At 45.5% G+C, this 72,089-nt stretch overlaps 1 protein-coding gene across 1 annotated transcript; it reads left to right on the top strand.

Annotated features, from left to right (window-relative positions):
* The first annotated feature begins 43,911 nt into the window (after nt 1–43,911).
* ETS2 (ETS proto-oncogene 2, transcription factor) lies at nt 43,912–62,772 on the top strand. The gene is made up of 10 exons (XM_060098475.1): nt 43,912–44,146; nt 48,529–48,600; nt 51,825–51,936; nt 53,123–53,242; nt 53,560–53,760; nt 55,276–55,359; nt 56,374–56,598; nt 57,422–57,685; nt 59,602–59,720; nt 60,552–62,772. The coding sequence occupies exons 2-10, from the start codon at nt 48,529–48,531 to the stop codon at nt 60,765–60,767; spliced, it is 1,413 nt and encodes a 470-aa protein (XP_059954458.1). The 5' UTR covers nt 43,912–44,146; the 3' UTR covers nt 60,768–62,772.
* Nucleotides 62,773–72,089: the final 9,317 nt, after the last annotated feature.

Genomic DNA, 72,089 nt, shown 5'->3' with positions numbered 1-72,089 from the left:
ACAATAAAACTCCAAGTTTGGCAAAAACGTAAATAAGAGCCTTGTTTCAAAACTGCAAGAAAGCTCAAACTTCCATTTGTGCTTCTGTTTATATTAAATAAGAAGCCTATTTTTCTATGAATAAAGGCTCTTGGGTGGGCAGTGAGAAGAACTGTCGAGACGAGTTTCTGCTTCTTACGCTGTGCTGGACCAGACCCGGCCCACCCCCAGCCAGCCACAAGAGAGAAACTGCCCAACCAAATGATCAGGCTCTCTCAGATCAAAGCAACAAACCATGAGATGGCATGATGGAGAAACATTTTAAGATAAAACCCTGCTAAAGTGGTTTCTGATGAAAAGTAGGGAATAGTTCTAGCAACATATCTTCAATAAGATTAAGCAACATGGGCTTCTCTGGTGGCGCAGTGGTTGAGAGTCCGCCTGCCGATGCAGGGGACACGGGTTCGTGCCCCGGTCCAGGAAGATCCCACATGTCGCGGAGCGGCTGGGCCCGTGAGTCGTGGCCGATGATCCTGCGCTTCTGGAGCCTGTGCTCCACAACGGGAGAGGCCAGAGTACCGCAAAAAAAAAAAAAAAAAAAAAAAAAAGATTAAGCATCATATAAAATGGGTCCTTGACCTGCAGAAATAATAACTGAGGTGTGTTTGGTGCTTTAACTCTGAAAAATATACTTTACACACTTTATCCAGCTGATTCTCAAATACCTCCGAGAGCTTGGCACTGTTATTTTGTACATGTTGTAGGTGATGAAACTGAATGTCTGAAGGTTGTCTGTCCAGCTGTTATGGCCTAAAATGTATCTCCCCAAATTCACGCATTGAAGTCCTAATCCCCGGTACCTCAGAATGGGATCTTATTTGAAGATAGGTTCTGTAAAGATGTGAATAAGTTAAAATGAGGCCATTAGGGTGGGTCCTAATTCAAGATAACTGGTGTCCTTATAAGAAGAGAAACTTAGGACATAGATGCACACAGAGGGAGGATCATGTGAGGACATGGGGAGAAGAGAGTCATCCACAAGCCAAGGGGACGGGTCTCAGAAGACACCGAAGCACCCAACACCTTGATCTAGGAGCCCAGCCTCCAGAACTGAGAAAATAAGTACCTGTTGTTCAAGATGCCCAGTCTGTGGTGCTTGGTTATGGCAGCCTGAGCCGACAAAGACACCAACACAAGGTCTCCCAGGGCTACAGTGGGGCTTCTGCTGTTTCTTGAAAGCTCTTCAGATTCTGCAAAGCTGCGGTCCCATTCTGAGATGACTTCAGTAAAAGGCACAGGGCACAGGCACGCCACCTGCTCATTCCCCTCTCCTCTCATGGTTCCTCACTTTCCCTCCCGTCTCCACCCTCTTCCCTCTTCCTTTCTGCTCCCTCCACACCTGGCTTCACATTTGCAACCATCTGTGGGATGCACATTGTATTTTGTGTAAGCCCTCATACCTGGTGTTATTTATTTCACTATGTTTCTGACACTTTCCCTTTAGGACTATTTTGAAGCTCAGTTGTTATTGTAGGATGAATACCTAACTTACTGTAACTGTGAATTTCTGAAAATATCTTTATTCTGCTTTTGCACTTGATTAATAGTTTCTGTGGGTATAGAATTCCAGGTTGAAAATCATCTACCTCCAGAACATTCTGTGATCTTCTCATTCCCAGAGTTGCTGCTGGGAAAGCTGAAGCCATTATGAGTCTCGATTCCTTGTATGGTGCTTTTTTCTTCACTCCCTGAAAGCTTGCAGAATCTTCTTTTGTCCTGGTTGGTCTGAAATTTCACAACACTGGGCCTTAGTGTGGGTCTATTTTTACCCATCGCACTGGGCCCTTTCAACCTTCATTCTTGGAAAAGTTTCTTGAATTGTGTTTTAAAGACCTCTCACCATCTTCCCTGTTCCCTCCTCCTGGACACTTCCATCTGGACCCTGCACCTCCTGGACTGGGCCTCCCATTTCTTATATTTTCTCCCCTTTTTCACTCTGTCTTTTTGTTCTATTTTCTGATAGAATCTTTCAACCACACCTTCCAACACTTCCACTGGGTCTTCCATGTCTGCCATCATGTTGTTACTTTCCCAAAGTGCCTTTGGATGTTGTTGTTTCCTAAATGTTGCTTTTTTATAGTATCCCTTTCTTGATTCATAGCTGAAAGTCTTCTCATCTCTCTGAAGATGTTAAGAGCAGGCACAGTCTCTGTTTCCTCCAGAGTTAAAATTTTTTTCATTGAGATATAATCCACCTAATATAAAATTCATCCTTTTAAAGTACATAATCCAGACTTCCCTGTTGGTACAGTGGTTTAGAATCTGCCTGCCAGTGCAGGGGACACAGGTCCAAGCCTTGGTCTTGGAAGATCCCACATGCCACGGAGCAACTAAGCCTATGCGCCACAACTACTGAACCTGCTCCCTAGAGACTGCGAGCCACAACTACCAAGCCCACGCAGCACAACGACAGAAGCACACACACCCTCGAGCCCGTGCTGCAACTACGGAGCCCACATGCCGCAATACTGAAACCCACATGCTCTAGGGCCCACTTGCCACAACTACTGAGCCCACATGCTGCAAGTACTGAAGCCCATGCACCTAGAGGGGCCGTGCACCGCAATGAAAAGAAGCCCCCCCTCACTGAAAATAGAGAAAGCCCATGTGCAGCAACGAAACCCAACACAGCCAAAAAAAAAAAAATGTACATAATCCAGTTGTTGTTGTTTTTAATATATTCACAAAGTTGTGCAACATTTAATCTCATTTTTGGATCTCTAGATTTGTCTGTTGGGGGACATCTCATACAATTGAAATCATATGTGACTTGTGTTGTATTTGGTTCTCAGGCCCCTTCAGTTGAAATGCCCTCTTTAGAGCAATTCATAGCCAAACTGCTTCCAGAGATCATCAGTAGGGATAGCAGGTTTTTCTATTAATCACCCTTATTAACAAATCTAGGAAGGGAACTGGGAGACTTTCTAGACCAACATCCTCATGTTTCTCCTGGAGAAACTCAAAGAGGCCAAGTGGGAACCCCAAGTGCATGGCAGGTGAGTCGCAGGTTTGGATCACTTCTGTGGGATGAGAGGAAGGTGTGGAGAAGATGGCGCCAGCACCTGAAGGGGGACTAAGAAAGGGGCTGTGAAATGCCAGCAGAGAGGAAACGTGAAAAGGGACTCATCACCCTCCCCAGTCCCCACACCTAGGTCTGACCAGGAAGATGCAGGGTCCAGAAATGAAGCCCATGGAGGACTCTGTTACTGGTTGAATCTTGTCCCCCAAAATGATGCCCTAGAACCTGACCTTATTTGGATTATTTGCAGTTATAACTAATTAAATTCAGAACTGATCATACTGGATTAGGGTGTGCCCTTCCCTAATCCCACATGACTGTGAAGAGAGGAGACTCAGAGACAGAGATGCAGGGAGAAGGCTAGGTGAAGACGGAGGCAGAGATTGAAGTGATGTGTCTACAAGTTAAGGAGTGCCAAGGAGTGCTAGAAACCAGCAGAAGCTGGGCAAAGTAAGGAAGGAGCCTCCCCTACAGGTTTCAGAGGGAGCACCGCCCTGCTGACACCTTGATGGGCTCCAAAACTTTGAGAATAGCTTTCTGTTGTTTAAGCTTCCCAGTTTGTGGAACTTGGTTACCGCAGCCCCAGGACACACACAGCATCCAAGTCACGAGGGTAAGGCTCGGGTTTAGCTGCTACTCTGCCTTTAGCCTTTTTCCTCATCCTTATTTGGATTGATCTTACAAAATAACTGCTTTCAGACCCATTGCGTTCACTCTCCATAAGCATAAACGTCCCCACTTGCATTAGTTGATTGCCCGCCTGTGCTCTGCAGGGGCCTCGAACTGTAGGGATCTTAGGTCTGAGCCCTGGGGGCCAGCCGGGGAGGAAATGGGGGGAGGACTTGCCAAGCCTGCTGTGCCCAACACCTCTGCTACCACATAAAAGGCACACTGGACATATTTAGAATGATGTCAAATTCTACCCCCAACACGCCATTACACACGTGAGGTAGGCCGAGGCCAGGCTACCTGACTGGTATCCTGGGCTGTAGAGCATTCTTGACTAGTATCCTTGGCTAGTGAAAAATGATGCCCTTATTCAAAATGTAAGTGAAAGATAATGTCATAAGTGGAAGGGGAAAATGGCAGAAGTGAAAACACAAAAGTGCCACTTGTCTAGTAAAAGAGAAAGTGTTTCACTAATTTAAGTTGTAAAGTCAGTACATGATGATTCAAAACACTAAAATTACATAGAAACATATAGAGTCAAAACAGAAGTGCCTCTGCCTCTGTTTTCACCCCCAAAACCTGTCCTCCACATTTGGACTCCCCAGGAACTACTATATATAATATGTGCTGAGTCCGCCTAGCGGAAGACTCTCCATTGCCCATACAGACATGCTGTAACACCCTCTGTTTCATTTCATTGTATTTTAAAAGCACAGCGTCTGACAACTTCCTTTTTCACTCGCTAGTACATTATCGACATCTTTGCTCATCAACGAAGAAAGACTTATCTCAGAAAGGAACTGTGAATCGGTCTTGGGGTAGCTCTGGAAAATATCTGGGTGATTATAAATTTACAGTGTGCCTTGGGGAAACATACCACATATTTCTGTGGGTACAATTTGCAGCACATGAATCTGGCACACCACAAAGCCTGGGGAGAAATAGATTTGAAGGAGATCAACAGGAGAAATGGAAAAAAATTAAGCAGCCAATTTTACTGCTAAGACTTCCCGCCATATATGTGTGAAGTCTTTCTTCTGTGGCTGGGAGAAAGTGATCCCTAAGGAGGCTCCTGAAAAAGTCAACAGTTATGGATGATTAGACATTTTGTCAATGGAGAAAGGAGTTGAAAAGCCAGGGGAAATGATATATTTTTATCTCAGGTCAAGTAGAAGGTAGACCTAATTTACCTAGTGCGAGGATGGCTAATGTACAATTTCATTCCTAAATCTTAAAATTCAGGGAGGTAAATTGCATAGAAAAACAAAAATGTGACCAAAAAAAAAGAGCTTAAGAAAGTAAAAGACTTTATCTTCTTGAAGAGGATAAACAATCTTGAGATTCAGCAATTCCTTGAGAACCTTAGAAAAACAACATTCAAGATGTTTTAGACACTGAGAAGGGTAGGATGAATTTTCCCTACCCTGATAAATCATGTGATATCAGGTTCTCAACCAGAGCAATTTTGCCCCTCAACCCCCCGCAGGGGACATGTGGCAATGCCTGGAAACGGCTTTGAATGTCACCCTGGGGTGGGGGGGAGGGGGGAGGAAAGAGTGCTACAGGCATTCGTGGGTGTAGGTCAGGGTTGATGCTCAACATCCTACAACATATAGGACAGCCCCCAATGACGAAAAGTAATCCAGCACAAAATGTCAGAACCGATTAGGCTGAGAAGCCCTGTGGTATAGCTTTTCTAAAGGGATTGCTTTTTGTTTTATAATGGGTATGAAATCCTATTTAACCAACTTCATAAACACATCCAGAACAGATTCATACAATTTTCGTGTGAATCTAAACCAATCCAAACTCAACTCCTTGACTCTCCCACCAAAAGAGTTGGGGTGAAACTTTCTAATGAGATTTACTGCACTTATAAACTATGAAGTAAGGGTAAACAGTGGTACCCAAAACACAGAACAGGATTTCTAGGCGGGCAAGACACGAGTTCAGACGCTGGAGGGGAAGGCTGATTCTCAGGGAGCTGGTCCGGGCACCGTTGTGTACCTCACAATAAACCTACTGGTAGCTTGAAATGACACTCCGAGCCTGGGGAACATGGTTTAAAATGATTTCCATCGTAAAGGGAAGGAATAGAAACTCAGCCTCGTCTGTGGTTAGTTGCCTAATAAGACACACACACACACCCACACACACACACCCACACACCACTTATTCTGGATTTTTGTGAATACAATCCAGTTCAAGCCTAGGAAAAAATCATGGCCGGAAAAATCTCCCCTTTTATCACTGGGTACCAGCCTTAGGTATTAGTCTCTGGAGCCCTGCATGAGTTTAACTTGTCACGACTCTACCTCCACCCCACCAGGGAACAGCTATGGATTTTGTACTCCTGAGGTCACCTTGGGTATTAGTACAGGTTGGGTATCTCACTGCCTCACACGTGCTTTCAAAGTCACCATTGTCTTTTAGTAAGTCGTCTGAAGCTCTTTAAGCCCCCCAGCGAGGCAAAAGAATGTGGCACGTCTCAGACAGACAGCAGCAGCATCGTGTACTTAAACTGTTTACTTGAGGGCAGGGAGTCATAGAGAGTGGGTGAGCCAGGAGTTTCATCAATAGGTTCACAGTGGCCTTAGAAGAATCCATGCAGTAACCACAGGACCAGAGATGACGGAGAATTAGTTCCACGAGGCCTCTGCGGGAATGAGGGCTGCCCCCCAACGCTGTGCGGTTCAGACCCAGCTCGAAGGCTCCACCCAGGGGCCCGGGGAGGCTGACTCCAGCCCCCACTGGCTGTCCGTGTTCTGCCCCAGGAGCGGGGCTTTCCTCTAACCCTCACAGGACCCAGTATCGACTCACAGCAGCCTGATGAAGATGCTTTGGAGGAAAATGCAGAACGATAGCCATTCTCGGTCTTATGATGATGGGGTCCCTCCTAAGTAGCTTTGCTCGGTCCTCTGGGTTTCCATTAGAAATGAGAAAACCTGCTGATCCTTATTTATGTTTAAGCCTTCATAAACTAAATAATCAGCGCCCATTAATGACTCTAATTATTCAGCTCCTATTTTTAAAGCCTGGTCTTTCAGCATGCTCTAAGTGGGTGGTTTTAGTTAAACCTAATTGCAGATACATCACATCCAAATATACACCCTACACAAATGACTAACAACGCTTGGAATCTAGTTCATTAAATAGGGGTTTGCAATGGGATGATAGTGTACCTCAAACTTAAACGTATCATATAAATTACCCTTCTGGTACCTATCATGGTGAGAGGGTTGTTTATTAGAGTCATTTAGGACACAGTCTAGTGTCAGTCTCAGAAGTTCAATTCTCAGTTGTCAGGTTCACAGAAGTTTTGTCTCCTTGAAGCTCTAAGTCGGAATGTACTGGTTTGGATTTTCTTTTGGATTTGTATGCCCAGATATCTTCTTCCAAAAGAGTGTCTTCGAACGTGGCAACATGATATTATCATTCAAGAAGTACTCATCTTAAATTTAAAAAAAAAATCACTTTCTGTGCAAAGTGCGATCGCTCCTCATCAGCCCTTCCCTAGAAATCAGCTTTTTATCGCTAACAACACACTCTCACATACTTTATCCAGCTAAATCTCACCTGACTCTAGAATACTTCCAGGATCCCGGTGTTGCTATTTTTTACATTAGAAGTGAGGAAACCGAAGGTGGGAACGGTAATTTGGCCACACAAGATCTCTGCAGGCTGGCCTTTAGGTTCACCTGCTTGGAGAACTCACCTGCAACAGTCCGATTTGTATTGGAGACTTGATTTCCTTGCTCTGAACCGTTACCTCACTCAGCGTCACTCCCCATGGGTGGGGCCAGGCACCCCAGCAGCCAATCAGGGGCCGCCATAACAGGCACCCCGTGACTCCGCTCCCTCCCACCCGCTCATGCAGAGTCCACATCGTACATTCACCATCGAGGAAGGATTTGACATTTTTACCAGAGTCTTTCACAGAACACAGTCAGAGCAAGTAAAAATCGTCCTCAGCGCCGGCTGCAGACTGCCTGATCTTTGCAACAAAGACGCTGCAAAATACTGTTGGAAAGTTCATCAGAAAACTGTCATAGCTGTGATGTTCCTGCAGTGCCTTCGTCAGAGGAGATGACGACTAGTTCGAATCCAGCAACAAAATATACATGGTCTGTAGAGATAATCACTGCCAGGCAGGGTTTCTGTTGTCCCTGGAAAGTTATTCCTTGCGAGAATATGTTTCTGATGCTCTGAAGTACAGATAGATGCTCCGTGACAGTGCAAGAATTGGACTGGATTAAAACAGAGGCACATAGAATTTAAGTTATGTCCTGTTTCAGGCGTGCGTGACCTATACCAGCTTCCACCATTGGCCTTACCTTTCAGCTGAATTGGGAAGTGTTCCTTGTAGAACAGGTCAGAGGTTTGGAGGAGGAAAAGCGAAGGCTGGTTACTGTCAGTGGTTACATTTGACCCTTACATATGTGGCCACCCAGCACAGTTGACTTGGATGAAATGTGTAGAGAAATTAGGGTGGATATCATCTCCTCCATTATCCACTGTGTGACATCAGATGCATTAGTTAACCTCTCTGAGCCTCTGATTTTTGCATCTATAAAATGGGGCAGTCACACTTAAATTACTGAGGCATTGTGAGGTTCAGATGAATTAATGGGAATAAAGTGCCTTGCTCACAATAAACACCAACATGTATCAAAGAGGGGTCTTTTTAAAAATCAGCGTATTCCTCCTGAACTTAGAATTAGGACCATGTTGCAGAGCAAAGCCAAATTAATCATAATCCTTAAATATTCTCTAATGAACTTAGAGAAGTAGATGACACTCAAACCCCTCCACACCCAACATCAGTCTTGATTGCAGACTATTGTGTCAGTGTCTACACCAGTCTCATATATAACAGACAAATATTGAAACCACCGGAAGACAATGTGCAAAAACAAGGCAAACTGATGACAAAGTGGAAATTCAAACCTTGCCTGGGATAATAAGTTTCCTGAAGTTAAAGAACATGACTGAGGAACTACTGGAATTGTTCAGTGTGTGGTGAAGGCTGACGTTGCAATTATTACTTTAAATGTATTAATAAAAAACAATATTTATTTTCATCATTTTTAAAGGCTTATTTTCAAGATGATGTCCCAGTTATCACTTTCCTCCCACTGGTTCTGTGAAATCATGTTCCCCATCCTAATTAAGTTCTCTTTAAGTGGCCTTGATTCAGTTGAAAATATCCTCCAAGAAAAGAGGCCCTTGTGTATATAGACTCACATATGTCATTTCACAGAATAAGGAAGAAATGGCTTCATAAATTATATTCCATCAATAGGAACTCTCTTTAGGCACAAATACAAGACAAACGCGTGTTGAATAGGATTAAATCTCCTGTGTGCCACAGGTGAATAGGATGGATATGGGACAAGATAAAGAGAAGGCAGCAAGAAGAAGAATCAAACAGACAATACACAGAACAGGATTCTGTTAGTGAATCTGCTTCCCTGAAAAGCAGTGCAGACCTCCCAGGGCCCCTGAAAGCAGGAAGCCCTCCCACCTGAAGCCAGCAGAGCCCTATGGAGAGGAGACCAGGAGAGTTAGTCTGCTCTGTGCAAGAAACCTCACTGCCTGAGCATGGCTTTCAAATGCAGCGGAGGGCGGTGTCACCCTGGGTCTCTCCTTCTCCAACTCTCCATCAGTGTCTGATTCGTTGGCATTGTCGCCCTCCATAATGCCAGCCTCAGCCTTCCCTACCCACTTCCAATCTGCCCAGGCCCCATGCTCCGTGCCAAGGCAGCGGTTGTATAAACATCTCTGGAAATGCAGCTCCCAGCCTTCATACTCGTCTCTATTTGAATGAGTAATCCCATTACCAGTCTTCTAAGCAAGCCAGCTCCCACAAGAGTACCATCCTCCAGCCCTCATAGTACAAAAATCATTCATTCGTCCATCTATCACACAATAATGTGAGTCGCGTGTTATAAAAACCAAAAGGATGTATGTCGTGTACACAGAGATCTAAGGTTTGCATATTTCTAAGATTTAACTTGACTGGGGGAAGGAGTGGGCTAGAAATGAATGCCACATTTCTTCAAAGTGAATTGTATTAAAAACCCACATCATGCAACATCTGTGTGAATCAGTCTCCCAGGACTCAATGTAAACAGTTGTTGATATAAATAGATGTGCTTTTAAGCAAAGACAGATGTCCCAGACCAAAATGTTAAGAAAACACATAAAACAGTTAAGTTCAAAGACATCTTGGCTTCCTTTTGTTTTTTTTTCTCCGATAGGTGAATCTTCACTGGGCTGTGACAGTAAAGGGTGGAAGAGAGACTATTTTGTCTTGTGCCACAGAAGCAGATGTGTGAACAGCACACAGTCGAGAAGAGTGCCCGCTAGCCTGTGTCGTGATACGTTCTCCTACTCACACATTCTCATGGTATTCATTGATTAATTTGAAGAACATTCCGGAAGGCTCCTGGACTTGGACTGCCTCAGAATATTATTTCAGGGAGTACTAAGTGGGAGGCATTGGGAAATAAGTCACTGGGAATTTGGGGTCAGTCATGCTGACGTCAGTGGAAGAAGAATCTAGGAGCCGGCCGGATTCTGGAGTGAGAGCGGCTGTAGGACCACAGTCCTCACTGGGAACAGGCCTGCCTCTCATTCTCCTGGGGCAAGAACTGATCAGAAAGTTGATAAACGAATCCACATTTCAGTGGGAAGCATACTCTCATGAGATTATCAAGAAAACTAGAACCAGGCAGAAAGGTCATTTATAAATAGAGCAATTCACATTTTTTGCATGTCAGGCACTTGTGCTAGGAAACATTTTCACACGCATCCCTCCCTGAATGTGAGCAATGTAGTAAAGCATTTAAAACTCCAAAGGAATTAGAGACGGAAGACAAGTATGGATTTTTGACTCTACTACCCTTTATATGGTAAAAAAATCTACCAGACTCTGCAGAGCAGGTTCCCTTCCTTCCAGGAGCGTGTGGCAAAGAACATTGCCCTTGGGTGGAGGTTTCCCCAGAAGGAAACTGTGGCTACTTTGCAGGGGCTGAGGACTGAGATGGGGGGCCAGAGCTGGAGGGCAAAACAGGCTGGAAAACCCCCCAGGGGTCATCTTTGCCAGTCCCCTCCCCATCCAGTCAGTGGACACAGGAGAGAGGGCTGGCGCCCCTGACCTTGAGTGCATGGCAGCCTTGCTGACCACATGCAGGTGTGGACACACAGGCTGGCTGAGGTTTAAGGTAGAAAAGCCCCGCTTTCGTTTCATTTGTCATGAAGCCGAATGACCTGGAACATGGTTCTTTCTCAACTGTAAGAAAAGAAAGTCAAAACAAAGCCCCAATCACAATACAGATATGGATATAGATATAGATATAGATATCTATATTGTGATAGATATAGATATAGATATCTATATAGAATTTTTCAGATTCTTTTCCATTACAGGTTATTACAAGATATTGAATATAGTTCCCTGTGCTATACAGTAGGCCCTTTTTGATTATCTATTTTATATATAGTATTGTGTATATGTTAATCCCAAACTCCTGAATTATCTCTACCCTCCCTTCCCTTTTAGTAACCACGAGTCTGTTCTCTATATCTGTGACTCTGCTTTTGTTTTGTATATAAGTTCATTTGTATCATATTTTAGATTCCACATGTAATCTCTCTCTGTCTGACTTACTTCACTTAGTATGATAATCTCTAGGTCCGATAATCTCTAGGTCCATCCATGTTGCTGTAAATGGCAGTATTTCATTCTTTTTTATGGCTGAGTAATATTCCATTATATATATATATATATATATATATATATATATATATATATATATATACACCACACCTTCTTTATCCATTCATATTTTGATGGACATTTAGGATGCTTCCATGTCTTGCTTATTGTAAATAGTGCTGCTGTGAACACTGGGGTGCATGTATCTTTTCAAATTATAGTTTTGTCTGGGTATATGCCCAGGAGTGGGATTGCTGGATCATATGGTAGTTCTATTTTCAGTCTTTTAAGGAACCTCCATACTGTTCTCCATAGTGGCTGCACCAATTTACATTCCTACCAACAGTGTAGGAGGGTTCCCTTTTCTCCACACCCTCTCTAGCATTTGTTATTTGTAGACATTTTAACGATGGCCATTCTGACCAGTGTGGGGTTATACCTCATTTGTAGTTTTGATTTACATTTCTCTAATAATTAGAGACGTTGAGCATCTTTTCATGTGCCTGTTGGTCATCTGTATGTCCTTTGGAGAAATGTCTATTTAGGTCTTCTGCTGGGCAGTATTATTTATAGGAAATTACCTCTGGGTTGCATGCACAGGCTGAGCACATTGTCAAGAGTTGCAGAAGCATCTCTAACTGTGTTGATATAATACCGTCACCAGTCAGCGACCTAAAGATTTGGTCTCCTTGCTGCTAGACATCTGTGAGTATTGGGATAAAGTGTCGTATTAATCAAACATTCAGATGCGGCCACAGGTGATGCTTGGTCTGTGTGGACAGGCTGTAGTAGAGGTGGGCGAGGCAAGATATTCATAGTTGCATGTCCTCGGCCTGGGCACACAGGAGGATGCATTTCCTGGCCTCCCTTGTGGTTAGGTTGGCCATTTCACTGGGTTCTGGCCAATGGAAAGTGGTCAGAAGGCCTGGGAGTTATGGCTTGGCCTTAAAGCTCCCTGTATGATCTCTGAGGCATGCCCTTCTTCCATCATGACCCTAGAGGTCATGAGTGAAGATGATGGTTTCGCAAGATATAAGGAGACTGGATCCCTGGGCTACCACTTGGAGGAGAGCCCAGGAGAGCTGCCCAGCCTGCATCAGACTGTGGAGGAGGGAAAGCAGATCTTTATGATGTTAAGACAATGTTACAGCAGCTAACATTTATTATCTGACTGATGCATCTAGTTCTGGGAAGTATAGCTGGATACCACTGAGCAGGGTGCTTACGGAAAACTTCTTTTTCAGATTTTTTTCCCGATCAGGTGTGTAGTTCAAAATCAGTCCCAAAAGGTCACATTTGGGAAGAGAAAGAGAAGTGGGGAATGAAAGGAGTGCTCACTCTGGACCTGATTCACATACATTCCTAGAGCAAAAGTGTTATGCAGTCCACTCCCTGCTTCTAAATAAACACAGCTGCACCCAGGTCATCCTTGAGGGGTAGTCTGTAACCCTATTCCTAAAGGCAGCCAAGAGTGAGATTCCACAGCCCACCCTAGTAATTCAGTGACCCAAAAGTCGGGGACCAGGGGGTTCTTTTTGAAAGCTGACCCAAGCCCATTGGCAGACACACCTTGTTCCCATTCATTCTGTCCAATGAAGGACAGACTGCTCACCATTTCCACACTGTATGTCTTCATTTATTTGGTTACTGACACCACATGAATGCCTCACGGCTCTTTCCTCACTGGGTAAAATAATGCATTGCTCTGAAATTTATTTAATCCAACCAGCAATGGCTGAGGCTCCGTCTCTGCCCTAAAAGAGATAAGACAGAGACATAAAAGAGCTAACAGGATCTTATTTTTACAATGACTGAGAGATATCTGAGGAAGAGGAGGAAGAGATGGGCTACAATCATCAAAGAGGGATTCCCAGATGAGGTGGGCTTCCAGAGGCCCTAAAAGATGATGAGAACATGGAAAAGTCAAGAAAGGGGTAAGGTCATTATAAGAAAATCTGGAGGCCAAGACCGTGAGAACACCAGCTTGGCTGGAGTGGAAACTTCCACTGGGGAATAGAGAAGAAGGCTCAAGGGAATGAGAAGACTCAAGAAGAATGAGATCTATTCTTGGAGGGTATGGGTGGTAGAATGATGGCTCCCCAAGGGTGTTCATGTCCTAATCCTCAAAACTATGACTGTTCCCTTCCATGGCAAAAGAGGCTTTGACAGATGTGATTAAGTTAAAGACCTTGAGATGGGGACATTATCCTGGATCATCCAGGTGGAACCTAAAGGTAATCACAAAAGTCTTTACAAGAGCGAGGCAGGAGTCTCTGTCTCAGAGAAGGACCTTTCACAATGGAAGCCAAGGTCAGAGAGAGAGATTTCAAGGTGCTATGCTATGACCCTACGCCTTGAAGGCAGAAGAGGGACCATTAGCCAAGGAATGTGCATGACCTGTAGAAGCCGGAGAAGGCCAAGAAACAGATTCTCCGCTAGAGTCTCCACTAGGAATGCAGCCCTGCCAACACCTGGACCAGAAGTGGAAAAGAATAAATGTGTGTTGTTTTGAGCCGCTAAGTTTGCAGTAATCTGTTACACTAGCTGTAGGAAACGAATACCCAGGACTTTGAATTTGAGGCTGGTGAGACTTTAACCTGTAAAGCAATCCGAGTCTTGGACTCGGAAGGCATGACATCACTCATCCTACACGTGTGCATCGCAGGTGGTCTCTGTAAGCACCACAAAAACAGGTCCTTGCCTGTACTTGTCCCCAGGAGCCCCAGTGTGGAGAGCAGTGCCTGCCACCCAGTAGAATGACAACGTGGACAGTAAAGGCTACAGTGTCTCTAGGACGTTCTCATGCCCTCCCACCCGAACTATTTCACTATCCACCTTGTCGGCCGCTTGGCCTTTGATCTTGTCTCCATTCCAACCTGCTGCCATGTTCATCCTCCAATACAAGCTCTGGTTCTGTCATTTTCATTCAAATAAAATTTAAATTCTTTCAAATATTATTTCAAGTGCTCTGTGACATAGCCTCAGATTATCTCCAGGAGCAGAAACATCTACACCCACACAGGCTCCTGTCTACACAGACATGGCTTCACTGGTTAGCAGCCCTCCCTAACATGACTGTACCATCCCACTGTGCCCTGGAAAGTAGAAGTTACTAGCTTTTATTGTTGATTTCAGGAACTTCCCAGAAAAATCCATTTAAATAAACATCAAGCTCTTCCACTCTTCAATAGGTAGTATCAAGGATTGTTTATTCTCTGAGACTCTTTGGATTATCCTGCTTTAAAACCCTCATCTTGCTGTTCATATTCATCCTAAACCATTATTTCATGATTCTTATTTCATAATCAAGCTTCCTCCCACATTGAAATACCTGCCAAACCTCCAAAACCTATGGACATCCTAATTTGACCTCCCCCATCAAAACACTACTTGGACTCTGTCAGGATTATTTGCATAGTACAGAAGAGACACCAAAATGGAACCTGGTTCTCAGACTGCTTTATCCACTAGGTATCTTGGGCTTAAACTTTTAGCTGAGAACTTTTTGAAGGGTCTGTGAAAATGTTTCAAAGCCTAGATGAGAGAGGAAAATTATGAAATCCAAATTGTTTCATTGAATATCTACAAACTGTAATGTTATCTCAATTCATTAATTGTTGAATTTCGAATAGGTACAAATTCCACTGTGTTTTAAAACAATATGTGAGCTTGATTTTCTCAATTTACCAGAATACAGAATTCTCAACTATGCACAATAGATTAAAGTAGCTACTTGTAGCCAGCTCATTTTGGAAGCAATGTTATTTTTTAAAAACTTCTTCTCAGGTTATTTTACATTCAAGAAAGAAATATTTAAGATGGGAAATGCGTACTTTTTAATATATGTGATATAATGCATTATGGCTCCTGCAGAAGTGAGGGAGACCCTTAAAACAAGTCTGCTGGTAGATAAACAAGGTCCTACTGTAGAGCACAGGGAACTATATTCAATATCTTGTAATAAGCTATAATGGAAAAGAATCAAAAAAAGAACATATACATACATATGCATGTGTGTGTGTGTGTGTGTGTGTGTGTGTGTAACTGAATCACTTTGCTGTTCACCTGAAAATCAACTATACTTCAATTAAAACAATAAAAATAAATGTAAAAACAAAAAACACAAAAACAGGTCTGCTGGTTATGGGGCAGAACGGACACTGGTAATAATAACTGTGGTTAATAGTCATCACCACTTATCATGTAGCATTGATTCCTTTCATCTTTTTTTTCAATTGAGGTGAAATTCACATAACATAAATTAGCCATTTTAAAGTCTACAATTCAGGGCTTCCCTGGTGGCGCAGTGGTTGAGAGTCCGCCTGCCGATGCAGGGGACACGGGTTCGTGCCCCGGTCTGGGAAGATACCACATGCCACGGAGCGGCTGGGCCCATGAGCCATGGCCGCTGAGCCTGCGCATACGGAGCCTGTGCTTTGCAACGGGAGGGGCCACAACACTGAGAGGCCCGTGTATAGCAAAAAAAAAAAAAAAAAAGTCTACAATTCAGTGGCATTGAGTACATTCACTAAATGCTTCGTAGCCACCACCTCTCTCTAGTTTCAAGTCTTTTTCATCACCCCAGAAAAATACCCAGTACTCATCAAACAATGACTCTCCATTCACTCCTCCCCCCCCATCCCCTAGAAACCACTGATCTGCTCTCTTTCTTTATGGATTTGCCTCTTCTAGACATTTCATATGAATGAAATCATACAATATGTGACCTTTTGTGTCTGGCTTCTTTTTTAGAATAAAATTGACCTTGAACAACATGAGTTTGAACTGTGCAGGTCCAATTATACCCAGAGTTTTTTCAACAGTAAATACTATAGTACCATGTGATCCTTGGTCAGTTGAATCCACGGAATTGAAACTGTGGATAAACCATAGATATGAGTAACTGCATATACAGAGAGCCGACTATAAATTACATTTGGATTTTCAAGTCCACAGAGGGTCAGCACCCCAACCCCCATGTTGTTCAATGGTCAACTGTATTTACATTACCTCAAGAAAACCTGGTTCTCATTATCTATCACCCCATTATCCCTCCAGTCATAAGCAACCATTAATCTACATTCTGCCTCTATAAACTTCCTTATCTATAAACTTGCTTATTCTGGGCATTTCATATGAAAAAAATCATGCAATATGGGATCTTTTGTGACTGGCTTCTTTCACTTAACGTAATATTTCCAGGGTTCATCTATGTTGTACTTCATTCTTTTATGACTGAACGATGATGTTCCATTGTATGTATACATCACAATTTGCCTTTATCAATTTGTGTTTTAACGGGCATTTGGGTTGTTTCCATCTTTTGACTCTTATGAATAATGCTGCCATGAACATTCATGTTCATGTCTCTGTATGGACATACTTTTTCATTTCCCTTGGGTACATACCTAGGAGTGGAATCGTGGTTAATATGGGAACTCTATGTTTGACTTTTTGAGAAACAGTTCCTTTCATATTCCTTCACAATAGCAATGTGAGGAATTGGAAATAGGTATGATCATGTGCCCAGGGTGACACACCAGTTAGATGTAGGGCCATAATTTAAACTTGGGTCAAACTGAGTTTAGGGTCCCCATTCTTCCACTCCCCTGAGACTCCTTCTTACCAGTGCACAAGAGATAGTGTGTAGTGGGAAGAACTCATGGGCCAAGTGCAGGGCAGGACAAGAAGTAAAGACTAGCAGGTATATGATGTGTCCAGGTGCGTCCTGAATGGAGGACTCTGAAGGTGGACGGTGGCCAGATCCTGGGGGGTACTCAATGTCAGGATGGTAGCCAAAGTCAGGTAGCCAAAAGAAGATGGGCTTTGAGGACCAATGTGGCCAGGATGTATCATTAAGGCCTTTTAGGGACTCAGGTAGTAATGGTGACCAAGAGTGGGCCAGGTTTGAGAGCCCATACCAGGGGACAGACCTGAGCAAAATGAGCAGCACCATAGGCTGCCTGCATTACTTTATTTTATTTTATTTTATTTTTTTTGGCGGTACATGGGCCTCTCACTGTTGTGGCCTCTCCCGTTGCGGAGCACAGGCTCTGGACGTGCAGACTCAGCAGCCATGGCTCACGGGCCCAGCCGCTCCATGGCCTGTGGGATCTTCCTGGACCGGGGCACGAACCCGTGTCCCCTGCATCGGCAGGCGGACTCTCAACCACTGCGCCACCAGGGAAGCCCTGCATTACTATTATGATTATATTAACAGAGTCATCATCTCTTTCTGAGGAAGAGAACTGAAAAACAGTGCAAACACAGAGACACACATAAAAGAAGTAACCCCCAGGGCCACAGCCACAGTGGCTGCAGCAATTAAGGAAACTAAATAAAGAAGTCAGAAAAATCTGAGCGACCAGCCCAGAGAAACTTTGCAAATCTCTTGAGATATGTGGACCCTCTCCCACATACACACAAAATGTGGCAGTTTCAGGGGTCCCACTGACTTCTTGAAGATCTAATCTGCAAGTTTGGATCCTAAGTTTATTTATTTTGCTGTTCTTTCTCTTGTAATATTAAGATGAATATTTAATTCATTTGTTTTCAGCCTTTTTCCCCTCAATGTGAGCATTTAAAACTATGAACGTACTTCTAAGTTCTGCTTTAACTGCATCCCCCAGGTTTTAATATTTAGTATATTCCTAGTCGTTCGGTTGTGAATATTTTCTAATTTCCATTATGATTTCTCCTTTGACATTTTGGTTTGGTTATCTATTGCTGCATTAAAAAAAAAAAGCACAGCAGCTTAAAACAACAATCATTTTATTTTCTCTCACCAGTTTGTGGGTCATGAATTTGGGCAACTTTCAGCTGGGTGACTCTTTTGCTCCCCTCAGTGTTGACTGAGGTAACTGATGATATTCAGCTGGTAAATGGACTGGTCTGGAGGGTCCAAGACAGCCCCCCCATACATGTTTTGCATCTTGAGAGGGAAGGGTAGGCTCAGGTGAGACTGTTGGCTGGTATGTCCACACATGGCATCTGCCACACAGTAGTCTCAGGATGGTTGGACTAATTCAAGGTGGCTCAGCGTTCCCAGAGAGAGTGCTCTAAGAGAAAGGAAACTGCCAGTCTAAGGTTCAGACCTGGAAACTGGCCCAGCACCACTTCAGCCATATTTTCTTGTTCGAAACAACCACAGAGACCTCCCAGATTCATTGGAAGGGACACAGATCCTGCCTCTGGATAGGAGAAATGGCAAAGAATTTCTAGTCATCTCTTTGGGCTGAATTGTGTCCCCTCAAAATTCATATGCTGAAACCCTAACCTCTAGTACAGAATGTGACAGTATTTGGAGATAGATTCTGTAAAGAGGTAATCGGGTTAAAATAGAGTCATTAGGGGCTTCCCTGGTGGCGCAGTGGTTGAGAGTCCGCCTGCCGATGCAGGGGACACGGGTTCGTGCCCCGGTCCAGGAAGATCCCGCATGCCGCGGAGCGGCTGGGCCCGTGAGCCATGGCCGCTGAGCCTGCGCATCTGGAGCCTGTGCTCCGCAACGGGAGAGGCCACAACAGTGAGAGGTCCGCGTAATGCAAAAAAAAAAAAATTGAGTCATTAAGGTGGTACTTAATCCTTATAAGAACTGGTGTCCTTATAAGAACAGATGATTAGGACACAGCCACACAGATGAAGAGGTGATCAGGTGAAGACACAGAAAGTAGGCAACTATTTGCCAGCCTAGGAGAGGGGTCTCAGGAGAAACCAAACCTGCCAACATCTTGTTCTTGGACTTCTGGCCTCCAGAACTGTGAGAAAATAAATTGTTGTTGTTGTTATTGTTTTTTTTTTTTTTTTTTTTTTTTTTTTGCAGTACGCGGGCCTCTCCCTGTTGTGGCCTCTCCCGTTGCGGAGCACAGGCTCCGGACGCGCAGGCTCAGCGGCCATGGCTCACGAGCCCAGCCGCTCCACGGCACGTGGGATCCTCCCAGACCGGGGCACGAACCCGTGTCCCCTGCATCGGCAGGCGGACTCTCAACCACTGCGCCACCAGGGAAGCCCTGTTATTGTTTTTTAAATGAAAGAGAAGGAACTGCTAGAAATAACACTGGGACAACACTAATGAGAAAAGTAACACCAATTGTATAGAAAGCAGTTCTAACAACAGGAATCATAATATTGATAAACTCTGACATTCTGAAACATAATATTACCCTCCCATCAAGTTTTTATAAACATAAACAACTAATACAAACAACTTTAACTAATACAAAAGAGACAAGTACAAAGAGAATAGCTAACAAAGATGGCATCATGAGAGTGACACTCAAAGGGAAAGTTTAAAAAGAACTGGCAACGTATGTAGTAAGGTAAGGACTTTTTTCCCATTTATTCAAATATATTCAGGATCTTGACGGAGTAGTAGTGATGGCTAACTGCTTTGTTCTTCTTGAGAATCAGGTCATAGAAAGAGAGTTATATTACCTAGCTTCTAGGCAAAGAAGTTGTGAATTCCTCAAATTTATGCCAGGAGAAGTTGTCTCTCCTCTCTGGCAATTCTGAAGGAAATAGTCAGCTATTCTTGTTGATATTTAACATAAAATCTAGCTTAGAATCATGGTGCTCATTCTATTGATACATAATAATTATTCCTCTGCCTTATTGAGCTACAGCTCCCTTTTGAGATTCAAGGATGGATATTTCTATTTACATGTTTTGTCTAATTTAATCTTCTCAACATTTTTTGCATTGCTTGTTTTTATTATTAGACTTCTTTTGCAGATGAAAAACTTAAATCTCAGAGAGGTTAAGTTCCTAACATGGGGTCATATGGCTATTAAGTGGTTGAGCAGAGATGAAAATTCAAGTTAGTTGTCGTTCTGGGAGTGTCAGTAGCAAAACCAACTCTGGGCAACTCAAGCAAAATAATATGTGTAGTACTCAGGGTTTTCTGGAAAAACAGAACCAATTGGATATATACAGACATATAAGAGGAAATCTATTATGGGAACTGGCTCACAATTATGGAGGCTGAGAAGTCTTACATATGCCATCTGCAAGCTGAAAAGCCAAAAACACCTGTGGTATAATTCAGTCTGAAGTCCAGAAGTTCTGATGTCCGAGGGCAGGAGAGATGGATGTCCCAGCTGAAGAAGAGAGAGAGAATTTGCCCTTCCTCTATCTTTTTGTTCCGGTCAGGCCCTTAATGGATTGGATGATGCTTGCCCATTGGTGAGGGCAAATCTCTGCTCACTCTACTGGATCAATGTTAATCTCTTCCAGAAACACCCTCACAGATACACTCAGAAATAATGTTTTATCAGCTATCTAGGCATTCCTTAGCCCAGTTAAGTTGACACGTAAAATTATGTAAATAAAATAAAATAGATTAAATGTATTTGGATAAAACTAACTAACCAATAGAAGGATGTAAGAAATGGTAAATGTTTGTTGTTTCAGTCACCTGATCTGTGGTACTGTGTGATGGAAACTATAGCAGACAAAGACACCATCTTTGACCTGTACATCCATAAATTATGTATAACTGTGTTTCTTCAACTCCAATCACATGGGTTTTCTTCTAGTTACCTTTTCGTTATTGATTTCCCATGTGATAACACTGTAGCCAGAAAATACAGACTCCAGTTTACCAATCATTTGAAATTGATTGAGGCTTGTCTTTTAGCCCAGTATGTGTACAATGTAGGTAAATATTCTGTGCATGCTTGACAAGAAGGTGAATCTATAGGCATGGTTCTGTGGTCCTTCTCTAGCTGTTGGGTCAGGCAAGGGGGCTCAAGAGAAGTAAGTGCCAGGATGAAGAATCTGCCTGTAGGGAAAGGAACTAGTATTTGGAACACCCCAGTGGCCCTGAGCATCTGTTCCACCACTCACTGCCAGAAGCCATCCTGGGTCACTTTGCTCAGAATGGAACCTAGCCTGAGGTCAGAAAGGTCCTCCCTGTAAGGTGATACTTGAGTGAGACCTGCAGAAAGAGTCCCAGTTAGAAAGGAAAACTCTTGCCCAGAATTTCCAGCTTTACTGACTGAATGGCTGCAGGGCTCTGATCTACCATTTTAAGTCTGAAATCGCAGATAGAAAACTTTTAAATGTAAGGGATTCATTTGGCATCTTAAATTGAGTGTGCTTTAGTCAAATTTGGTTCTTCAGGAAAAAGAGAGAGAACCCTCTCTCTGGAAGGTTATCAGCCTGATCAAGTACTTATCAAAGAGGAAGGCTTTCAGGATTGTAATTCATTTTCACCGGATGGTCTGCTTTGGGCTGCCAGAAACATCACTCATTGCTAACCAAGCAGCAGGTTTATTTAAATCAAAATAGTTTCTATTTACATAATTTAAAGAAGGTCTTCAGAGAAGGAAGAAACAGACTTTGTTAAAAGCATTTCCTCCAGCCCTGCTCTGAACAAACATTGTCTCATCAATCTTTCCCACTACAGTAAAGGGAGGCTCAGAACGTCAGAGATCCATTTTTATAGAGTAAGAAACGGGCCGTGTGCCCAAGTGGCTACCCATAGCCTGGGGGCCATAATCGCTTATTTAAAACAGTAGGTTGATTCCCTTCACTGTCCGGTACAATTAAACTGAACTTTTAAAAAGTCGTTTCTGTTCTGTTACACAGCAGTAGGGCAGAATAAAGATCAGAAAATAGTACCTTACATTTCTTCTCAGTTTTCCATTTTTACCATGTTCTACTAGATTCGCAAACTTCCTAAGATGTTCTCAAATTAGAGAAGTAAACAATCCTACTTTACACAAAAGCACAAAATCACAAGGAGGTATCACCTCCCTCTGGCCAGAATGGCCATCATCAAAAAGTCTACAAAAGATAAATGCTGGAGAGGGTGTGGAGAAAAAGGATTGGTGGGAATGTAAATTGGTGCAGCCACTATGGAAAACAGTATGGAGGTTCCTTTAAAAACTAAAAATAGAGTTACCATACGATCCTGCAATCCTACTGCTGGACATATATCCAGAGAAAACCATAATTCGAAAAGATACGTGCAACCCAATGTTCATTGCAGCACTCTTTACAATAGCCAGGACATGGAAGCCACCTAAATGTCCATAAACAGAGGAATGGATAAAGAAGATGTGGTACATATATACAATGGAATATTACTCAGCCATAAAAAAGAATGAAATAACGCCATTTTTTGGCAACACAGATGGACCTAGAGAGTATCATACTAAGTGAGGTAAGTCAGAAAGATGAAACTGAGCAGGACCCTGTGGGGCTCCTGGGCATGGAAGCCTTCCTGTGTCCCCCATTCCTTGTTTGTAGGGAACAGGCTCCAGCCTCAATGACCTTCCCTGAGTCCCAAAGGGCAGATTCAAACAGTTGCTAATCAGGGAAGGGAGGGGAATGCAAAGACAAGGGAGGAACAGCCAAGAAACAGTAGTGCAGCCTTGGGGCAGGGTCCTGGTTCCCCCTCAAGGGATACACACAACAATATCTTTGAGCTCTTTACAGAACTAAAACCCCCAACAAATGGAAGATGTAGCATTCTTCAGATTAAAGGAACTAGAGAAGCTCATCAAGAGATTACTTGAGACCAGATTAAAGGAGTGCAGGCCTTGCACACACCCCAATCTTATCAGCAACCCCGCCTTTGAACCATTGCTATAAAACTCCTCACCAAATTCTCCCAAGTGGGACACACAGTTTTGAGGGGCGTGATCCCACTGTGTCCCTCTTTGCCTGGCAAAGCAATAAAGCTATTCTTTTCTTCTTCGCCCAAAACTCCGTCTGCAAGATTTGTTTTGGCACTGGTGCCTAGAGGCCGAGTTTTAGGCATCGAAGAGAAAGACATATCATATGATATTGTTTATATGTGGAATCTTTAAAAAAAAAGATACAAATAAGCTTATTCACAAAACAGATAAAGACTCACATATATAGAAAACAAACTTACAGTTACCAAAGGGGAAGAGCGGGGAGGGGAGGGATAAATTAGGAGTTTGGGATTAACATATACGCACTCCTATGTATAAAATAAATAACTCACAAGGACCTACAGTATAGCACAGGGAACTGTACTCAATATTTTATAATAATCTATAAGGGAAAGTAGTCTGAAAAAAAATATGTATAACTGAATCACTGTGCTGTACACCTGAAACTAACACAACATTGTAAATCAACTATACTTCAATTAAAAGAGAGAGCGAGAGAGACAAAAGCATAAAATCGAATCATTTTTGGATGCAGTGTAGTCAATGACAGCATTTGTATTTCCTGCACAGATTGTGCCAAAACACTGTAGCCTGGTCTACAGACTGTGTGATAGATAGCTAGATAGATAGATACATAGACAGAAGATGGATAAATAGATAGATCAATCAATCAATCATCAGGGTGGCTACTTACCCTCACAACACCTCTGAGGCAGGTGTTATGATCGCCATGTTACAGCTGAGCCCCAGAGAGGGTCAACACCTAGCCCAAGGTCACACAGCTAGTGAAAGGCAAAGCCAAGATCTGATCCATACAAAAATCTAATCCACACTGTCTGGCTGCCTCTCAAAATACATCCAAAACAGGACTCACACTCTGTATAGTGTGAACAGTTAATTCTACTGGGTTGCTACTGAATTGAATTACATCCTAGTGCACTGCAAACTAAAATATCCAGTAGCAAAAAAAAAAAAAAAATTAAAAAAATAAGCCAGCATACTATATATTAGTCTAAATGTGGCTGTTTTGGGGCCAACTATTTCTTTTAAAGCTCTGTCCTAAAATTAAGTTTTTATAGGTTTCTAAGTCCAAATGTGGCAGTTTAGGCCCATTAAATTAATTAAACAAAGAGGCCATTAGTCTTGACGTGGCTTGATGCTGTGGCAGCTTCATAAGCAAATCAGAACCTAAGCCTGTAAATGCCTCAAAGTTCCCAAATCAAAAGCTAAGGATAACCAATTGCAAACAGCCAGCTATGCCTCACGCTACAATCAACCAGTGATTTCCTGTCTTTGCCTCCACACTCTCTCTATATGTATCTTTCTTCTCTGGGGACAGTGGGTGGAGAGCTGAGAACCATTGCCAGTCTGGTGCTGCCTAATTTAAATAGATTTTTGCTCAGAGAAACTCAAAACAGTTTAATATGCCTTAGTTCCTCCTTTAACAGGCCCCAAAGGTATTGTTAAAAAATGATTAAAGACAGCTTAGGTGATACAAACAAATTTTACTTAACCCTTCATGAAGTGGACAGTCTCCATTAGGAAAATGGCAAAATGTGGCAGAAGGCAGGAGGCGTTTACAGGATAAAGCATAAAAAACAAGGACTTGAGTGTAGAGCCCAGAGTTGGCTTGGCATTTGGGGAGTGGCTGGCCAGAGACACTGTGCTTCTGGTCAAGCAGAGCATTTACAGGGCCACCAAAGTTATGTTTCGGTTTGCTGACGTGGTAGCCCCGGGTCCAGAGCGTCTCCACCTGGGGCCTGGTAATTTATTTCAACAATACCTAAAGCTGCAGAGTTTAGTGATCACCTTGGCCCTCGAGGCTGGGGGGATGGAGGTTCCAGGGGGACTTATCTTTTCCTGTGAGGGCCAAGCCAGATGCCTGGGAATGCAGTCGGGTTATGGTCTCTGTATCTGTATGTTTACTGCCTAACTTTTCTCAAGTTTCTCCTGAAATTCCTGATCATCCTGAGTATCCACCACTAAGCAACCATTTTTTTAAGTGTTTTTTTTTTTTTTATCAAGATAGGAATTTCCTTGTAAAATTTATGGTTTAATGACTTTGTAATATATATTGTTTCTTCTACAATCTGTTTCTGACATTCATTCAGTAAATATTTATTGAGCATCTACTACCTGCTGAGTGAATTGACATAAGGAGAAGCAGGAACATGCGTCATTTAAGAGGCCTGCATGTTCTCATTCACTATATTATACCACTGGGCAAAACATAGTGCATCTGGTTCAGGTAGATCTAGAATGTTCTTATGAACATGCTAAATTGAGTAAGGGGTCCAAGTCCTTAGGATACATGGAAAGATGGGCCTTAACTTTGTCAGACACGAACAAAAGCAAAGCTTCTCACCTTACACACCTCCACAACACTGACCCAATGCAGAGAGCTTAATGTCAGGGTCTTAGGTGTGTGACTGTCCCCAGTCATAAGTGATACAGATGAGTGAATGTCACTAATAAGAATGTCCAGCTCTTATAGTGAGAGTGATAAGGGTATTTAAATGTCATTTCAATAGAAATAAGTCAATAGTTCTTTAAACTATTTAACATTAACGTTAAATACGGTATAAAATTAGTTATATATTCTAACTTTTGTCTAGATCATTTCTCTAGATTTTAAAGCAATGACTTTTTTTTTTAAGTTGGCATTCGTATTGAGCCCTCTTATGAGACAGTATTTACAGGGCCAGATTTTCTCCATTTATGCTTCATTATAGTACAGCTTTATGAACAAAGAGTTGAAAATTTGAAAAGGGAAACATGAAAATGAATTATTTTATAGAGAACAGTATATTAAATGTCACGTTAAACTTACCCTAGAGTCTCAGTAAACATGGTAAATATTTAATAATTCAAATTTATGATGGCTCTAAAAGCCTTATCAACCAAATTATTTTATGATATCAAAAATGTCTGAAGAAAAACAAGGAACTAAAATCTTAAAATATAGATCCTTAGTTAAAGCCGTTAAAGGAACAAAGTTCAGAACTCTGGAGGTGCTCTTCCTAATTCTAATAACAGCCCATTTCTTTCTCTTGCAAAGCCCCCTTCCCTTACATCCTTCCCAGAAATGCCTCCGCCTTACCCCCCTGAGGCTGGTTTTACATTTTTACATTCTAAAAGGGGTACAGACCACCTTGAGAGATCAGAGACATAGTGGAGGAACATAACAGGTCTTGGGCCTCAGCTTAGAGATCCCCACCGATTCCCTGGGCCCCATCAGCTGGGTACAGGGGACATCACCTTCCTTCCAGGTGGTCAAATGTTTGCTTGCACAATCCCTGCCGGGCCCATCGGGTGAAGGGCACCATATTGATTTTTCTGTTTCGTTTCTGTTTGTCCCATTGGTCTTTGATGGGGCCCAGTGACTCACTCCCAACCCAGTCAGGACTTTCTACATCTTGATAACACCTAGATGACTAATGCCTACAACACCTGGGAAGCTTGGTGAAGGCACTGTTTGTTCAGACCACACTTGCTCCAAGGGCTTGTCCTTCCTGGAATAGAGATCAAATGGTGCCGATTGGTAGCTATGTCCCTCCAGTCTCAGAACAAGAGGAGTTGATCCATTCACTCTAGTTGGCTGTGATTAAGCCGACTTAGGGCCTCTTGGGACTGAGTCAAGGTGTGTCAAATACACCTGTCCAGAAGGTGAGACGCTCTTCTAAGTGTGACCAGCTGACACAGAGCAGCTCATTACCTCTCCTCCTGAGGCAGCTTAAATCACCTTTGCTCCATTCATCAAAGGGAATATTTACTGTTATTGTAATGACTCTTCTCACTGTACCCAAGGCTACACTTAAGACACACGGGCCTTTCAGAAAGCACAAAGGGGCATTGTGTAAACCAGAGCCCAGTGAGACGGAGGAAGTAGTAACATGACATTGACAGCTGTGCTCCTCCAGCACGTATGACTTATCTTGGGCTGTGGGTGGCCATTGAGTTGATACCGTATTTATTTCAAAAGTTGTGCCTTCATTTTAAGCATAATTAAATACCTAGGCATTTGCTTTGCAGTAAAACGATCAAGCAACAAAAGAATCTTGGGCTAAGGTAAGAAGTTGTGAATCTGGTCCTCAGTACCCACGTACTGATCAGCTGACAGACCTCATAAACTCACATTGGGATCTCTGTTTTCTCATCTAAAAAATGAGATTGGAATACAACAGGGCAGTAGTTCTCAAAGTGTGTTCCAGGGCACCTATGGGTCCCGGAGCCTTTTTCCCAGTGTCTGTGAGGGCAAAACTTACATATTTGCTTTTTTCATTCTCACTCTCTCATGAGTGTCCAGTGGAGCTTTTCAGTGACATGTGATATTGCAAGGGATTGAATTCAGAAGCTGATATGAGGACTTCCCTGGTGGCAAAGTGGTTAAGAATCTGCCTGTCAATGCAGGGGACACGGTTCGAGCCCTGGAACAACTAAGCCCGTGCACCACAGCTACTGAGCCTGCGCTCTAGAGCCCGTGTGCCACAACTACTGAGGCTGCATGCCACAACTACTGAAGCCCTCACGCCTAGCGCCCGTGCTCTGCAGCAAGAGAAGCCACTGCAATGAAAAGCTTGTGCTGCAATGAAGAGTAGCCCCCACTCGCCGCAACTAGAGAAAGCCCGCGCTCATCAATGAAGACCCAACGCAGCCAAAAATGAATAAATAAAATTTAAAAAAAGAAAGAAGCAGATATGAGAATCCAAATGCCTTCCATGAAGCCAGACATTAAGAAGATTCACAAAATTGTAAAACAATTCCATGGGTCACACTAATGTTTTGTTGTTTTAGAACATTCAGTTACCTTTCATTAAGAAATGTTATTCAGGTGAACATGTAATAGGTCTATTGTCATTATTTTTAAATAAATAAATATTTTCAACATGTTTCAGTTTTGATTTCTAATATGGTAAAAATGTATGTGATCCATATAAACAAGAAATTTTAAGAATATAAAGGCATCCTGAGACAAAAAGATTTGACACCCATTGCACTAAGTCATCTTAAGGTCCCTTTGTCACTCATAATTTAGATTTCCTTGCCTTGTTGTCAGTTTTTTTTTTTTTTTCCTCTTTACCCACATTGCACTTATGGTCATTTTAATTACTCAACACTTTACTTACTTGTTATGCTTCTTATTTGTCATGTGCATTTCTCTGCTGATGTATAAACTCCATGAGGGCTGAGATGTTTGTCTATTTTGTTTTAAAGTATCCCAGGCTGCCTAGAACTGGGGCTGGCACGTGGCAGGCACCTGGTAAATATCTGTGGATGGGAGAGAGAGGGAGGGGAGAGGGAGGAGACAGGGGCATAGCTCTTCCAGTATCTGTATAATTGACAGGGCAAGTTGCACTGTCACTGTTTTATGGGAGAAACCGAGGCATCGGAAGTGAAGGTCCCTGTTGGAGGTCCCACGGTGGTGGTAAAGCCCAGACTTCCTGTTGTAGCTTCCTCTGTAACGTGGCTCTATAATCTGACCCCAGAAGGCAGCCCCTTCTCCAGTCGATCCTGGGGGTATCTGAGCCCCGTGGAGTTGGTATTAAGAGAGACCCTGTGTCCAGTTGACACTGAAAGATGCATAGATTCCTAGGAAAGAACTCAGAGCCCTTTGGAGGAGCTCAGCAGGAAGGCTCAGATCAACACGGGTGGTGTGAGGAGATCTCTGGGTCTGTGAACAGATCCAGGCTTTGGAATCCACAGAAAGCCTTCCAAGTTCAGTGTGGTGACACAGGTCAGGCCCCATTCACCAGCCCCAGAGTGTTTCCTGCTGTGTGAGGCATGCCCTCTGAGGGCCACCCACTGCTTTTGCTCCTGGTTAAGTCTATGATTCAGTAAACACAGCCACAGACCAGGCCTGGCTGCCTCTTCTGGAAATCTCTGAGAAGGAAGAGGGGTTCTTGCAATCAGCCAGCCAGGATCCTGACATCCACTGAGTTTGTGGAGCCCATTTCCATCTCAGCCTCTCCAGCCTGGAAGTAACTGCCTGCAACTCCTCTAAAAGATCCTGATGCTCCCTTCACCCAGGAAGGCTCAAGGCCTGGGTGAAAGGGGACTTTTCTGGACCTTCAGGAAGCTTAGAGTCTCTAGAGAGAAACAGGCAAAACTGACCGTTACAGCCCAGGGATTAAGACCCAGGAGTCGGCTCAGAGAGCCAACAAGGCTACTATAAGGACCGTGTGCAAAATAAGCAGAGTCCTCATGACCCAATCACCTCCCAAATCCCCCACCTCCAAATACCATCTCAGCGTGGGTTAGGTTTCAGCATATGAATTTGGGGGCCACACAAACATTCAGACCATAGCAATGATTATTCAAAAAACCCTCAGTATATTTCTATTTCGTTTTCTCCTCACTCTCTTCCCTTCCCTTGACTGGATCTTGAGGCTCACAGGGTAGGTGACGTGGGGGCAGGGGACAAGGCTGGCAATGCAGATGAAAGCCGTGCCAAGCTATTTAGATTTCATTTTGAGAGCAGTGCTGAGGCACTGGACGTCTTTGAGCAGGGGAATAACATTATCAGAGCAATGGATTAGGAAGCATCTTGGGCTGCCTGGTGTAGTATTGACTGAAAGGAAGATACCAGGGGGAGGACATCTGATGGGAAAACAACTGGCTGACACTATTGTGCTCATTCCTATTAGATCAGTAAGAATAGGAAGAAGAGATTGTTAGGGAAATGTCAGAGCTAGTATCCACAGTTCCCCTTTCAGGTTTCAGATTGATTTAGAGAGGGCAAGAGATAGAGAGCCTGAGGAATGTCCCTGGTCAACAGGGAAATAGCCCAGGGGGAGGGGCGTATCTCAGGGATGGATGTAGCTGAGTCTCTGCTTGCCCTGTGGGTAGCCATTCTTATCACAGGCTCATCCAGCCAGAGACTACACTTCCTAGCCTCCCTTGCAGCTAGGTGAAGTCATGTGACTCAATCCAGACCAATGGGAACAAGCTGGACTGCCATGTGCAATCCTGAATCGTGCCCCTAAAGGGAAGTTCCTCTGCTTCTCTTCCCTCCTATCCCAGGAAGGAATGTGGACATGGTAGTGAGTCACCTTCTACCAGGGGGACAAGGGCTGAACAAGATGGGAGGAGCCTAGGTCCCAACATCATTGAGCCACCAAAACCAGCTTTGGACCACCTTCTCCGAGTGTTAGGCCCAGGATCAGTAAAATTCCACCTCATTTAAGCCCCTGTATTTGTGGTGTCTTGTTTCTGACATGTTTACGTGCCATCCTATGTGAAAGGCAGAACCGTTTGCTTTTGTTGTATTTTAAGGGACCAACAGGTTGAGAAACTCTGTTTCTGGACTCTAGGCTCTCAGAGCCACCCATCCTCTGACCACAAGCTCTGCACTGTGAGGTGTCCACAGCCCATGCCAGCCCGGGAACAGAGGCCGTTTAGGTGTGCAGCAGGCATCCGGGCAGCAGCAGACACTTCACAACTGCTCTGGCAGGGCTGAGCCAGGACACACTCCTGACTGAGTGAGGGCCTCAGGGTCGCTAGGATTTCACAAAAACAAGTTCCGTCGGTGGCACCTGATGGGCTTATTGGTGAAGCAGAAAAGGTGAATGTGACATGTTATTTGTTCTTCAGCAGGATATTTCACCCAATGTCTTATATCTTTAAGGGCAGTTATACAAAATGAGTTAATCATCCCTAGGTTATTGTCACCCAGAGGGAGAGTCCTAGTGACATACTACTGATTCTTAGTCACTATTTGTTCAACGACTTGCTTATCAAGGTTATAGATTACTCAAAGTGGTTAGTAATGGAAGATACTTTGGATAACAAAACTTGGGAGTCATAAAGATCTGAGAGATAGGACTGGTACACTGAATCCAGTCAGATTCATTCATGCATTCACTCATCCATTCATTCACTGAAGGTGCTGGGACACAGCAATGAACAAGATGGACAAGGGCTCTGCTCTCACTGAGCTTGTGTTTTAGTTTGCAGCAGAAAGACAGCAAAATAAAAGAAACAGATTAATGACAATGTTTGAAGTGCTAAATGCTAGGAAGAGTGTTACAAGTGTGACGTGATAGTGACGGGAAGGTGAGGCTCTTTCTGATCAGGGATTTTATCCTGGATGCAGAGACAGGGCAAAGAACATTCCGGAGAAGGGCAAGTGCAAAGGCCCTGGGGTGGGAGCAGTTTCAGGTGTTTCAGGAACAGAGAGAAGTAGGTGTGCTGGAGTATAATGATCAAGGGGAAGAATGATGGGCAAGAAGGTGGGGCCGGTTGTTCAGAGCACTGGGAAAAGTTGAGATTCTATTCTACTTAGAATGAGAAGCTTTTGGAGGATTCTGAGGAGAGATATAGCATTGAGGGATTTCCTTTCTCAAGACTGGGTTGACTGCTGTGTGAAGGATGACTCATAAGAGGGCTGCAGTGGAGGGTGGTCTACAGTTAGGAGACAGATGCACATCAAGGTGAGCAAAATGGTGACAAGAGTATAGAAGCAGAAAGAGTGAGACATGGTTAGATGTGAGATATGCTATGGAAGTAGAGTCCACAGGATTTGCTGATGGTTTATGGGGCTGAGAAAGGAAAGAAATCAAGGATGACTCCCAGGACCTTGGCTTGAGTAACTGGATGGTGGTGCTGGTTCCTAAGATGGTGAATCGTTTTCTCCATCTCCACCATTAAGTCACTGGTGGTTCAAGCCACCCTGGTCCCTACCTTTACTCCCAGTGCAGTCACCTGGCTGGCCTTCCTGAGGCCCTCACTCCACTCCTCCACAGTCTGTGATGGAGTATGTTGAGATCAGCCCCGGAGTCCCACAGAAACACTTGCACGTGCTAACAGACAGGCTGGAAGGAAATCCCAGTGTGATTCATGCTCAGAGGAGAGACAGACAGGTGGTCACTATAAGGGACTGTCCTTAGATGGCAGAACTTGGACATGCTTCTGGCCAGGGAGGGGATTGAGGATACCAAGCAGGGGAGAAGACTGAACGGAAGGAACAAGACCAAAGCAGAAGCTCCGTCCTGGAGACCAGAAGTGAGGGAAGGAAGAGGTCCTGATGCACAGAACAGCAGCGACCAGGGGACTTCTCAGGACCCAGCAGTGACCCTGGGTCCAATCTCCACCAGACCACGGGGCTTCCTATTGGGGTACTTTTAGCTGCTGTCCAAAAGTCCATGGGGCCAGCCCAGTTCTCTTCCCAACTCAGGAACAGGGACTGGATCAGATCCCAACATTGAGGGGCCCCAGAGAGCCCAACAAGGAGAAACTAGGAACAAACAGGGACAGGATAGCCAAAGATGACCTTCTGGTTTCTTCTAATCTTCGGGCCGTTGACCACTTCACAACATTATTAACATGTAATTGATCTGGATTCTAAGCTCTTATTCTTTTATTTTAATGATTTTTTTTCACATGAATCGTAGACGGTGACTCACTCCCAAGATTGCACTTAAGAGCCAGACGTGTAATTGCCACCATAAATGCAAGTTGCCCCCACTGGCTGGAGCATTCAAGAAAGAAGTTTCATAAACCCCTTTTTCTCATTTTCTTGTAGAGAATGTCAAAGATCCAAGTCACTGCCTAATTCAACTTTTTACTTGTTACCCTATTTTTTCAGTTTACTCAAAACTTCCTTACTGCTGCTAAGACCCCTCACTTTCTTAGAAAGGTTCCTGTCCCTTGACTTCACCCCTGGTGCCTCCTTTCTCTCCTTTCAGTGTCTTGTCTCACAAAGGGATTGTATTAGTATCCTGTGGCTGCTGTAAAGAATTACCGCAAACTCGGTGGCTTGAAAAAATGGACATTCATTCTGTCACAGTTCTGGAGGCCAGCAGTACAAAATCAGGGCCACGCTCCCTCTGGAGGCTCTGGGGGAGGGTCCTTCCTGCCTCTTCCAGCCTCTGGTGGCTCCAGATGTCCCTTGGCTTGCGGCCGCATCACTCCAACCCCAGCTTCCATCTTCACCTGGCCTCCTCTTCTTCTCCCTGGGTCTCTCCTCAACACTTATCACTTGATTTAGGGGCTGCCAGGGTAACACAGCATGGTTTCATCTTAAGATTCTTCACTAAGTACATCTGCAAAACTTTTTTTTCCAATAAGGTCACATTCGTAGGGAGTTAGGACATAGACATATCTTTGGCAGGGCCACCATTCAGCTCCCTTCAGGGATATGACCACTACCCCTCATGGAGAGTTACTGCACAGGCCAAGAGAAGGGGAACCCACCCAAGTCAAGGTGAAAAGCACCCTGGGCAGTGGGGGAGCCCCTCCCCCTATAGCCACGTGGCTAGAGCAATTGAGACACGTCTCAGCCAAGTTTCAAAACCCAGCCCACCAGGGGTCTTCAGGCTGCCCTCACACGATAGAACTGACCAACATGATAGCCTCGAATGCTGAGGGTCACGTCATACCTCATTCTGCAAAGCACAAGGATGGCCTTATCTGTTGTCCAGTCAGTACACAGAGCAGAGGGCTGGTCCTGGCCTTCAGCTTAGCCAACGGCCACAGGGCAAGACACTGGCCAGGCTGAGTCATGGTTCCCTCACTGGTTAACAGGGATAACAGGGCATGTTCTGCTTCCCACAGGGCAAGGGACGGGCAGCTGATGTCTGTGAAACAGTGTGCAAACTCTCAAGGGCTACACACATGCAAAGTACTATGTACTTTAACGGGAAAACACTCTCAATGAAAACTTCAGGAGATTTTAGTCCTGAATCACCTTGAAGTTTGCTCTGTGACTTTGGACAAGTCATTAAATTGGAAATATTAATGTTATCCAAAATAAGTAATGTCACAGAAGGTAAACCTAGGAAAAGCATAAAGTACAATGCAAATGCAAGGTTCTGCCACTATTCTGGTTTTTACTATTTCAGCAAAGTATTATAACAGACATTGCTAAAAAACTACAAATAGAGCTACCATACGATCCTGCAGCCCCACTCCTGGGCATATATCCAGAGAAAACCATAATTCGAAAAGATACATACATCCCAATGTTCACTGCAGCACTGTTTACAATAGCCAGGACATGGAAGCAACCTAAATGTCCATTGACAGATGAATGGATAAAGAAGATGTGGCATATATATATATATATATATATATATATATATATATATATATATATATATATATAATGGAATATTACTCAGCCTTAAAAAAGAATGAAATAATGCCATTTGCAGCAACATGGATGGACTTGGAGATTATCATACTAAATGAAACAGACAAAGACAAATACCATATGATATCACATGTGTAATCTAAAAAAATGATATAAATGAACTTATTTACAAAACAGAAACAGACTCACAGACTTCGAAAACAAACTTATGGTTACCAGGGGGGAAGGTGAGGGCGAGGGAAGTTTGGGATTAACATATACACACTACTATATATAAAATAGATAATCAGCAAGGACCTACTGTACAGCACAGGGAACTCTACTCAATATTCTGTAATAACCTAAATTGGAAAAGAACTTGAAAAAGAACAGATATATGTATATGTATAAATGAATCACTTTGCTGTACACCTGAAACTAACACAACGTTGTAAATCAACTAAACTCCAACATAAAATAACATTTTAAAAAAATTTAAAAATGAAAGACATCGTATAATGTATTTATCTCTTTCTATTGGCAAAACTTTTAACATCTGCATCCATACTTATCAACCAACATTTTACGTGTTCCTCGGAAAGGTGACAAAAATTCATCCTCGGAATTCATGAGTGTCATTTACTCAATAAATATTTATTGAGTGGTGTGTCAGGAATTGTTCTGAGCACTGTAGAAAAGTAATGCCCTAAACGGATACAAGCCCTGCCCTGATGGAGTAGAATTAATGCTAGGGAAATAGAGAATTAGCAGGGTAAAAAAGTAGAATGTCAAAGGAACATTACATAATGACAAGAGCTTTAGAAAAAAAAAAAACCATGCTGTGTCAGATGAGCAATGTTTGAAATGTTCGATGGGGGAAGAGCTTTCCCAGGAGAGGAAAGATCCCGCCTGGTGTTTGGGGAAGGCCAGCTGGTGCCCTGAGGGGCGCCAGGATTGGGGAAAGAAGAGAATCACAGAGACGGAGGGGGGCCAGGTCACAGGACCTCGGGGATCATGGTGGGGCCTCAAGCTTTTCCTCTGAGTCACCTGGGGCCACTGGAGGGTTTCAGCTCTTGAGGGACAGGTCTGATGGATTTTTTTTATTTTTTACATCTTTATTGGAGTATAATTGCTTTACAATGGTGTGTTAGTTTCTGCTTTATAACAAAGTGAATCAGCTATACATATACATCTGTTCCCATATCTCTTCCCTCTTGCGTCTCCCTCCCTCCCACCCTCCCTATCCCACCCCTCTAGGTGGTCACAAAGCACCGAGCTGATCTCCCTGTGCTATGCGGCTGCTTCCCACTAGATATCTACCTTACGTTTGGTACTGTATATATGTCCATGCCTCTCTTTCGCTTTGTCACAGCTTACCCTTCCCCCTCCCCATATCCTCAAGTCCATTCTCTAGTAGGTCTGTGTCTTTACTCCTGTCTTGCCCCTAGGTTCTTCATGACATTTTTTTTCTTAAATTCCATATATATGTGTTAGCCTACGGTATTTGTCTTTCTCTTTCTGACTTACTTCACTCTGTATGACAGACTCTAGATCCATCCACCTCATTACAAATAACTCAATTTCGTTTCTTTTTATGGCTGAGTAATATTCCATTGTATGGAATATGACGGATTTTTTTTAACAGCATCCCTCTGGCTGCTGTATTGAAAACAAGCACAGTGTTTAGGTCTTTAGAAATGAGTGTAAGTCACACTGAAAAGTCGTTTTTAAAATGTCAAATGATGCCAATTATATCTCAATAAAACTAGAATGAATGAATGAATAAATAAAATGTCAAATCGTTACTTTAAAAAAAATTAAACCAGATCAGGTGGTTCTTGCAGGGAAATAGTTGACTCACTTTTCTATACACACCTCAAAGTGTAGGGTGAAAATAAGGGAACAAGAAGACACAACTCGCTAAGTTTCATCAAACATTCTTCTCCCTCCTTACCAAGAAACACATGTGCTAAAGATCAGAGGTGGAAGGGTCTTCTTGGTCTCTCCTCCATCCCCTATGAGGAAGGTCCGGCTGTTCCTGGGGTGCCCCACTGCCGGGAGGGCCGCTGTGACGGAGGGACAGATGGGACCTAAAGGAAGCCCCGTGATGGACCGTCTGGCACAGCCCAGGCTGCTCCTGCCTGGACTGGCTTTGCTTCTGACTCTGCTACCCAGGCTGGTCCAGGAAAAGAACATCAGGGGTCACCCCTCTCTAGGTGTTCAAGATGCTGATAGGCCAACAGTTTCACAGGTAGTTGCCAACAGAAACCAGACAATTGTATGTCATAAAATATATATTGGCCATAAAGAAAAATGAAATGCTGACATAGGCTACAACATGGATGACCCTTGAGAACAGCATGCTGTGTGAAAGAAGCCAGTCACAAAAGACTACATATGGTACGATTCCGTTCATAGGAAATACACAGAATAGGCAGACAGAAAGCAGATTAATGGTTACATAAGGCTGGATAGGGATAGAAGGGCCGATGGGGTGAGAGCTAATGGACACAGGGCTTCTTTCTGAGGTGATGAAAGTGTTCTAAAATTGACTGGGGTGCCAGTTGCACATGTTTGTGAATATTCTAAAAACCAACAACGAGTTATCTATACTTTAAATGGATCAATTTTACGGTATGTGAATTATATCTCAATAAAGGCGTTGATGTGCATTTGTGGAGTGTGTAGTTTGAAGAGACCAAGTCAGACTGACACAGAGCCCCAGACCTGCCTCTGGAGCAGGGGACTGACGGCTACATGTCTGCCGTGTGTTCTGTGTGACAGAAGTGCCCGCTGGCTCCCTGCACGTGGGGAAGGGTGTGGGAGAAATGTCCCACTAAGACCGACTACATAATTCGCAGAGCCCTCTGCAAAATGGGAAAGAACCTCTTATTTTTTAAAAGAAGTATTAAGGGAATTCCCTGGTGGTCCAGTGGTTAGAACTCAGTGCTTTCACTGCCGAGGACGCAGGTTAGATCTCCGGTCAGGGAACTAAGATCCCACAAGCCGAGGGGCATGGCCAAAAAATTAAAAATAAATAAATAAATGATTTTAAAGTATGAAGAATTTCAAGGTGGTGACTGGGACCTGGTCCCTTCACTGTCCCTTTCTCCAGGCGTGGAGGCGGAGGGGTGTGTCCCTGCTAGTCAGCTCTGCTTTGTTTTGATTAAGGGGGCACATAAAGGGATGTTCCTTTGCTAGGAGAGCTGGGGTGCCTCATGCAGCCTTCTGTGAGAATCTTCCAGAAGATGAGCGCTGCTGGTTATCCCCCTTGACAGCTGAGAGTGGAGGGTGGGCCCTTCTCCTCACCTTCAACCAGAAGCAAAGAGGCATGTTCAAGGTGACAAGTCTGGCATTTAGAGGGAAAGCAAGCATTAGCTTCAATGAAAAGAGGCGATTTACATAACGGCTATAAACAAGAGGCGCTAACAACTCAGTGGGTCTGAAATAGACACCCAAATTCATAAAAGTGAAGAAGTGAGGGAAAAAATCTTGCAGCAATTGGAAAGCCATTCCTCAAAAGAAGGTGGAACAGGAGGGAAGGGGGCAGGGCACAACCTTTAAAAGAACGACATGACCATTGGATAGGACATAACCTGGTTAGAACCAACTAGGTCCAAGGTGGCAGAAGACTCGCCTTCCAGGGGACCTTAAGCCTCATTATACGCTCATTGTAATACATCAGCACATGCTAAATGACATGCCCACAGGCGCCATGACTGTTCCAAGGGTAACCCTAAAAGGCCGAAAAGTAGGCGGTGGCGCAATTCTTGGAAATCTCCACCCGTTCTCCAAAATGGTTGGCATAGTCCTCCCACTCATTAGCCTATGAAATTACTCAGCCCATAAAAACTAACCACCCCCTATTTCGGGGCACCTAGCCTTTTGAGATGGCCCACACTCTGTCTGTGGAGTCTGTCTGTTTCACTCCCCAGGACCCTTCTGGCCTCTTGAGATAGACCTCATTCTGTCTATGGAATGTGTATCTCTCTCTAAATAAATTCACTTCTCACCTATCGCTTTGCTTCTCGTTGAATTCCTTCTGCGCTGAGACATAAAGAACCTGAGTTTCATTAAGGCCTGTGACCAGGTGTCAATCTCAGTTAAAAGACAGTGAGTTCAGGCTTCCCTGGTGGCGCAGGGGTTGAGAGTCTGCCTGCCGATGCAGGGGACATGGGTTCGTGCCCCGGTCCGGGAAGATCCCACATGCCACGGAGCGGCTGGGCCCGTGAGCCCTGGCCGCTGAGCCTGCGCGTCCGGAGCCTGTGCTCCACCACGGGAGAGGCCACAACAGTGAGAGGCCCGTGTATCGCAAAAAAAAAAAAAAAAAAGGCAGTGAGTTCAAGTCCCAATCTGGGATTTAGCTGGGTTGTAGTCCCAGCCTGTGGGTTCAACACCCAGCTTGAGGTGTGTGGTTTCAAATGGACATAATATAAATATCCCATTTTAATGATTTATTCATGTGTTGCTTATATCTATTACATTATTGAGCTTTAAAATGCTAATCCAGGTCTTACGTTGTCACCTCAAGTGGCATGAGAATTAGCCTTCCTTAATCTTTTGCTGGATGGACAGCTACGATAGAGACTAAGTCTTCATTTGCGTGAAGACTGGCAGTTCCGCGTCCAGTTTGCAAGACAAATAACCAGTTTGGTGCTCGAAGCATCATTCAGCCCAGTGTGTACTGTGGGAATCATTTTGTGATTCACAAGAAACACACACAACTCCGAAGTCCTCTATCTGTACAGGTCTGACTCACACTGCAGACACATTTATTTAGGGATTATCAATCCTACAGAATACAGCAGGTCCCTCTTACTATTTTTGCTGTTCAGACTTGCCTAAAGCATGTTATCACGCAGTTTAATATCACAGCGGATTCTGAAGGTGGTTTATATACTCCAGGAGCACTGCCTTATAAGGAAACAATGACTGCGTCAGGGAGGCAGGCAGCGGGGGCAGGAGGTCTAGACTGAGGCCCCAGGCCCACCAAGGAGAGTCCTATGACCGCTGGCAAGGAATTGATCCCCCTTGGGCTTCAGTTTCCTGGTAAAAACAGGAGTTGGTCTCACCTATCAACTCTAAAGACTTTTCCAATGTTAAAATTCAGTGTTTCCTACCAAACGTAAGGTAGATAGCTGGTGGGAAGCAGCCGCATAGCACAAGGAGATCAGCTGGGTGCTTTGTGACCGACTGGAGGGGGGTGGGATAGGGAGGGTGGGAGGGAGAGAGACATAAGAGGGAAGGGATATGGGAACAGATGTATATGTATAACTGATTCACTTTGATATAAAGCAGAAACTAAAAAAAAAAAAAAAAAAAAAAAAAAAAAAAAAAAAAAAGAATTCCACAGATTGAATGGGCAGTCGGACAAGGATGTAAATATGAAAATAAAATAATGACCGATACCAAGTTTTGTGAAAAAAAAAATGAAATGGGGATGGAAACCAAAAAAAAAAAAAAAAAATCAGTGTTTCATTCCCTGGTCTCCTGCTACCAAAAGCAAGAGAATTATAGTGAAACTGTGAGCTCCAATGGACAGCATTGGTCTTGACCTTATTCCCTATTGTGAATCAAAATCCTGCTTAGAGTGTAGAAGAAGACCGGGATCAGAGGTGGCTGAAGGGGATGGCAGGACCATCTCTCTGCGGAGCTGTTGCTTGTTTATCGCAACCCTAGACTTAATTATGTGCCAGGCATTGTTCTAAGTACTTAAGAAACTTTAACTCAGTTAATCGTCACACAACCCTAGAAGAAAAGCAAGGCTATTATGCAAACTTGACAGAGAAGGAAACTGAGATCCAGACAGTTTAAGTAACTTGCTGGGGCCACAGCTGGACAGCTAGTGAAGGGCTGAGCTGGGATCTGACCCCAGGAAGTCTGACCCCACAGGCTGCCCTCCACAGGATAAGATCACAGGCTCTGTCTAGTTATCCTGCCTTCATGCCCCAGGAAACACAAGGGACCAGTGAGGCTGCCAAAAGCAGCTGAAGTTAACATAGGACATTAGGAGAAGGTTTTGACCTCCCATGGGTAGCCCCATGTTGGCTGTTCCGAGGAATCTTAAAGAAAAGGGTAGAAACTACCTGCTCTTGTATAGTGTGGGACCACCTTGTCGGGGGGAGGGGCCTGGGAGGCTGCTGGATGACCCCAGCTTGGCCCGGATTCCAGGAACCAGTGCCAGCCTGTAGATGGGCACAAGGAGAGAGCAGCTGGATGGTATACACGTTGTGTGCATATTTGTTGTGTGTGGTGGGAGGAAATGGGGGAGGTTATAAAGTTTAATTTCATCTGTTCCTTGACCCCAACATGCATCAGTGGAATAACTACTGCCAGTCATGACCCCGTGACTGCAGGGTGAATGGTCAGCAAAGGAAACGTAGGTGCCAGAAACATATGCATGCATTAAATTATCTCTGTCTCTAAGTGCATTTCCCCCTCCACTGCCCACCCCCCTCCCAGGATTTCCAAAGTCTCACATTTGTGCATGATTTTTGCAGAACCGTGGACTTCGGTTTTACCTCTTCAAGGGCAGGGACTAAGCCCTTCCTCATCTGTCTTCTCAGCAGCTCAGTGTTTGCTAAATGAATAAATGATACATCTCAGACCAGATGACGTCTGTTTAGCTTGCAAGTGGAAGCCACCTGTATGGTTTCCACTTGCAACTGTATGTTGACTATTGATTTGGATTTCAAGACAAATACAGATGTGTTTCTATGGAAAAGTTTTTGTTGTTGTTTTTACAGGATAACTTGGTAAGCTAATCATTTTTAATAATTACGTCTGGATTCTAAAGAACTCTTTATTTGCATTTTACCCTCTAGACATTTACTATTTATGATGCATACATCCTACTGTAATTTCCTCTTTCTTCTTCTCCTCTATAAGCTTCCCTCTTTCTTAAAGGAAGAGTTAAGACTGCTCTTACACTCAGCCTGACGTGGTACATCTGGTCACTTCACCTGATGGGCCTCCTGAATTTTAATTTCCTTCTAACACCTTTGACTTTTGATCTTGAAGCGCAAGGGCCATACTTTTATTGGGTTTAATTTACTGGAAAACCCGATGTTCCTTGTGAATCAAGCCATAATAGTCAATGAATAATCACAGGCTGCAGCCAGGCTGGGTTTTAGTTCTGCTGAGTAACTAGGAAACCGACTAACAACAGGAAGGTAAAAAATGTTAGGAACCCTGTTATGGCCCCAGAATTAGGATAAGACATTTTATTATGAGCATGTGACCACCCAAGCGTAGAGGGGGATCAGCCACCGCCGCGTAGGACCCAGGGCAAGGGGATTGCTTGACTGATCCCAGGGCTCCTGGGAAGGGGAACAGGGAGTGGCAGAGGCCTGGGTGGGAGTCAGGAGTACAGGCTTGTGTGTGACCCCAGCTTCCCAATCTCTCCAGCCTCTGGACCTCTTTCAGCTCTGCATTTTGCTCCTGGTTAGATTATTTTCTATCGGGTTTCACACATTTATATCTGAGAGGGTAGGGATGATTTTTTTTTCATGTATATATATATATATATATATATATATATTTTTTTTTTTTGCGGTATGGGCCTCTCACTGCCGCGGCCTCTCCCGTTGCGGAGCACAGGCTCCGGACGCGCAGGCTCAGTGGCCATGGCTCACGGGCCCAGCCGCTCCGCGGCATGTGGGATCTTCCCAGACCGGGGCACGAACCTGTGTCCCCTGCATCGGCAGGCGGACTCTCAACCACTGCGCCACCACGGAAGCCCCATGTATATATTTTTTAAAGGATTTTTCATAAGATGCTCCCAGAGGGGAGCTTGGAAAAAGACACTTAATATCTATATCATTCTTAACCTCTCTCTACCATGTGATGAACAAATTCTTTACAAATTTGGTTCTGTGTCAAATGCCCATCACAGCCTGATCACATAGGTGCCATACTCACCCTTGCTTCTACAGAGGTGAGAACTGGCCCAAGGTTTAGCCAGTTAGAGCAGAGGAAAAGTTGGTTGTCAGGAATGGACTGTTGGTTGTCAGGAATGACTCCAATGCCACTTCTTTTGACGTCTTTCTGCTCAGATGTGTTGGAAACGCCCCTCCCCCCGACCAGCCCCTCAGGGAGGAAAGATGTCTTCCCAAAGAGTCAGTGGACCTCAGGGACTCAGGGAGCCCCTGATCACCTAGCACCGGAGACCCACGGGCACGGGAACTGGTCCTGTGGACAAGGCAGCCCCACTCCAGGCAACTGAACTTGACCTAATGGCTGTCTGTACCAAGCTTCTCAGATGCTTTCAGTAGCCTGGGGTAAAAGACCCTCTATTAGCTGAAACTGCAGCCCAGATGAGTCAGTATTTTCTGCTACAGTTAAAAAAAAAAAACTCTTTATGTCTCCATGGTTACTTACTATGGATCTGTATCCCATTTATGAAACTCCTTCTTGACCTATCTGTGATTTCTGTTCCAGGCCTGAATGTACCTGGAGAAACCATCAGGATCAGTTCAATCTGCTGGAAATATCAATCTTCTCAGCACCTGGTTGTTTGAGCTGTGTAGACCCTGCCTCTGACCCATGCAATGGTGATACCCGGAAACCCTCAGGTACCTGGAAACATTAAGGTGCAATAGTATCTCAATTATCTTGATAACTCCTGGTTTAGGGTTGCCATGGAAACCAGGAAACTTGGTAACAGAGAAGTGAGGCCTTTCCTCTCTCCCTTCACAGCACTGTAGTCCCTGAGATGAACCAAATTTCAGCCCCTGGCCTTGCCTAAGCTGAGCTATTTTATTTCATAACCACTTTTAGGAATCTAAATATTTCTCCAAAATATTGAGAATCTGACCTGAATGGGAAATGTGCACGTTTCTAGCCAGGGACTCAAGTATTGAATATTTCCTGCTAAAAATGGAAATGGGAGGTATGGGTGATGGTTTTGATCATAGTTAGAAGTCAGATAAACTGGAGTTTCAACCCTGAATTTCCCATTTATATGTCTTATGACTTGGCAAGTTATTTACCCTGAGGGTCAACTCCCTCATATTTAAAGTGGGGACAATAATGCCTTGGAGAATTATCATGAGGATTAGTCCAGGGAAGCTCAGTCAAGGCTGATTACTACTAAGGCACCGCCCAACTCTAGGGGGTGCCACTCACACGGAGGCTGTAGGAGTGGGGCTTCTCGGAGCAGGGGGACTCCGTGACCCATAAAAGGGCCCATTTTGCATCTTTATCATCTCAGCGTCAGCATGACAGAAAGATCAGAAATAAAAATGATCAGAAATCATAAGTCCACAAGGAGGTCCAGGAATGGGGCCAGAATGAATCCCTTATGACCCCAAGCCCTGCGGCCACTCGGTGGTACCAGCACTACTCCAGTCCTGCCAGGGCACGTTTGGGGTTAAAGCCTCCGGACCCGGGGAAGAAACCACAGAAAGACTCTCCTCCTGAGCTCCCGGGACACACAGAGAACGGGGCGCCAGGCCTCGGAGTTCCCGGCCCAGAGCGGCCCTGGAACAGCCGGCGAGGGACAGCCGAGTGACATCAGGCGCCGAGCGAAGTCCCGCCTGAAAGGTCCGGCTCCGCCCCCTGCTCTTCTCCTCCCCCCTCCCCCCCGCTGCCCTTCCCACCCCTCCTCTCTCTCCTCCCCTCCCCTCCACCCGCCCTCTGCAGTCTCGCCTCCCCTCCTCCCCTCCCGTCCCTCCTTTCCCCTCCCCCTCAGCCCCTCCTCCCCTCCTCGCTGCCGTCTCCCCTCCCTCTTCCCACCTCCCTCCTCCCCTCGCTCGTGAAGAGCGCGCGGCGGAGGGGAGCAGCCAGTTACTTCCTCCAGCGGCTGCGCGGAGTGCGGTGTAGCCCCAGCCCCGAGCGCCCGGAGCCCGCCCGCCAGCAGCCCGCCGCCCGCCGCCCGCCGCCCATCCCGGCCTCCCGGACATCCCCCCCGCGCGCCCGCGCCCGCGCCCTAGCCGGCGCGCACCGAGGAGCCCGGGCCCCCAACCGCCGGCGGCCCTGCCCGAAGGGGCGCGGTAAGAGCGGGATCGGGCTGGGCGGGCGGCCGGGGTCCAGCGGGGAGCGTCCTCCGGCGCTGGATCCTCTACCGGGGGACCCAGGAACCGGGCGGGGAACGTAGGTGGCGCCGAGGTCCGGATCCCGGGGCGCAGCCGGGGTCCAGGCTGGGTGGCGGCTATCCGTAGCATTCGGAGGTTGCGCGTCTGGGATCCGGTCCGCTCGGGGCTCGTGTTCCTGGGGCCGAGTGGCTTTCGGTGCGGCGGGCCGAGCTCGGAGTGGGCCCGGCGGTGACGGGCGGAGCAGGCTGCGAACTTGGGCCGCGGCCCCGGGGTCGCCGAGGTGGCAGGGGCGGGCGGGGCGCGCCGGCTTGTTTCACTTGCTTTTGTTTTAAAAGGAAACGCGGGCGTGGTAGGGGGGCTCCTGCCAGTGGGCGCCCGGCGGACCTGATTTCGCGAAGGGGTGGGGGACGATGGAGAGGGTGTCCGAGAGGCCCCTGCGCGCCCGGGTTTGCGGGTGACTTACGGGGAGGACGCCGGGCCCGGGAAGATCTGGGGTGCCGGGCGCCTGAAACACCTGGGAGGCTGCGGCTTCCCGAAAACGCGCCTATCCCAGTCCCCCCGGTCACCTCCGCGGCCAGGTCCCGGGCCCGGCCGTGGCAGCGGGCGAGGGGGTGGTGCCGGGAGGGTCCTGCGGCTCCAGTGGGACCCCCGCGGGCGCCCCAGGACCTCTGGATCCGGGCCCCTCTGTCCTGCGAGGCGAACATGGGGAGCCTGTCGGGAATGGAGATGTGGGTGCACAAGGCTGACTTTATTTTCCCGTTCTTACAGCATTTTGGATGAAGGGGTAACAGCGTTTGAGCGTGTATGGCTTTTTTTTTTTTTAAGCACATGAGACTTTTATATTGGCCTGTATTCAATTTTAGGGTATCCGAAAATAGTAGTTGACCTGCTACTACTGATTTAGAAAGTAAAGAAGTGAGCAGTTCCCTTTGGAGATAGGGGTAATTTATTTTAATTTACCCGTAAGAGATTATGTTTGTTCCGTACAGTGGAAGCGGCTGTGCACTGTCTGCTTGCCCACATCACCACCAATCAGAGAGATAAGTCTCTAAGTTAAGGTTTATTAAAATTCTGAATAATATCACAGTACAGTAAACGCTAGCTCTCTGAGTCCTGCAGGGAAATAATCAAACACTCATTTCTGGGATTAGTCATTCTTCTCTCTAGATTGATAACTTTCAAAGGAAAAAGCAAACCAATCTTCAAAAGTGCGTTTCAGGTTTGTTTTTGTTTTTCTTTATTCTTGCTTTTTTAAAATTTACCTAAACGCAAACCTGTGCTCTAATCTCACATAAGCGATCACTTGTTCCCATAAGGGTACTGTTGTCCGGCACGTTCTGCTTGTTTTAAAATTTAACCATTCTCAGCCCTTCCATTTCTGCCATTTTCCCATTTTTCTGTTGTTCAAAAGCATCGATCAATAGGGCAACACCAAAAAGATCTAAATGTGAAATTGACTTAGGTGGGGAAACTTGGCCTGTCTGCCACCTTCACAAGCTGTGTTGAGTAAAATAAGGGAACTTAAATTTGATTAGTTATGTGTTTGTCAGAAACCATTGGTAGAGCATTTTGATTCTACCTCGTTTTTACAAAACAAATTAAAAGCCGGACAACAGAAGAATTCTATTCCGTAGCTAGTCATTACAGCTCTTTATGTGGGAGTGGTAGACTGCCTTTCCTCCTGGTATTTGTTCACAAAAATCAGGTGAGGCTTCTCCATCGCCTTCCACATCTATTCTCTTTCCATCTCCGTGAAGCTGAAGAATGTGGGTGGAATAGTGCCTGCAAACCAGGCGAAGAAGATGGGTAACTGACAACACCCAAGGCGTGCTTTCATTTTGGTCTCCTGTTTGAGGCTTGCTGATGTAATCGGCCGGTGACAGGACTTAGTTCATCCAGGTCAGTGGCATAAAGCTCTACCTTAAGGAGCATTTCACATCATGCAGCGTCTCGAGCAGGGGCCTAGCCTAACGATATCTGTGTGCCATCTCTGCTCTTTATTGATGGGCTGGGAGGAGGGCGCACGCCTCATCATTCGGGTGATCCTGGCTCCTGGGGGAGCTCAGGAGGTAGGGCCATACTCCCCGGGGCTTTGGTCTGCCCTGTGCCCCTTAGATGCCCCCTCAGATGCTGTGTGATCCTGGGCAAGATCCCAAGGTCTCTGTTGCCTCGCTGTAAGATGGTATAACATCTGCCTCTCGGGGTTGTCAGACAGTTGAGTGAGGTAGGAAGGTGTGGTGCCCCAGCTCAGGCTTAGCTTAGCTCTTAGCAAGGTGGAATCTACCAGGGCAGTGATCATCAGTAGTGAGTACTGATTCTTGAGTGCAGGTGGATGACAGGATCCACCAAGTGGAGATTCTGAGCAAACGCGGTCACTTTTGATCCAGGACAACTCTCCTCCAAACCCCTACTCCCACCCCTCCACCCCCAACTGTGATTTACTGTCAAAGCTTTCGAGCCTCCACTGGCCCCCAAAATAAGTACCCGCACTCTGAGGGTTTTTAGAGGCCTGTCCAGTGCCTCTGGTCTCCCTGGTGGCTGGGACTCGCCTCCCATACTGCCTTTCTAGCCAAGGGGGTGTGTGTCTGTGTGCTGAGCTGTTGGGAGGTCTGTTTAGCCATAACGTTGACTATGAAGAGAAAACAAGAAAGTACAAACTCGAATTAAGTAGTTACGGGAAAAGAAGCTGTTTGCCTCTGCCAGTGAGTCTATCCATTGCGCAATGTTTTAATTACTCAGGGTTCTTGGTTGTAACAGGTAGGAGCCCTCGGTGGAGACCGCAGGGCGGGCAGTTAGAGGTACCCCGTAAAGCTTCCTCCTAGACCCCTGGTTCAAGGCCATGAAGCGGGGAGGGTGGGTTACTGTCATAGGGGATTCCCAGGTTATTTGAAAATCATCTTTAGTTGCTCTGTTTTTTTAGTCAAACACTAAGGCAGGATTATCTAAGTACCTTTCTCACTTATTAATGTTTAACTGACCCCACCAAACAATTACATGTTAGGGCCCCAAATAAGTTTTCAGTTGATTACAGCAATCACAGGTCACACATGGAACTGTCCAAATGCCAGTCACACAGGCAACTCTAAGTTTTCTAATAGCCACAGTAAATGTGGTGAAATTAATTTCAGCGTGTTTCACTTAACTTCGCACATTCAAAATATTACATAAACATGCAGTAAATACAAAATTAGTACTGAGATACTTTACTTTTCGCTACGAAACCTTTGAAATTGAGAGTGTGTTTTGCATGCTTAGCACATCGGAGTTCACCCTAGCCCAGGGCCAAGCGCTCAGGAGCCCCACGTGGCTGGTGGCCGCCACGTTGGTCAGTGCAGGTCCAGGATAAGCCCAGACCATCCAAGCAAGTAAGGCAGACCCATGATCAGAATTACTTCCTCTTGAAGAAATGCACAGCTGAGCAACACGCAAAGCAGGTGTATTCTGAGCTTGTGTATTCAATGCAGGAGGATCTAGACAACGAAAGAGGGTCTGGGCTCTAGCCCTGGTTCTCCCTTTTATCTGCTTCCTGAGCCTGTGCTTCCTCACAGCTTGGAGAGGGAAGGGGGCCTCTGAGGCGGTCTTCCAGCAGGCTTTCCTAGATCTGGATCTGTCTGGGAGCTGCGGTGGCAGGTCATCCCTGCGCTTGCCCTGGAGCTCCCAGGTTGAGCTGACTGTCCCACTTGCATAGGGGAGATAGCCCTCGCCCTGCCCGGGGGAAGCAGATCCTCCCACTCCTGTCCTGGAAGGACCCGGGCCCCCAGCCCAGCTCACCCAGCCAGCCAGAAGGCAACTTTATCTGTATGCCTCAAATCTAAATCGAATTCAGCAGAGAACCAGCATGATTATTTAATTACTTAAGTAGCATCCCATTTGTGAGAAGAATTCCTGGCATTCAGTATTTTTTTTCAGTAGTGATAGCATCTAAGATTTTTTTCTTTTTTATTGTGGCAAAATAAAATTTACCATCTTCACCATTTTTTTTTACATCTTTATTGGAGTATAACTGCTTTACAATGGTGTGTTAGTTTCTGCTGTATAACAAAGTGAATCAGTTATACATATACATCTGTTCCCATATCCCTTCCCTCTTGCGTCTCCCTCCCTCCCTCCCACCCTCCCTATCTCACCCCTCCAGGTGGTCACAAAGCACCGGGCTGATAGTTGATCTCCCTGTGCTATGCGGCGGCTGCTTCCCACTAGCTCTCTATTTTACGTTTGGTATGACCTGTTAGGGCTGGAGAACTTGGACCAACTCAGCCAGAATTAGGTGTGGATGTGGACTTGATTTGTTGCCTCTTTGAGTTTCTTCATTTCTTTTCCTTTTTCTTTTTTTTTTTAAGATGAATGATTTTGGAATCAAGAACATGGACCAGGTGGCCCCTGTGTCCAGCAGTTACAGAGGGACACTCAAGGTGAGTGAACAAGTTTTAATTAAAACTTAAAAAAAAAAAATTGGAAAACTCAATCTCTAGGAGAAAAAACAGTGGATTGGGTCCCAGAAGACCGGTTCTAGCCCTAGCTTTTTAATTAACTGGCTGTGTGACTCTGGACTGTTTGCTTAATCTCTCTGGGCCTCCGTTTTCTAGTCTGCAAAATGGATGTCCTGGTGCTTGTTCGACTTGTCCTCCAAGATATGAAACCATTTAATTTGTAGACAGTGAGGCCTTTGTAGTTTCTTTCGGAGGCTCCTACCAGGTGAAAAATCCTATGAATTCTCCAGAGAACAGAGCTGGAGGAGCTGTCTGTTCTGTCCCCCCAGGAGTTTTCTTGGGTGACAGAAAAGTTGTTTAAGAACTGAAATGAAAGAGCTTAGAAGAGGCAGGCAGGCCCAACTGCTGCTGCTGCTCCCATCAGAAGGGTCAGTGCCCACCGGGATGCAGGCAGTCTGCATCCATTGTGTCCTTCCAGGCACAACTGTGCCTGTTTATGTAAAGCAAAGAACAGATTAAAGATGAAAGAGCCTTCTCAGCTGCATAATAAACATTCCGTGTAGTTTCTGTCTCAATTCCTTTGGGGAACATTCTTTAGCAGCACAAACTGATAATTTCCCATTTGCCTTCTACAAATGTGACAGCGAGATTTGATTGGGGTTTTTTTTTTAGTGTTGAGTAGTGAACATGTCTCAGAAACAGCGATTTTAAATTGGCCTCCTCCTAGCTTGGTGTTTTGTATGATAATGTGTCTCTGGCATGTTACGTTTTTCTCAGTAGATCAGCGTGAGGTTGTCTGTCTGATAGAACCCCAAGAGGCAAAAATTGGCACAGACCTTTCTAGAGTGTCATGAAATTTATCAGACGTCAAGTCAGCGAGGTTTTCTTTTTTCTGTTCATTTTGGTCAGATGTTTTCAGTGTTGGCATGGCAGAAACCATACAAGAAATTATGGTATTAAGTTTGAAACGACCCCTCTAGAGAGAAGACTTCTCCTATAAACTAGAAGAGTTTGACAATGCCTGTGCGATCTCTGGGCTTGGAGAAAAAACTGTCATTGCTGAAATTTGATGTGTTGAAATACGCAGCAGGAATTTGTCTTGTCTTTTGGCTTCCTGGTTTTAAAAAAAAGAACAGTCAGGAGTACAGTCAGGAAAGGGCAGGCATTTCTTAGTCACTGGGCAATGCTAGTGGGAATTTAAAAAATCTATTGGCTATTTCACCAAAATTGGCGCTGCTCTAAGGTAGTTCATAAGCCGAGATGAGTATTTCACACTCTCAGGATTGGTCTTTCCCCCGTGGGCTTTGGGCAATTGGTCATCCTTGCTTTGGGTTTTGGGGAGCTGGACTCCAACATCATTGGGACATCACTGGGTTGAGCTCCTACTTCTTATGTAATGCGTCATTCATTGTTCTGCATTTCTAAAAAGAAAGCACACAAACTGATTTGTAAATGTGTTACACATTTTTTAATTGATGACTCAACAGATGGGTCATTGCATTGCACATGACATGGGATTTCCAGCTTATGTTGGAAAAATATAACCTTTCTTCACGTTTTTCTTCAACAAGTTAGGCAATGATGAATCAAGCCTTTATCTGTTAACATGTGTTACTCATAAATGAATCTTTTTTCCTTTTTTTGACCGCGCCATGCAGCATGAGGGGGTCTTAGTTCTCAACTGGGGATCGAACCCGTGCCCCCTGCAGTGGAAGTGCCGTCTTAACCACTGGACCGCCAGGGAAGTCCCAATGCGTCTTACATTAAAGGCTATTCCATTTGTAAATGTTAGATGAGATTATTAGAAATCCTCACAGCTCCAGGCGTATCTTTCTTTGTGTATTTCTCCCCCTTTCCCCTAAATTATAGGTAGTTTAACTTTAAACCTATTTCTTTTAGAAATCTTTCCCCTTAATAGATGATGGGGGAGGGGTGTCCTTTTCAATACACTAAACTTTTACAAAATTAAGTCTTAAGGAATGTTCTCATATGTATTATTATTTTCTGAACCGTTGGAATAGATGGGGAAAGACATGTAGTTTCAGTTGCAGTGTTTCATGGTAAACATTTCAGAATAAATGCTTCAGCAGAAAAAGTAATGTATTTTGTTGTTTGATTTTTCATTTTCATTTAATCACTCACCTTTCATTTGAACTGCAGTGAACCAAGTCGTTTTTCTTATACACACAGCCTAGGCATCTCTCCCAAGTAGCTTAGAAGGCCCAGGTGTTTCGGGTTTTTTTTGCGGTATGGGAGCCTGTCACTGTCGTGGCCTCTCCCGTTGCAGAGCTCCGGACGCGCAGGCTCAGTGGCCATGGCTCACGGGCCCGGCCGCTCCGCGGCATGTGGGATCTTCCCAGACCGGGGCACAAACCCGTGTCCCCTGCATCGGCAGGCGGACTCTCAACCACTGCGCCACCAGGGAAGCCCGCCCAGGTGTTTGGACCGCAGTGGTCTCTGAGTCCCTCCAGGCACTGTTCTGAGATTCTCTTGGTTTTAGGTTTGTTTACTTAATTTATTCATTTAAGTTGGTTAGGCCATTAAAAATAAGTTCCCAGTCCTTCTGGTTCTGCGGTTGATGAGAGGCAGACCTTGTCGTGTTGTACTTCGCTTTACTGCGCTTTTTACAAATTGAAGGTTTGTGCCAACCCTGCATCATAAGTTTATCGGCACCATTCTTCCAACAGCGTTTGCTCTCTTCGTGTCTCTGTGTCACATTTTGGTAATCCTCGAAATATTTCAAACCCTCCACCAAGTGAAATGATTACAGCTCTCTGAAGGCTTAGATGATGGTTCGCATTTTTTAGCAATAAAGTAGTTTTTAATTAAGGTATGCATAGCTTTTAGACATAATGCTATTGCACAATTAATAATGTAAACGTAACTTTTACATGTATTGGGAAACCAAAAAAATTGTGTGACTTGCTTTACTGCAATATTCACTTTATTTTGATGGTCTGGAACCACACCTGCAGTATCTCCAAGGTATGCCTGTAAGTGATCCAGAGTGAAATAGAATCCTTCTGGTCACTTTGACCCTGTCAGAAGTCCACTCAGAGTACTGACTGGTTGATTCCATGCGTGGCTTTATGACTGGCAGCTTAATCAGGGTGTATCAGTGGGGCTGCCCATGGACCACTTTGAAAACAGGTCATTAAATAAGTTTAAATGTCACGTTTCAGTTTTCTTTCCCTCTGCCTTTGCAGCGCCAGCCTGCCTTTGACACCTTTGATGGCTCCCTGCTCGCTGTTTTCCCCTCCCTAAATGAAGAGCAAACACTCCAGGAAGTGCCAACAGGCTTGGATTCAATTTCTCATGGTAATTTGTTACTCAGACTTGACAAATTGAGCGTGATATCCCTAAGTAGTTCAGTTCATAGATTATAATTCATAAGTGACGAATGTTGGTATCTTGAATCTTTGTATGAAAAGTCCGGTAGAGGCTCAGATCTGAGAGAAGACAGTTTTCCTTTTTTATGCGCTTGGTGACTTTGAAGTCCTCACTTGCCAGACACACCCCAGGGAGGGTGGGTGCCCTGCTGGGAGCAAACCACAGGGTCGTTCCCCGCCCCCCCCGACCCCCCTGCCAGCTTCTCCTTAGGATATTTCAACACTGCAGCCAGCCCGGGCCCCATCTCCCAGTCCCGTCCGCGAAGCAGACCAGTAGACGTTAAAATGCACCCCAACTTTTCATCCCGGGTTTGCATCCTTAGCTGGATCTTCCTCCCCTACCTTGAGTTTTGGGGCAACAACTTATTCCTGCTCATCTTTACCCATTTGCGTTTGTTTCCGTAGTTCTTAACGTCATTGTTTATTCTTTTTAAGGGAATAGCACGTCAAGTAATGCCTCTGAGATTACCGTGATAGAGTTATTAGTTGGAAACATTCCAGAAATTACTTTGTCATGTGAAGTAGGTGCTAGAAAATACAGCCCAGAAAGTTAATTAAAACACACATGCTTGCGTAAGCGTGCCATCATGTGACGGTCATTTATCATTCTTGAAATTGCTGAGGGAATCCAGGGAAGGCTGTGTTTCAATACAAATTGACGTCACGGGTGCTAAGTGCTGTGTGTTCCTGTTACATCTGATGTTCCTTTGCTGCCGCTTAGTTTAATGGAAGTTGCTTCCAAATTAGCCATTTACAACCCCTTAAGTCTTTTGGCCAAAAGCCTTGCAACTTCTTTCATTGTCGAAAATGTAGGAATAGTCTTAAATAGAACCGTTATCTAGGCATCACTGCTCTATGAAGTTTGGCAAAAAATCAAACTCGAGTTTTATTTTAGATTTTTTAAAAATAAGTGTAGTTATGGGATGTATAATATTTTCTCCACTGCAGTCAAAAAAAACAGCTTCTGTTAATATTTACACTCATCTAAGGAATGATGCGGAAGATTTGAGATCAGAGTTGTTCTTCCCTAGAAGCTAAGACTCCCTCCCCTCAATTCTCCCTGTGTTGCTGCCAGCTTGAACTCCTAACATCCCCCCGTGGGGTTTCTTTTCCAGACTCGACCAACTGTGAGTTGCCTCTGTTGACCCCGTGCAGCAAGGCTGTGATGAGTCAAGCCTTAAAAGCTACCTTCAGTGGCTTCAAAAAGGAGCAGCGCCGCCTTGGCATCCCGAAGAGTAAGCGCTCCTTCCTGGAGCTTTCTGCGCCTGCGCTGTACTAGACAGAGCCATCAGGCTGCCATAGCTTTAGATGACTTAATTTCAAGCATTTGTTTAGGGCGTATTGAAAAGAGGGACAGAGCTGCCATTAAGCTGAGCCAGTTTTTATTTCAAAATCCAACCAGCTGAACACTTCAGCCAGCACTGCTTTTAGTGCTGCAACATCTTCCTGGGTGTCTCGTTCATTTCCTCGGACTCTGGTGCCCGTCTGGGCTCTGCGGGTAAATCAGGAGTGCTTCTGGCCTTACTGCCTCCTTTTCTTCCCTCCCCGGTAGATCCCTGGCTGTGGACTGAGCAACAGGTGTGCCAGTGGCTTCTCTGGGCCACCAACGAGTTCAGTCTGGTGGACGTCAACCTCCAGAGGTTCGGCATGACCGGCCAGGTGTTGTGTAACCTTGGCAAGGAGCGCTTTCTGGAGCTGGCGCCTGACTTTGTGGGTGACATTCTCTGGGAACACCTAGAGCAGATGATCAAAGGTACTGGTCAGCGACTGGGCTCCCCAGGCGGGGCGAGCATAGCCGGGAAGAGTGAGGGGGTGGGGGGCATCTACGGTTGGCATTTCAGTGATGTGGGGCAGATTGCCTGAAAATGCCATTGGCGTGAGTCAGCTACGTGGTGGTGATTTATGGATTTTGACTCCACTTAAGTACGTGAGTGGGGAGCATTGGCCACAAGGCAGTAGCCCTAGTCACCAAGGTGTTCAGTGTCGCCAGACGTCATGAGTTGGAGTTGGAGGCATACGTGTGGCTCAGGTGAAGAGACAGCAAAGAAGGCCCGTGTTCAGAGCTCACGTCACAGAGCCTTAGGAAATAAGTCAGCCTCGGCGAAAGTGAGCCTTTGTTCAGATAAACTGGGAATTTTATAGTAACATTTCCTAAGACCAAATGGAATCCAACAGAGAATTTTTTGTTTTATGTTTATAAACCAATGTAGAAGTAATTGATACATATCTACACACTGACATATGATACAGGAACTGGCCTTTGAGCAAAAAGAGCTCTTATATAGAAAGTCTTGATTTAGACCTAAAAAGAGCATTGACACCAATGTTAAAAATATACTGAGTTACAAAAGAGAAACGGTATAGTGAGGGAATCCTTCACGTTAAAAATGTAAGAAAATAAGCCCCTTAGAAGAGTTTAGGGAAGTACTCCTCGTTTAATTGATTTTAAACTCTGAGTTTCAATGTCTGTTACAGACTCAGAATCTTTAAAAGATCTCAGGGTCGCCTGCCAGCTCTTCTTAGTTATGGCTTCTGACGGCCAGGGAAACTTAAAGACCCTCAAATTTTCCCTGAACTTGCACACGTCTGGTCTGACAAGTTTCTGGTGAATCTATTTGCTGGCAAGTTAGACCTGTTTTGCCATTTCTCGCTCTGTGAGTCTGTGTGGGTCTGGATTTGTGGGTGTGCATGTGGTTGTGTGCTTGTAGGATGTAAGCACGTACAGGGAATGCTAACCTTTTCCTTTTAAGTTCCTGGGCGTGTGTGTCCCTGTTTGCATGCCCATAGCACTGCTTTGACCTCTCTTTCTATAACAGCGCTCACCACCCCTGGACACACCTCAGGGTTTGAGGCGATGGGTCAGAAGCTTCACCAGGGCAGGAACTGTGTCCATGTTACTAATCTGCTGTATTTCAGCCCCTGGTACAGTGGGGTACTTCGTAAGCATTTAACCCTTTGTCGACTGCATAGATGAATTCAATACACCATCTAGATCTCTCAAATTGTATACTAGAAAATTTAACTTTGCCAGTAACAGCACTGAGGAGTTTAGAAGACTTATTCTAGTTATTAGAAAAATACATTTCTGTCTCTAGTGCTTTTAAACGACATGATGACATGGAACACCATCAGATTAAGTGGGAAGTGCTAAAATGCATTTTGTTATACTGAAATAACCATAGAACAGTAATTCAGAAAGGAACTTTTTTTCTTCTGTAGTTTAAACCTCTCAATTTGTAATCTTATGTCTCCTCTGTCTATTTTTCAGAAAACCAAGAAAAGACAGAAGATCAGTATGAAGAAAATTCACACCTCAACTCAGTTCCTCATTGGATTAATAGCAATTCGTTAGGTCAGTGCAATTAATTCTGCCCTTAAGAGCTTCTAAGTCTTCCTGTTAGATTCACGGAAGTTTCGAAGGCAGAACCTGCACTGTCCCATACGGTGATCACACACATTCACAAGTGCGGCTGGTCCACATTGAGATGTGTAGTGAGAATATAACGCACACCCGCCCGATCCGAAAGTCTTAGTATTGAACAGAGAATGTCAGTATCTCCTTAATAATTTTTAAAATTCTGATTACATATTGAAATGATAATGGCTCTCTTAGGTCAAGTAAAATATTCAAATTCATTTCGCCAGTGTCTTTTTAGTTTTTCAGTGTGGCTACTAGAAAATTTAACATCACATCAGTGACTTATGTCATCTTTGCTTTGGCCAGGGCTATAAATTGGCAATTTATAACTCGAGGGGCAAAATGGAGTGAGCCAATTGCTGTGGTCAGATTAGTGTAACAGACAAAGGTGGCAGGTCCAGGAAGTGTGTGGACAGCAATACTAAATTTGCTCTGAACTTTGGGGTTTAAATAGGTGTCATGGAATTCTGTCCCCCACCCCAGTGGTTGACACTGACGAGTATAGGTTTTGGTGGTCCCCCAGCCAGCGTGGGCAGGGCAACTGGAGATACTCCCTTATGGGTCACTGGCTGGACGGCAAATCACTTCGTCTGTCTGAGCCTTAGTTTCCTCAGAAGCTGAAAGATCCAGTGACCCTGTTGTCCCAAGGCTCACATGTAACCACTTGAAAAACAAGAGATGTAGAAATATTCACATGAGACATTGCATCCGGGGTCCAGGGGCTGCAGGCATTTTGGAAAAGGGCTCATTGACTGAGAAGATGAACAGTTAGAGAAGGCAAGGACACAGTAGAAAACCTGCCCACCCAAGCTCACACGTCCACTGGGGTTTGGGGGAGGGAGGGCTGGAGCGGGCAGACCTGCTCGCGCTCCGTTTTGAGGTGTGGGGGGTCTCTGGTCATCACGTTGATGTCACCGGACGGCTCTGCCCTCTGTGGTCCTGTTGCAGGTTTTGGCATGGAGCAAGCACTGTATGGCATGCAGACGCAGAACTACCCCAAAGGCGGCCTCCTGGATGGCCTGTGTCCAGCATCCTCCGTGCCCAGCACGCTCGGTCCCGAGCGGGACTTCCAGATGTTTCCCAAGGCCCGACCCAGCACCGTCAGCGTCAACTACTGCTCCATCAGCCAGGACTTCCCGGCCGGCACCTTGAATCTGCTCTCCAGCAGTTCTGGTAAGATCCAAGCTTCCAAGTGCCCTTCTCAGCAGGGTTGTTGGTTTGATTCCCAGAGCCATGGTGACATGAGCTCAGACATCCGGATTTCAGCCAGTGAAGGAGGAGGTCAAGGACTGGTCCGTCAGGTCACGGTCCCAACAGTGGTGCTCGGCGAGCTTACTCCTAACGTATCTCAGGTCCCGGGCACTGGGGGTGCCGGGTAAATGACACAGTCCTTGCTCCTGTGGCCACAGTCGTCCACGCAGTGGGCTATTGGGGGAGGCAGTGTAGGAAGGTGACAGATGTCTTTGTACGGGGATGCATATGTACTGTGCATGAAGCTCAGGTTGGATTTTTCTACATACACCCCTGTGTGACAGCCACCCAGATTGACATGGAGAGGGTGCCAGCACCCCACAAGGCTCCCTCACGCCCCCTCCCAGTTAACAGCATCCCCACCCCAAGAGGATCTCATTGTCCTGACTTTTATCACCATAGTTTTGCCAGTTCTTGAACTTGATGCAGGTTGTGTTTTCTTCTGTGTTTGTCTTTTGCTCACATTGTGCATGCTCGAGGTCCATCCACGTTGTTGCCCTTTTCCTTGCTGTGTAGCCCTCTGCTCGGAGCTACATCCTGCCGTTGATGGAAGATGCGATTGTGTAGCATATGTATCCTAAGGAATAAGCAGCTCTGTTTCAGGGCATCGTGACAAGTCTGGGTGATTCTGAACCAGCAGGGCGAACACTTAAAGGGGGTGACGGCGATGATGCCGCTTCCATGGAGGGTAGCACCGGACGTTCCGTGGTCCTGGAGGGTCAGAGTCTGTTGTTGTCTCTGCCAGGGAAACCCGGAGACCACGACTCCGCTGAGACAGGCGCCGACAGCTTTGAGAGCTCGGAGTCACTGCTGCAGTCCTGGAACAGCCAGTCGTCCCTGCTGGACGTGCAGCGGGTACCTTCCTTCGAGAGCTTCGAGGACGACTGCAGCCAGTCCCTGGGCCTCAGCAAGCCGACCATGTCCTTCAAGGACTACATCCAGGAGAGGAGCGACCCGGTGGAGCAAGGCAAACCAGTTATACCTGCGGCCGTGCTGGCTGGCTTCACAGGTGGGCGCCACCCCGGGTCCCCGTCCCCTCCCCTGCACCCGCCCAGCCCTGCGCCCGCCCTGTTTATCAAGGGCGTTTCTCTCTGGACCACATTGTGTTGACACCCCACGTTTTATGCGTGGGGTGTAATCCTCAACCCAAGCGAGCTGTCTCCCTGAATTCAGAAAAGGCCAAACTTGTAGGGATGGCCATGGACACAGGGCTCCGCGGTGTGGAGGACAATCCTCAGGCTGCTCCCTCACCTGGGATGTGCCCGGCCAGTGCCTGGAGGAGTGGCAGCAGGGGACACGGGGCCTGTGGAGGCTTAAGCTCTGACTCAGCCACGCCAGGAATTTCAGAGAATGTAAACTGGCTGGGGGAGGGGCTGCAGAGCCAGCCTCCAATAACCCGGGGACTGTTTACCTTTTCTTGCTTCTCAAATCCATCTTATTTTGAAGGTTTGGGTAAGAGCTATTTTAGGCCCGGGACAAATATTAAAGCTGTTTTTAGAACCAGATATTTCCAGTACTTTAGCGAAAATATCAGAAAAATTTTTTCGTTGCTTCATGTGTCCTTAAATGTGTCTTTTTTTCTTCATATTTTGAACATATGGAGCCATTGGGGATTTTTTAAAAAAAACCTACTTTAAAAAATCCAATAGGTTAAAATAAGAATATGTAGGCACCCATTTTTCTTCCGTCATATAAAACAAATAGCCATGAAAAAGTGTTAAAATACTCAGTGTGGAAACTGCTGTAATTTTCATACATGGGCATCAGGGCCTGATAAGGAAGTAAACAGCCATGGTGTTGGTGGTTTTCATTTTAATATTAGTTACCATTCATTGCCTGCCAGCTGCGTGTGGTTAATTAACTAGGCATATGGTCAGTAGACCCTAGGACAGCCTAGCATGGGTGGTATTAACCCATTTTACAGGTGGGGAAATGGGCTCAGAGGAAGATAGCTGTCTGTGGTCACAAAGGTCACACAGCCTTATCAACAATAAAGCCACTGTGCCTTGCGGAACGGTGCTTGGATAAATGTGCGATCCAGGGCAAGGCACCCAGCCGCTGAGCCCATCTTACCCTTCATCTTTAAAATATTGATACAGTGATACTTCACAAGGTGGCGGCAGTTCTAAGTATTAACCAAGAAAAGGTATATGAAGAGCACTTTGCAAAGCATATACCTCATCAAACAGAGGCGGTGAGGCCATGGCTACAACCCCAAATGCCCCAGTGACCACTGAGTAAAGCAAGTCTTGGGTTAAGCAATTTGCCCATTGTCATCTGTCAAGAAAGCTACGCATGGGATTCGGAGAATGACACGCCTCATCCTGTGTTGAAAGGCTCCTTCCACCGCCTGCATCCCTGCCCCACTGGGTGTTTCTAGAAATAAACCTTGAAAGTTATTACATAAGGAACAATTAAATAGGGGGAGGAATTTTTTTTTTTTTTTTTTTTTTTTTTTTTGCGGTACGCGGGCCTCTCACTGTTGTGGCCTCTCCCATTGCGGAGCACAGGCTCCGGACGTGCAGGCTCAGCGGCCATGGCTCACGGGCCCAGCCGCTCCGCAGCATGTGGGATCTTCCCAGACCGGGGCACGAACCCGTGTCCCCTGCATCGGCAGGTGGACTCTCAACCACTGCGCCACCAGGGAAGCCCTAGGGTGAGGAATTTTGATGCCAAGAGTTGGTGGCCCAGAATTTTTTTTTTTCCCAAAAGACCAAACCCAGCAATCAAGGGCCCAGCGGCCTCTTTTTCAGGAGCAGGGGGTGTGGAGGAAGCCCTCCAGGATTGTCACCAGCACCCAGAGTCACACCTTCACCTTGGCACCCAGTCCAGAGCCAGGTCTCACATTCCTTGGTTCAGTAGGATGATTAAAGCCATGCTGTATTTTAAACTTAGAAAAACATAACCCGCCCCCTTTCCCCTCAGGAAGCGGACCTATCCAGTTGTGGCAGTTTCTTCTAGAATTGCTGTCCGACAAATCCTGCCAGTCTTTCATCAGCTGGACGGGGGACGGATGGGAGTTTAAGCTTGCTGACCCCGATGAGGTACGTCCAGAAGCTGGGAACTTGCCCTCCAGGCCCTCAAACCTGATTCCATCACTTGGGGTTCACACATCCAATTCTCTGGGTGCCGGAAAGGGGTCACCAGTATACAGATGAGAGCACTTCCACAGGAGGCGTGCCTGACGGTCGGGAAATGTGGAGTCTTGTTTCGCTGATGCACAGTTTATAGTGCCCCCTGTTTATGCACACGGCACCAGGCAGGCTTCACCACCCTGCTCCGTCATCTAGTTAAAAGCTGAAAGCTGTCAACTGAGCCTCTCGCCTGATCATCTGAAGATGTTTTAGGAAGTTTGCCTTTTCCCTTGGAGGGACTGAGCCCGCTCCTCAGCTGAGGTTGGTAGAGCTGCTCCAGCCCCATCTGGAGGAGAAAGCCGAGGTCAGGTCCGATACCAGCCCCTCGAGGACAGTGTAAGGGGGGAGCCCTTGGTCTCCGGTACCAGTAGAGTGCGGTCTGTCACCTCCCCAGTATCCTGGGGCCGCAGAAGCACTGAGGGATGCAGAATGTCCTGAGGTCCTGATCCCACTCAGCAGCTATGGACATGGGGGTCAGAATTCAAACCCAGGAGGTGGGTGGGACACAGCATTTCCCTTGTCTCAGGACCCCCCTGATTCTGATCCTTGGCTCCTGGGGGCTTTGCTGAGTGAGAGGCCTCCGGGGGATGCAGAGCCCTGGCACGTGCACAAAAGCAGATGACACCTCTGTGGTCCTTACGTAGTGGTCAAGTGAGCATGCATCCGAATCATTGTTGGGAAAGTGATGCACTTTTTCTTAGTTGCCAAATTGAATGGAACTCTTTTCCATCCGTCCCACAGGTGGCCCGCCGGTGGGGAAAGCGGAAAAACAAGCCCAAGATGAACTACGAGAAGCTGAGCCGGGGTTTACGCTATTATTACGACAAGAACATCATCCATAAGACGTCGGGGAAGCGCTACGTGTACCGCTTCGTGTGCGACCTCCAGAACTTGCTGGGCTTCACGCCCGAGGAGCTGCACGCCATCCTGGGTGTCCAGCTGGACACGGAGGACTGAAGCCGCCTGGGGCTGGAACTGGGGCCACGGGGACCCATCCAAGGACCCTGAAATGCAGGATCAATGCATCTGGGAATGTCTCCAAGAAGCAGTGGCCTTATTTCATCTGGTACCGCGGTTCTCTGCCGAAAGCAGCACAGTTTCTCGCTTCTAACTCCTGCTGCCAGGAACACGCAACTTAGGATGCTGTTACATTAGAATGGCCCAGAAAGAAGCTCCAGGCAGCCGTCCTGGCTCTGGGTGGGCTGCGTCATGACAGGATCGTTCAGGCTGTTGGGTCTTCTCAAAGGAGCGAGCATGTTGTGGACACACACTTTTGGATTTTCTTTTGCCTTTTGCAACCAGGAAACGCCAATGCCAAAGAGGTCTCTGGTTCAGAGGGGAAGGAGAGTGCAAGGAAACAATCATGCCATTTCAGAAGTTAGTTTGTATATATGACTGTAACCTTATAATTGTTATCAAAATCCCCTAACAGACCTATTTAACAGAAATTGTATATTGTAATTTAAAATAATTATATAACTGTATGTGAAATAAGAATGCAGACGGCATTTTGCAATGTATTCCAGTTGTCAGGAGCACAGGTGGCATTTTGCAAACATTTAATCTGCCAGGGCAGATTAAGAGAAGTTGTAAAGTGTGTACTATTTACATTTAATATACCTACAGGAATAAGGTCTAAGAGGGTTAATTCCTGTATTTTTTTGTTTTGTTTTGTCTGGGTTATCTATGGCAAGGACTTTGTACATTTGGGAATTTTTATAAGAAACTTAATGTTATTATCTGGGGGCCCATCTGGCCTCTCTGCTTCTCCTTTCATTGTAATGTAAAAGCTATAAAGCAGTATTTTTCTTGACAAAATGGCATATGTTTTCCATTTCTATGCATGCCTTTAAATGTTTATATACAAAACTTATTTTTTAGTTCAGCTGTTTTTCCCCCAACAACTAACCTCCGCTTGACCAGCCATTTCCTTCCCGTGCCCCAAATTATGCTGTTTGATTAAAATAAGAATACTATTTTTGGAAATATGCGACTCCTTTTCAGAGATCAGGAGGGATTTATGTAGCAGCTATTTTTACTGCAAAAGTAATTCACTGGAAAAAAATGTAATTTGTAAAGAAAGTTTTATTTTTACCTCAGCTCCATGTACAGTTGACGTACAGAGCTGAAGGTGCCGGGGGAGGGGAAGCTTTATTAAACCTCTTGAACGTAAGTAAAGCCTGATTTGCCCCATCTTGTTTACCTGTCGGGTCTTGGGCTTTCTGGATACCAAGCTGCTCCTTTCTGTTTAGTGTCCCCAGTTTTATTTTCTTGGACGCAGAATGCCCAGAGGCAAAAAGAGGGCCAACAAGATGGGAAAGAGAAGGGATGGGGGTTGTTCCTGTGAAGAAAACATCTTGATCGTGATGGAGACTTTGGTAGTTGTTTCAAAGGAACCCCTGGTTCAGCCTCTGCCTCCTGCCTTTTGTAAATGATCAAGTCCAGTTGGTTTCAAAGTTTTACAGCCTTCACTAGCAGCATGAGGAGATACTAGGACCATCGGTGACATCTCTACAGAAGAATCACCCATGCGATGAGACCAGGGGCTTGGGTGGTAGGGCGAGCGGGGGAGAGCAGAGTTGGAAGGGGCACCACACAGTCTCAGAACCCACACCAGACTGTATTCCAGGATCACGATGCACAAGGTGTTTTTCTCAAGCAGGACCTGTTTATCTCTCAGACATCTGTTCATAACATCAACAGACATGGGACTGGGAACATCTTGCTGCCAAAAAGAAATCTTAGCTATTGGCTCATTTTATATGGGGTTTGACCACATGAAATTGCCAATGTTTGTCTGTTTCATCTACAAAGTTGGCAGTTTTATGTGGTTCAACCCAATAGTTATGGAAAATCAAATCCAGGGTAAACCTTTGACGTGGTAATGAACAGGACTTGAGTATAAAAGTTGTGTAATTTGGCCTTTCCTTTCTCAAATAATAAAGTACTTTGTTTATATAAACTCCTCCTTGTAAAGGTCCCCATTCTTCATCCCCACCAACCCCCCGGCATGGTGGAGTCAGGATACTGTGCTCAGAACCGCCAGACACACACCTGCTCAGTCCCTCAGAATTACATCTCCCTTTAACTGATTTCACACACCCATCCCCTGGTAAATTGGGACCAAGCTGGAACCAACTGTGAACACTTCCTGAAGGAATTCCCCGAAAGTGTTCCTTAAAGCGAAAAATTTTCAAGACGAGATTAAAATAGAAAAATCCAGGGGTCTAGTCTTTGCCACGGGGTTGGCAGAGATACCAAGAGATTTTAGGATGTTTCTAATAAAAGCATTGGGGTTTGAAGTTCAAGGACTTTTGTAACTGAGGCCTTGACTCCCCTGGAGTTCTGATGTTGCCGAGATGGCTTATCATAGATGAGGTTGGTGGTCCCTAGGACACCTCTTCTCAAACTCATTCTTGGACCTCCTTTCTACTCTGCAAAATAAGTGAGGATTCTAAAAACTTAGGTGGATTGTATCAGTGGTGTGCTGAAGCCGGCTTGCCACGGGCTGGCCAGAGCTAAAGGTGAGGGCCTCTCCACACCTTTGCATCAGCAAGGTATTAGTAGCTCAAACTTGTTTGGGACGAGAGTAAGTTACACCAGTGAAACCAGCAAACGCTACGAATCAGGGCTTCCCCCCCCACCCCTTCTCAGGGAGCAGGTTATTAAACATTTACTAGCACACCACTGGTACTCAATGTTAACCATGTTAGAAATTAAAACAAGTTTAAAACTATGATTCATTTTTGAAATTACATCTATATTAATATTTTTATAAAAAATAACTTTTTCCCAAAAAGTGAGACCAGCACTATTTTACATGTTTTTAAATCTCCTTAATGTTTGGTTTAGTGGGAAAGAGCTGGATTCCTATATGGGCTTCTGCATCAGTCTGTTGTGATACATTCTGAAGAAAATCAGGCCTCACAGGGATCTGTAATTGGAACAGGCAGGTGTGTTTTATAGCGGTTTCACATAACTGGATATTGTTTTATACTACACCTAAACTGACAAATGGTAGTTTCTTAAAGATAAATTCCAGTTGGCATATGAAACCATATCAATAAACTTGCCTATGGTTACAGTAAATTCCATTGGTCCATCTTGCACTTTGAATGGATCTTTTACCCACGTGTGGTTTTGTAACATGCATTAGTCATCAGAAAACACTGCTTCAACATGTTGACTCATTTCAACATATGATATCAAACGATCACATTAGTTACTCTCACCACCAGTTTCACCAGAAAAGTCCTGAGAAGCTATCAAGCTCCCAGTGGCAGATACAAATTTTCAAAAATTCAAATTTTCACTTGAAAGCTCAAATTTTATCATCAGCAACAAATATGCAAAGTTGTTCTTTTGGAAGTGACAGACTGATTTCATTTACTTTTGGGGAAATACCTGCCAAATACCCAAGTCTGAATAAACATTATTTGTCAGTTGGTCTTTCAAATACAAATGGCGCTTATGAATGAAATGGTTAGTTTAGCTTGCAACTCAAATCCACAACTGCATTTCCCAGGACAACCAATCTATCTCAGTAGCACCAGACCTTCTGTGTACTTTTCCACGTTATTACCCAGAAACTAAAAAGATGTGTCTTCACTTATTAAGAAACTTAATTTTTACTGCTTCATCAAGGACATTTTTTAAAGGAAACTGGTATTTTTTTCCTGCAAGTACATGATGAAGAATATCGTGATTGCTAGTACAGTTTAGTGCTAAGGCTCCAGGAGTTTTAAGCACCATCAATGCAAATGTCAGCACAGTAAAAAAGGTGAATGTTTTAATATTATTATAAAAATCATTTTGACCCTTGAGGATCCCTCTGATAGGGTGTTGTCTGTGGACCTCACTTTGAGAACTGTTCTAGAAAGAGGAGAAGCTCACCCAGAATAAAAGGGGTGGAACTGGGACAGGGAGGGGGGCACAGGGAGGGAACATTTTCTTTTTGTCTCTCTAATTCAGTGTCTGTGTTTCCAATCTTACCCTTTCATAGCCAGTTAAGATGAAGCATCTTTTATTTAAAGCAAATAGAATGGTCTAATGTCTGCATGATAAGGAAAAATTCATTCACCCGGGCTGAGATGGATCCTTTCAAAGTCCTTCTATTAGCCTCACTCTTTGTCCTTTTACTAGTTCCCCTGAAATTCCAAACCTTTTTTTAAATGTATATGTTACCATAATATTTTTTTAAAATTATTTTTCCTAACAGTTAAATCTGAGGTCATAAAGAGATGAGGTTCCTGTGGCCTGTCTTCCAGCTTTTCCACAAGGTGGAGAAGAAGCAGAACTAAGTTGCCTTTAGCTGCCCCCTCCTCCCTGTGTCCCAGCTATTCCTCATATTAGGGGCCTGAGAGCTGCAAATGGTGGACACTCACAGCGGATAGGGACTGGGAGCCTGATGGGTGTGTGAGGCACAGGATGTGGGGCCGGAGGAGGTGGGCAGGGTCCAAGGAGGGGGTCAGGGTGGGCTGTTTCATCATCTCTTTGGAAACATCAAATTGGCAGTAGGGTTTATTGTGCTTAGGAGCCAGACCTCAGCTTATCACTCTTACCCGGCCTTTGTGACCGTGGGCACGTGACTTACTCCATGCCTCAGGTTCCCCCCACAAAATGAGGTCCCTGATGGATATATCCATGGTTGGTTTAAGACTGTGGGAAGTCAGTGACCTGGGGACTCCACTGAAGTCTTAACCAAAGCCTTCCAGCAGGGGTTCTGCAAAGAACAGACAGCTCCTCACATCAGTGCTCTGTTTCCAGAAGCAGCATGGGTGCAGAGTTCAACGATAAAGCTGACACTGAACAGAACCAGGACTCAGACCCAGGTCTTCTGTTTCCTGGTGTTGTTCGCTTGCCAAGATAACCAGACTGAGTTTTGTTGATGTGATTAAAACTGCTACCCAGGGACTCCCCCAAGCTTCTGTACACTGCCCTTGGCTTTGAATTTAAATTACCCAGGAACCTCCTACAAGAGAACACAGAGTCCTTGGACGCACAGCAGCTGGCAGCAGCTCCGTTCTCTGAGCAGATGAGAGGATCCCATAACCTGGGCCAGAAGTTAATCTGTCTTTTCTGTAAGAGCACAACAGAAGGGTGAGACTCAAGCAGGGAAAGGGGAAACCCCTTATTGTGTAAACTCTTTTGAAACTCCTGCGCAGGTTTAGAACATGTGATGCTGCTTGAAATCTAATATTAGGGAAAAGATCATTTTTGGTCACAGCTGGTGTGTTAACACCTTTGCAACTGGAATTGGCATGACCTTTGTCCTTGTGCTATGAGTGAGTGACCCCTCCTTGCTTACCGAATTCATGTTCAGATGGCAAAACAGCCCCAGATTGCCACATCTGATCTCATCAGTTGTTTCTGTGTCTATGGCTTCATACGCTCAGTACATATAACCAGGACTCAGCACACACCTGTGTGTTTACATGGCTGGGGGACAGACAGGCTGATTCAAGGGGGCCTGTGGCTTGGGCTGGCTGGAGGATGGAGATAGAAATGGAGGGAAAATGGTAAATAGAAAATGAACAAAAATCTTGTGTATCAGCCATGAGCCATCTCCATGTAAAGCCCTTCAGAAACAATTTGCCATTCGCTGGTAAACTCCACCAAACTGGGTATTGATGAGGTTATTTTTCATCACAATGCAAATAGGACAGGGCCCCACCACTCTGCACTGACTTGTTCTTTGGCACAGAAAGGACATGACCTGACCCTGCTCTGACCCCCTAGGTTTGCTGTAGGGCCAGGTGGGGCCTAGAGGGGTCCAGCTCCAGGCCGTGATCAGCACTTTCCACCTCCCCCAAGGCCTGTATATGTGATTAGATCACTTTCTATTTCACATCAATTAGGGAGAACTGTTTCCTAGAACCTGGCTGGCCTCCCCTTCCCCAGCCTAACGGATCAGCCCTGGTTGTCAGGCCCTTGTTTACCTTGGAGACAGAACACTCTGCAGGGTTCTGAGTGGTCAGTTGAGGCCCAGAGGGCACTGGCCCTCAGAGGCAGATCTGTGGAGCCCGCGCAGCCATGGAAGGTCTGCCACCTGCTCCCTGGTCCACTTTCCAACTGATCCTGGAACACCTGTCAGGTGCTCTGCTGGTGGTTCCCCAAAGCTTGACGCACCTCCCAGGTCTCCCTGCGTTTCCCTGCGAGATCCTGTCACGTGCTGTGCTGCTGGTTCTGATAGTAAAGAGACGGCACACTTTAAGAGGTGTGAAGTTCTGAGGGAAAAGGTCTTCTGACCATGATGAAGTCTGTGGAAAATGTAATGAGAATATTGGACCAATAGCTCAGGCTGATGAAGCCCTCAGGCCACCTGGGTGGAGGCCATTCCTCCCATGTTACAAACCCTGTGCTTGTCGGCAATGAATGCAAACCTGAGCAGGTCATCATTTCAGGACACTGTGGACTTTCTGGAAAAGGTACACAACTGCCAGCCTCCTCAACTTTCCCAAGTTACTGATGGAAAACACACCTTTAAAGCATCAGAGGAGGATGGAGAACAACCTCAGAAGAAAGAAACAAATGATCTGAATAACAATGCTGATTTTCCAGAAAGTCTAGAACTGTCTGACCAAGAAATTAAGAGAGAAAAGTGGCGAGTCCAGGAAAAGGAGGAGATGGGAGGAAGCCTGGAGCAGTCGAAGGCACAAAAGGAGCAGGTCCTGAAAGATAAAGTCAGCAGATTCAGATCCACAGCAGAACACCTGCTGACAATCTTCTCCCCACCTGACCCCTTTGGAGATCCCATGGATGAAGGGAACTCAGACATCCAGCCAAAGAAGGAAGCAGAAAATGGCCTTTGCCCTGTCCATGGGTCAGAAGTTGACCTGAAGGTCATCATGGATGATGTTGACTGCAACGTGTCCCTGCCACGTTCTGAAGAGGAACATCAAGGAACAACCAGACAACTGAGGGAAGAAAAGCAAATGATCGAGGAGCTTACAGGACAAATCATGAGTCTCCAAACTGAGAAAGCATCTCTGCAGTGTGAAACTTTACTTCTTGACAGTGAGATTCAGCCGCTGAAGCAGAAACTTCAGTCTGCCTGATTTACATGACAACTATGTGATGCAACTTCACAAAAAATGGTTTAAGGAGGAAGCACGCTGCTTAGGATTGAAGAAACTTTTCAACGTGTATAGAGCCATGAACTCCATAATCAGAACCGCAACCTCTCCAAGAAGATAGCCAAAGACGTGGGCAAAGAATTGGAGAGAACCACTTCCTACTATCACCAGGAGACCTGCCTCCATGAGAAAAAACCTCTAGAAAGCTGGGTGGTGGTGATGGAGAGAAAGCTCAAGGAGCCAAGGCAAGAGAGTGACCACAACAAGCAGATGCTGGCCAAGGTCAAGCCCAACATCCAGCCATTCCCAAGGGGCTGTTGTGCCCCTGCTGCTCTACCCACAGTCCACAGAGGCCCAGAGGTGTCAGGGGATCCCCTGGGTCATCAGGCATCACACCCCCGGAAGGAGGAAGATCATGCCATGAGGGCCCAGGGACCTGGGGTCACTTGCAGGTTTGACTCAGCTCACAGCAGCCAGGTCTGCACACTCACAACCAGGACAAAACATCTGCATGTGTTTTCCCTTTTTAGAGTAATTTTGATTTTTATATTTTTAGTTTAGCTTCTATTACATAATTTATTTTTTATTCATACAGATAATGCATTATAATTTGTAAGATTTTTCAAATAAAGTTTTATTTAATACAATTCTTATGAATAATTTATTTGTATGTCTTGCACCGTCTAGAACATGATAGTATAAAAAATGTATTTTAGATTCCCGGAGGAAGATGGCGGAAGAGTAAGACGCGGAGATCACCTTCCTCCCCACAGATACATCAGAAATTCATCTACACGTGGAACAACTCCTACAGAACACCTACTGAATGCTGACAGAAGACCTCAGACCCCCCAAAAGGCAAGAAACTCCCCACATACCTGGGTAGGGCAAAAGAAAAAAAGAATAAACAGAGACAATAGGATAGGGACGGGACCTGCACCAGTGGGAGAGAGCCGTGAAGGAGGAAAGGTTTCCACACACTAGGAGCCCCTTCGCGGGCGGAGACTGCAGGTGGCGGAGGGGGAAAGCTTCGGAGTAGCGGAGGAGAGCACAGCAACAGGGGTGTGGAGGGCAAAGCGGAGAGATTCCGGCACAGAGGATCGGTGCCCTCAGGCACACACCAGCCCGAAAGGCTTGTCTGCTTGGCCGCCGGGGCGGGCGGGGCTGGGAGCTGAGGCTCGGGTATCGGCTTTCAGTCGGAGCGCAGGGAGAGGACTGGGGCTGGCGGCAGGAAGAGAGCCTGAAGGGGTTAGTGCACCACGGCTAGCCCGGAGGGAGTCCGGGGAAAGGGTCTGGAGCTGCCGAAGAGGCAAGAGACTTTTTTCCCTTTTGTTTCCTGGTGCGCGAGGAGAAGGCATTAAGAGGGCTGCTTGGGGAAGCGCCGGAGACAGGCGCGAGCCGCGGGTAAGGCGCGGACCTCGGAGACGGGCGTGGGACGCTGGGGCTGCCGCCGCGGGGCCTGTGTGCGAGCGCGGGTCACTGTCCGCCCCGCCTTCCGGGGGGCCTGTGCACCCCGCCACTGCCGGGGTCCCGGGACCCGGGGACGGCTTTCCCGGGAAAGCGCACGGAGCGCCTCGGGCTGCTGCAACGTCACGCCGGCCTCTGCCGCTGCAGGCCCGCCCCACACTGCGCGCCCCTCCCTCCCCTTTGCCTGAGTGAGCCAGAGCCCCCGAATCAGCGGCTCCTTTAAACCCGTCCTGTCTGAGCGAAGAACGGACGCCCTCCAGTGACCTACACGCAGAGGCGGGGCCGGTCCAAGGCTGAGACCCGGGAGCTGTGAGAGCAGAGACAGGGAAATCTCTCTGTGCAGCCTCGGAGGCAGCGGATTAAAGCTCCACGGCCCATTTGATGTGCCCTGCGTCTGTGGAGTACGTGAATGGACAGCGAATCATCCCAAATTGAGGAAGTGGACTTTGAGGACGAGATTTCAGACTTTCCCCCCTTTTCCTCTTTTTACAACGAATTATCCCAAATTGAGGAGGTGGACTTGAAGAGCAAGATTTTTGATTTTTCCCCCTGCTCTCTTTTTGTGAATGTGTATGTGTAATCTTCTGTGTAAGATTCTCTCTGTATAGCTTTGCTTCCACCATATGTCCCAGGGTTCTATCTGTCCGTATTTTTTTCAATAATTACTTTTTAATTTTAATAACACTACTATATTTCATACTTTATTCTATTTTACTTTACCTGCTCTTTCTTTTTTTCCTACCGTCCCTTCCTCCCTCCCTCCCTCCGCTCCTCCTTTCCTTCTTTCTTTTTCTTTCCTCCCTCCCTCCCTCCCGCCCTTCTTCTTTCCACTTTCTTTTTCTTTCCTTCCTCCCCCCTCCCTCCTGTCTTTCTTTCTTTCTTTCCTTCCTCCCTCCCTCCCTCCCTTCTTCCATTCACTCTTCCTTTTGCTTTCATTCCTCCCTCCCTCCCTCCTTTCTCTTTCTTTCTTTCCATCCTTCCTCCCTCCCTCCCTCCTTTCTTTCTTCCTTCCTTCCTTCCTTTCTTCCCTTCTTCCTTTCTTTCCCTCTCTCTTTCTTTCTTCTACTAATTCTTTCTTTCTACTTTTTCTCCCTGTTATTCTGAGCCGGGTGGATGAAAGGCTCTTGGTGCTGCAGCCAGGAGTCAGTGCTGTGCCTCTGAAGTGGGAGAGCCAACTTCAGGACATGGGTCCACAAGAGACCTCCCAGCTCCACATAATATCAAGCAGTGAAAATCTCCCAGAGATCTCCATCTCAACACCAGCACCCAGCTTCAGTCAATGACCAGCAAGCTACAGTGCTGGTCACCCTATGCCAAGCAACTAGCAAGGCAGGAACACAACCCCACCCATTAGCAGAGAGGCTACCTAAAAACATAATAAGGCCACAGGCACCCCAAAACACACCACCAGACGTGGACCTGTCCACCAGGAAGACAAGATCGAGCCTCAACCACCAGAACACAGGCATTAGTCCCCCCAACCAGGAAGCCTACACAACCTACTGAAACAACCTTAGCCACTGGGGACAGACACCAAAAACAACGGGAACTACGAATCTGCAGCCTGCAAAAAGGAGACCCCAAACACAGTAACATAAGCAAAATGAGAAGACAGAAAAACGCACAGCAGGTGAAGGAGCAAGATAAAAACCTACCAGACCTAACAAATGAAGAGGTAATAGGCAGTCTACCTGAAAAAGAATTCAGAATAATGATAGAAAAGCTGATCCAAGATTCTATTTCCAAGATCCATAATCTTGGAAATAGAATAGACAAAATGCAAGAAACAGTTAACAAGGACCTAGAAGAACTAAAGATGAATCAAGCATCGATTAAAAACACAATAAATGAAATGAAAAATACTCTAGATGGGATCAATAGCAGAATAACTGAGGCAGAAGAACGGATAAGTGAGGTGGAAGATAAAGTAGTGGAAATAACTGATGCAGAGCAAAATAAAGAAAAAAGAATGAAAAGAACAGAGGACAGTCTCAGAGACCTCTGGGACAACATTAAACACACCAACATTCGAATTATAGGGGTTCCAGAAGAAGAAGAGAAAAAGAAAGGGACTGAGAAAATATTTGAAGAGATTATAGTTGAAAACTTCCCTAATATGGGAAAGGAAATAGTTAATCAATCCAGGAGGCACAGAGAGTCCCATACAGAATAAACCCAAGGAGAACTACACCAAGACACATATTACTCAAACTGTCAAAAATTAAACACAAAGAAATCATATTAAAAGCAGCAAGGGAAAAACAACAAATAACACACAAGGGAATTCCCATCAGGTTAACAGCTGATCTCTCAGCAGAAACTCTACAAGCCAGAAGGGAGTGGCAGGACATAATTAAAGTGATGAAGGAGAGAAACCTGCAACCAAGATTACTCTACCCAGCAAGGAACTCATTCAGATTTGATGGAGAAATTAAAACCTTTACAGACAAGCAAAAGCTGAGAGAGTTCAGCACCACCAAACCAGCTTTACAACAAATGCTAAAGGAACTTCTCTAGGCAAGAAACACAGCAGAAGGAATATACCTACAATAACGAACCCAAAGCAATTAAGGAAATGGGAATAGGAACATACATATCAATAATTACCTTAAATGTAAATGGACTAAATGCTCCCACCAAAAGACACAGAGTGAGTGGCTGAATGGATACAAAAACAAGACCCATATATATGCTGTCTACAAGAGACCCACTTCAGACCTAGAGACACATACAGATT

Source organism: Mesoplodon densirostris, chromosome 5, assembly GCF_025265405.1.
Source record: "Mesoplodon densirostris isolate mMesDen1 chromosome 5, mMesDen1 primary haplotype, whole genome shotgun sequence".
In the NCBI taxonomy this organism is placed as follows: domain Eukaryota; kingdom Metazoa; phylum Chordata; class Mammalia; order Artiodactyla; family Ziphiidae; genus Mesoplodon; species Mesoplodon densirostris.
Note: the sequence above shows the minus strand (reverse complement) of the source record. Positions and strands in the feature narration are given on the sequence as shown.

What these genes read in the sequence shown, in the direction of transcription:
- ETS2 (XM_060098475.1), top strand. Translation starts at nt 48,529, where the DNA reads ATGAATGATTTTGGAATCAAGAACATGGACCAGGTGGCCCCTGTGTCC. An exon ending in CCGCCTTGGCATCCCGAAGA is followed by an intron (nt 53,243 to 53,559) that starts GTAAGCGCTCCT and finishes CCTCCCCGGTAG; the next exon opens with ATCCCTGGCTGTGGACTGAG. An exon ending in TCTGCTCTCCAGCAGTTCTG is followed by an intron (nt 56,599 to 57,421) that starts GTAAGATCCAAG and finishes TGTCTCTGCCAG; the next exon opens with GGAAACCCGGAGACCACGAC.